The sequence below is a fragment of the Cyphomyrmex costatus genome, unplaced genomic scaffold, assembly GCF_001594065.2.
Source record: "Cyphomyrmex costatus isolate MS0001 unplaced genomic scaffold, Ccosl1.0 scaffold120, whole genome shotgun sequence".
Lineage (NCBI taxonomy): Eukaryota > Metazoa > Arthropoda > Insecta > Hymenoptera > Formicidae > Cyphomyrmex > Cyphomyrmex costatus.
The window spans coordinates 914731-979829 of NW_017275174.1; the positions used below are offsets into that span (position 1 = coordinate 914731).

The 65099-nt window shown below is 35.7% G+C and overlaps 7 protein-coding genes across 10 annotated transcripts in view; 5 read left to right on the forward strand and 2 right to left on the reverse strand.

Moving 5' to 3' along the window:
- Positions 1-3251, forward strand: part of LOC108778786 (MAP kinase-interacting serine/threonine-protein kinase 1) — a 20249-nt gene extending 16998 nt beyond the window's left edge. Inside the window, exons 3-5 of the mRNA XM_018546058.1 lie at positions 1037-1393; positions 1764-2334; positions 2417-3251. Of these exons, the coding sequence (XP_018401560.1) occupies positions 1037-1393; positions 1764-2334; positions 2417-2873 (1385 nt within the window). The 3' untranslated portion in view covers positions 2874-3251. The remainder of the gene's footprint in view (positions 1-1036; positions 1394-1763; positions 2335-2416) is intronic.
- A 9774-nt stretch (positions 3252-13025) lies between these two features.
- LOC108778632 (S-phase kinase-associated protein 2) lies at positions 13026-18718 on the forward strand. Its single transcript, XM_018545858.1, is given in 11 exon segments — positions 13026-13163; positions 14002-14171; positions 14255-14330; positions 15256-15397; positions 15400-15530; positions 15564-15679; positions 16772-17083; positions 17237-17522; positions 17595-18031; positions 18114-18241; positions 18306-18718. Coding segments are annotated over 11 exon segments (2283 nt in total). The 3' UTR covers positions 18653-18718.
- A 2250-nt stretch (positions 18719-20968) lies between these two features.
- Positions 20969-29341, forward strand: LOC108779373 (GIGYF family protein Gyf). 4 transcript variants are annotated; one of them, XM_018546776.1, is made up of 16 exons: positions 20969-21030; positions 21915-21959; positions 22049-22283; positions 23343-23516; positions 24284-24485; positions 24554-24764; positions 24842-25808; positions 26140-26502; positions 26574-26888; positions 26996-27088; positions 27175-27602; positions 27676-27874; positions 27959-28165; positions 28248-28653; positions 28746-28975; positions 29194-29341. In XM_018546776.1, the coding sequence occupies exons 2-16, from the start codon at positions 21928-21930 to the stop codon at positions 29317-29319; spliced, it is 4188 nt and encodes a 1395-aa protein (XP_018402278.1). In that variant the 5' UTR covers positions 20969-21030; positions 21915-21927; the 3' UTR covers positions 29320-29341. The 4 variants fall into 4 exon arrangements, with proteins under 4 accessions (XP_018402278.1, XP_018402296.1, XP_018402304.1 ...); XM_018546794.1 differs by having other exon boundaries at positions 27959-28159; XM_018546802.1 differs by having other exon boundaries at positions 27959-28159; positions 28254-28653.
- Positions 29342-30282: 941 nt separating this feature from the next.
- On the reverse strand, positions 30283-35945 carry PIG-A (phosphatidylinositol glycan anchor biosynthesis class A). The gene is given in 8 exon segments (XM_018546814.1): positions 30283-30363; positions 30365-30415; positions 33079-33439; positions 33611-33908; positions 33990-34224; positions 34292-34471; positions 35080-35236; positions 35665-35945. Coding segments are annotated over 8 exon segments (1362 nt in total). The 5' UTR covers positions 35691-35945; the 3' UTR covers positions 30283-30309.
- Positions 35946-36204: 259 nt separating this feature from the next.
- LOC108779105 (U5 small nuclear ribonucleoprotein 40 kDa protein) lies at positions 36205-38402 on the forward strand. The gene is made up of 6 exons (XM_018546465.1): positions 36205-36415; positions 36480-36609; positions 36699-37012; positions 37238-37510; positions 38005-38170; positions 38290-38402. Exons 1-6 carry the CDS (start codon positions 36302-36304, stop codon positions 38343-38345), a joined length of 1053 nt encoding a protein of 350 aa, XP_018401967.1. The 5' UTR covers positions 36205-36301; the 3' UTR covers positions 38346-38402.
- A 477-nt stretch (positions 38403-38879) lies between these two features.
- RhoGAP93B (MyTH4 and RhoGAP_KIAA1688 domain-containing protein RhoGAP93B) lies at positions 38880-48817 on the forward strand. The gene is made up of 11 exons (XM_018546827.1): positions 38880-39315; positions 40829-40933; positions 43040-43178; positions 43910-44074; positions 44153-44699; positions 44839-45411; positions 45505-45912; positions 45996-46184; positions 46270-47126; positions 47236-47679; positions 47895-48817. The coding sequence occupies exons 1-11, from the start codon at positions 39302-39304 to the stop codon at positions 48087-48089; spliced, it is 3636 nt and encodes a 1211-aa protein (XP_018402329.1). The 5' UTR covers positions 38880-39301; the 3' UTR covers positions 48090-48817.
- Positions 48818-49178: 361 nt separating this feature from the next.
- Positions 49179-58476, reverse strand: LOC108779408 (pancreatic triacylglycerol lipase). The gene is made up of 9 exons (XM_018546842.1): positions 58326-58476; positions 57521-57679; positions 55548-55702; positions 55054-55200; positions 53870-54098; positions 52569-52991; positions 51297-51423; positions 50416-50631; positions 49179-49883 (listed from the first exon to the last, which is right to left on the reverse strand). Exons 1-9 carry the CDS (start codon positions 58474-58476, stop codon positions 49781-49783), a joined length of 1710 nt encoding a protein of 569 aa, XP_018402344.1. The 3' UTR covers positions 49179-49780.
- Positions 58477-65099: the final 6623 nt, after the last annotated feature.

The following is a 65099-nucleotide window of genomic DNA, read 5'->3' on the forward strand; positions in this document are numbered from 1 at the left end:
ATATTCGTAATAGTTTATCATTTACAGGCAAGAATCTATTAAGTGACCTAGTTAAAATAAAATACTATATTGTTTCAATACAAATGTGATGAATTTATGATAGATTTGTGGACATATGAATTTTTGAAATACTTGAAATACTTGAAAGTGATTATTATTGGCATATATAGTATTTTTCTGTGTGTAATAATAAAATTGATCTTGCGGGGATTCCGGTTAGCGTGACCAACTGAACTAAAGGAAAAAAAAGGATGTTTCGATTTTGTCGTCGCCGATCGTGGAGGAAAAGCGTTTCTAACGCGCTGCTCTCGAGCGCTTCGATCGATTCGTTCTCGGTCTTAGGTCCTCTCTTGCCATTGCAATGACAACGCGATACAGTACAACGTCAATCGCGCGTGCTCGTAGAGAGCGACGCGCAATTCCATGCCGAATGAAGTATCACGCGGTCTGTCGCATTGATTCATCGCGGTGAATCTATACGCTCGCGGACTCGAGAAGTTACGATGTCTTTGCTTCGATGAGTCTGAAAGTTTCGCAAGCCTTGGATACACAAGTATACGTTCGATTCCAGAAATGCTTTAATGTTGCCGCAAATATCTGAGCAGTTAGTAGAGATGTTTGTACGAAATTATATAATACGTTTAGCGAGCATTTGCAAATATTTGAACACGTAAAGGATTAAGCATAAAAATAAAAGTAATTATTCGCGGATCACATAATAGTTAAATTAACAGATTGACATATGATTTTGGATCTTTTAATAATTTAATCTAGGGATGCAACGCGCGCACGGATAATGATTTGTCGAATAACCGGATACCGGATCTTATCTGATAAAGCATATACAGTCTTAGCCATAAGTATGAAACATCCCTAAAATTTTTTACAAACAATATGTGCAATTCGGAATCGTCGAAACTTTTAGTTTTTTCCTTCGTTCTGTTATCGATAAAAGATCGACCAAATAATTAAGAAAGTCAGACGATTAATCTAAAAAATGAATACGCGTAAAGAACGACGACTGATGCTGTTACAGAACTGTACAAATTAACTGGAGAAGTTCTTGGGGAGGGCGCCTACGCCTCGGTCCAGACCTGTACATCTCTCTACACGGACCTCGAATATGCTGTGAAGATCATTGACAAGATCCCCGGACACGCGCGTGCCAGGGTGTTTAAGGAAGTCGAAACGTTTCATCATTGCCAAGGCCACCCGAACATCATACAGCTAATTGAGTTCTTCGAGGACGAGGAAAAATTCTATCTTGTGTTTGAGAAGATTAATGGTGGCCAGTTATTGAACAGGATTCAGGAACGAATTCACTTCACTGAGAGAGAAGCGAGCCAGATTGTCAAAGAGATTGCGAGTGCGCTTGACTTTCTTCATAAGAAAGGTAATTTTGGCGAGATAAAATAATTGCACAAATTCATATAACCGATAAAAATCGATTAAATAATAATCAGTATAATCGATAAAAATAATCAATAATCTTTAGAAAAAAAAAATATATAATATGTATATATATAGATTGTTATTCTCTCGAAAGAGAATATAATTCACTTCATATTCATTTTAATATACTCATAACCTTTAATTCTTCAATTAACCTCTTGTAAACCGAAGTATTTATAGAAGGGTATAAGAATCAATTCAGATTCCATTATCTACGAGACGATTGCTCTCAAATGAACGCGTTATCCGATAAGAATTATTAGGAATTGATCACAATCTTTATATCTCATATATTTTCGTTGTATGTTTAGGTATTGCTCATAGAGACCTCAAGCCCGAGAACCTCTTGTGCGTATATCCGGACAAGTTGACGCCAATCAAGGTGTGTGATTTTGATCTTGGGTCAGGTATCAAGTTCAACAACTCGCTGTCTAGTCCTGTGGCAACGCCACAACTTTTGACACCGGTGGGCAGCGCTGAGTTTATGGCGCCGGAAGTGGTCGAGGCTTTCATCGGCGAGGCCAATTATTACGACAAACGTTGCGATCTTTGGAGTCTTGGTGTTATTATGTACATTTTGCTCTGCGGTTATCCGCCCTTTTACGGAAACTGCGGCACTGATTGCGGTTGGAGCAGGGGAGAAAATTGTCAGGCCTGTCAAGAGTTGCTCTTCACTAGTATTCAGGAGGGCAGATACGAGTTTCCCGACAAGGAGTGGAGATGCATCTCCGAGGACGCGAAAGATTTGATCAGAGGCTTGCTTGTTAAGGAGGCCCACCAGAGGCTCAGCGCCGATAGTATTTTGAAACATCCCTGGATTAATCCCGGGCCGACTTCCGTCGAAACTGGTGATCGATCACTTACCACGCCTCATATCATAAGGTGTGTATCTACCTGAATGTGTGTTACCTCTTTCATATATTTTTTTTATTGTTTATAATACGCCTATTACGTTTATCTCCAGGAGGAACAACTCCGCTAGAGAACTTTCAGCGTTCGCTGAGTCCGCAATGGCTGTGAATCGCGTGGTACTTCAGCATTTCTCGCTAAATCTCGAGGAGCTGGCGGAGAACAGGGAGCCCAGACTGTCCACGTCATCGACTGACGACGATAATCATCCGTACGGTCACATGTCCGATTCCAGCAGTGAACTATCCGAGAACAGCAAGCACTTAACGACGCATTCATCCAGCGAATTTGACGGCACGCGACCAAAATCTTGCTCTATACACTCCAGCGTTGATTTAAACGACCCCAAGATCATCGGAAAGAATCGCGTCATCGGTAAGGACTCGCTGCAGAATTGGTTTGGACTGTCACCGCCGACCGAGAGTCGTCTGATGCAACGCCGTTTGAAGGCACGCTCAGACCTACTCGAACGTCAAACCGGCAAAGCGGTAATTGCGTCTCCGAGTGGCTGAGAGGTCGCTGTAGAATCGATCACTTTTTCTCGCTACAGTATCACTTGTCTCTTTGTAGCTACGTGAAAAAAAGCAAACGATGTACAATACCTTTTCCAATGGCTTAGGAAGCTAACGTAGCATGTAAGTCGAGTCTCTGATTCTGCGCGGATAATGAGAACAGGCTCAATCATTTACGATAGTGACGACAGCGATAATAATCGAAAAGTATTCGCCGCGAAAATAATCGAACAGAATATTGTCGTTATCTTCTTTTTTTCGATAGTCCTAAGCTTCTTTTGTTTTAAACTTTCCTTTTAACAGGCAGTTGAATGATAACCAGATTGTTTTTATTTCCAAATGTAAGATTCTTTACTCCTAAAATTATTTATATATTAATTGGTAACGCGATAATTATGACTTTAAATAATGTAACTATTAAAATAATGTATGAAGAAAAATGTAAAGTATAACATAAGGGATTTGTATAGAGATTTTTGTTTAGAATGTAAATCTTAAAATCGTAATATATATATATAAATATATATATATATATATATATAAAATGGTATATGCGCTGTAAACGCATTGGAGTGTACCCTGCCGCGGTACAAAGACGATATTTATCATAATCGAAGCAAGAAGAAAGATAATATACCACAGTTTGACTTCAATCATCGACGTTGCGCTCCGCGCGCGAGTAATTCCTTTCTCATGTTTCATGGAAATAAAAGCAAATCTGATTTCTCATTGAACGCTGTTAACCTCGCTGCGTATAATTATTCACGCAGTCGTTTGTTGCATATTGTAAAGAGATAGCACACAACACGCGCATCGAACATTGTATCATCATCCGCAGATACGCATACGGCATACGAATTTACATACATACTGATATACATTTGAATATTTTGTTCATTCGCACGTTTGACATCGTGTTGTGCAAGTGAATCAACATTGTGGATAAGCATCCCGAATATGATTTGGAACAGTACGTTGATGTGTCAGTTGACACGGTCTTATTTTTTTGTGTAGTAATGTGTATGTTAGGACATATGCGCGCGTTTGTGTATAGACAGATTAGAAAGGAAGGAGAAGAAGAGAAGGAAGGTAAAGACCCTCGTGATCGTGATAGTTCATGCGCTACTGAACGCATGAATGTCCTATTACGTAAATATTATTTTTATTTTTTTTTTTTGGTTGCTGAATTCTTTAAATCCGAAAAAGAAGAAAAGAGAAAGATCGACAGACGCAACCGACGTAAGGCGAAAAAGATGTTCCTTTTACTGCTTTTTTGATATTGTTTCACATATATTCGAGCCATAATATATTCTCGAATCGGAGCAAACAGGGGTAAGCGTATCTTGGCCCACAGGTGCAGATTAGTTTGCTCATGTTAGATTAATAGAAACGCGATAGATCATAAGTCGGCAGATTTCAAAGCAACATTTGAATGATTAGAAGTTACGAAATTGGATTCAAAAGAGAAAATGGCTAGTTTGTTTAAAATTTCTCAATTGTTAAATTACGGAATATCATTTATTGATTTATGTGTTAAATGTGTTTTGTAGGAATTTTATCGACCAAAAATTGTTTTAATGTCAACCCACCCACGATAATGCTTTATATCTTCGTACAAATTATTTTGTCTTTCCTATAAACTTTGTTCTATAATCAAGCACGAATCTATGAAGCAGTTTGGGTTCGAATAGAAATAAATTATCGCTATATTTCTTTGTTACTTTATCGTGTGTTTTAGATCAAAAAGAAAAAGATATTTGAGAAAAAACTTCTTTCATTCACGTCTTGATGCGGTGGATAGATTTTACTCAGGGCAGCTGGGAGACCACTGCGCACGTTATTCTATACTCGTACAATTTGAGAGCGATGAAGATTGAGAGAGAATGCAAAGAAGCTTATCTGTAAGATTTACAGAACGCTGTCCCTCTGGAATTAACGTTAGAGTTGTATTGGCATTTATTTTCGGATTCCGGTATCGTCCTTGTAGTAACGTGTAACTCCGGAGGGCTGCAAGAGCGTAATATGTTTGTACATTATAATTGCATCATTGGAAACTTTCTTAGAAAGTCATTCGCTTGCTATAGGACATGGCGGATATGGCTTTTGTCAACCTCTGTCTTCTTTGTACTTTGTAAGTACCGGTAAGATAAAGATTTAGTGTTTATAGCGCGCGTGGATGAGATTATATATATGAGAATCCGTGTAAATAAAAAAAGCTATGATGTGTAGAGATACGGAAAGCAATATATATAATGCGAGCTCTCTTAAGAGGACATATTGGAATATTAATATATTTATCGGCCTCTTTGCGCAAGGCTGAATAACTTTTTGCGTCATTCCTTAATCAGCTGTATAACACGAAATTATCTTTCTACCATAAAAAAAAGCTCATCTTTTCCGCTTGTCTTTTTTAATTTATCTTGCGCGAAGTTTCATACAGTGTAATGAACCACTTTACACATTAAGCAATTAAGCATATATCATTCGAAAAGGCTCCAGAATTGTTTATTATCTCTTTTATTGAGCCCTGAAACGAAGGGATTTTTCTTGTGTCGATCGTGCGTTTTGGTGAAGTATCAATATAGGCTCGAATGTGAATGCTCTTTCTTTTTCTTAAAAAAAAAAAAAAAAGAAAAAGAACATATATTATAAGAGGATATGCAAGTGAGATGCGTGAGGAAGTGTGCTCGTCGGGAAAAAAATATAAAAGGAAAAGAAAAAATATACAAATGGCCATAATACACAGATCTGTAAGCGTAACGAATTTAAGATTGTATAATAGAGTGTGAGTATAAATGCATGTGTACATGTGTGTATATGGTGTGAGAATGTGTGTGTGTTTTTGCAAGCGTGAAAAGGAGAGCATGTGGAAGAAACTAATTGCTAGCTTTTAAGAGAAAACCCAACACCTTATTATCGTAAGATGTAGCGTAAGGTACCGCTGAGTCATACCGACTGATTGTCAGATTGTTTATTTTTATCCTTTTACACGCTCATCTCCATGTTGTATCGTTTTGGGAACGGCTCAATCCGATGTTTTTGTTCGCCCATTTTACGAGAGTTAGAGCGGCCAACGGTAATTGTTTTCGATCGCTGAAGATTGGAATTGTGATAATGCTTCTTGTGCAGTGGCTGGACCATAACATTGGATTTCGGTATAGCACAGCGGTTGACTGTACATGCGAAACGCAGACATCATCATTCTCATTTTCTTCCCTATATAGTACACAGTAAGCGTTGTAAATCCTTTCGCAGTTAACGAGAGAGAGAATGTAACCGTTAAGAGGATCTGTGGGAGTCGTTGGTGAGTTTTTCGCGTCGTGCCAACGCCATGGCGCGGTAAAACCTACGAGGAACGAATCACGATGCGAGGAGAGCGAGAAATTTTCGTTACACTTTTTCAAGAAAAAAAAAACGCGAAAAAAATGAATAAAAAGAATCATGTGTCATATATATACATACATATATAATATATATATATAGATGTATATATATATATACATACATATATATATACACACACACACACATATATATATATATATTTAAGTGGTATGCATCCTGTTCCTCTCATCTTCTACCCGCACACTCTTCGTCGGGTTTTGTCTTGTGAAATCCGCTTATCAAAGTAGTACCCACGCGGTTGACACATATCTTTACAAAGGATGCGCATCTTTCTTTTTTTTCCTGAAAGAAAAAAAAGAGTTGTGTATTATCAAGCGGGCGACGAGTGCATCCTCCTTTTTACGAGAGAGAAATAAGAGAGTTGCGCTCAAGAATATGTCACCAGTGGTTTTTGATTTCGATAAAAGCATTCTATTGGAGTGCAAAAAAAAAAAGAGTGTGCGGCTTGACAAGAGCGGATTTTCCATCACTTTTCTTATTCTTGTAATCGTAGTAGGTATATCGATCGAAGGTGAGACAGCAAGAGAAAATTGGAGAATGTAAATAAGATTTATCTCGTAGCTATAGTGCCTATATCCTAAAAAAAACTAGATCGATAGGTAGTGCTCCCCGGTTTTCACTCTGCCAATCTTCCCTCCCTTCTCCTACAAAACGCAATGTACACCTCCCTCATATTTTCACGGCCTTCTAACCCCCCCGATACCATTTCTCTTTCATCCGTCCTTTTCCACTCCCTCGAAATTGAGACATTCCTCTCCGAATCAATCTCCTATCTGCAAACCCTTCTCTCTCCTATCTTCTCCTTTTCCCTACGTCACTATCCTTACTTCCACGCGTCCAAAAAAAATTGTTATAAAACGAGAAAAATGGCCAAAAAATATTTTTTATTTTTCATACCCACTTATATGTAGAACATATATGATATATTTTTTTGACACGGTTGAGGAGACGGAGCTTGATTGCGAAGAAAGAAGGGAGTGGTCGTATCGCATTCCCGGGACCATTTCTCTTCAGAATCTGATTAAAAGTATCTTAGAGAAATGTCGGGGAATACGATGGCCACTCTTTTATTTCTTGCGTTTGGTGCGATATCTTACTGCTTAGTATTAGTGATTTTGTAAACCGAAGTCGCTCTTCAGTTTTGTGAGAGAGTAAGAGAGAAAGAGAGTGTGTGAGAGAAAGAAAGAGAGAGAGAGAGAGAGAAAGAAAACGTTCGAGAACAAGGGCTGAAGTCCATTTAACAACGTGCTCACGTACAATTTTGAAAACTATTATACGAAAATATTTACGCTTTCTTTAAAGAAAAATCATTAAATATTAAACTCCCCGTAAAAAGGTATCTTTCTGATTTTATCGCGAGATTTAATCATACAAATCGTTTAATTTTGGCTTGAAATTGGAACACATTGTCGACAGCTTCTCGACATTTAAGCATGCAAATGGGTGATGTTATCAGATTCTGAAGAAAGGGCAAAGATATGTCGTGAGCACGTGAGGCGCTAATTTCTCGTACGTAATTTTATCCGTATTTTAAGTGGCGCGCGTTAGTAGCCTAGCGCGAGAAACATGTAAATGTTGAGACTGGATTACGAACGTACAAAAATACCTTATACCTGTAAACAAGACATGTTAATCACTTTGCGATTCGATCAACGCGTACGATCGTCCGAGGGAGCGAAAGAATCGCTTGTGACGCGATTTTGATCCACGTGCGACAATTCTAACGACTCGAACATTCGGTCCACGAATCTGATTGCAGACCTGCAATGGCGTAATTCGATGAAAATCTGATTTGTCATTAATTTCTCACACGATTGATCATTAAAATGTATATTTTTTAAGTGAAAAAAATATCAAGACATTTTATTACATTCTTTCCTTCACATACATATACACATAAAACCGTAACAAAAATGTAGTATATTATAAATATTAAATATAGGTTACAAAGAGAAAAAATTGACTAAATTTTAATAAATTTTTTTATAATATCTCGCGCGTTACACTTGTCATTTTTGTTACACTGGATTCATCATATTACATTAAATTTATTTTTATCGGGATTTTATCGTGGTTCTATTAATATTTTTTATTTGGACACGTTTAAGTATTCTGTTAAATACTGAAGACGTTTGTAGTTTGAATTTTTAATTTTGGATTAGTTTTGCGATGTAAGTACACACATATACATATACATAAATATACTCACGCATATACCTCGACATCATTTATTTTTTCTCGATTTGTCTGGGATATCCGCGCCATTGTTTTGCAATCGTTGAATCGGTAAGATTAATTTTATTTTAATTATAGAGAAATCATGGTTATTGAATGATGCACGAGCGAGCATGCGACTGGAATGTTGATATTAACTATCAGAAACTCGATTTCATTGATAAATAACACACGAAACGAGCTGTGAAAGGCAACAGTTAGCCGAGGACACGATATATATCACTCCATTGGAATATAAAAGCCAGATTTTAATATTCCGAGAAAGTCTCATGATCTCATTCGCAAAGACGTATCAAGTTAACTTACAATTAGAGGAGAAGCCCTTAGTCAAAATGTTGGAGATTTGTGTAAAATCGTGTCCATGTCGAACGAATTAATTAGAGAGTAGCTGACTTGTATACTTAACTAAAAAAAATTTAGGGGTTCGTCGAAAGAATGCAGGAGACATCAGAGGGTTGTTACGCTCGCGTCTTAAATCGCTTCTCGGCGGGATTCCCGACACGGGATGCATTTCGACATGGCCGCGGTTCCGGGAAACCAGGAGACCATCAAAAGATCGTTATTTAATTTCATACGTGCACGCCGTCCTTGCGCGCCGACGTTCAAGTCGGCCACAAGCGTATAAACGAGTACAAATTTCAGCCCTTTAATCTTCGTGTTAAAAAAGGTACAGGCGGGATGTAGCCTCCTAACGAATGTAAGAACCTTGACGGTTCGTCGTATTGTCAAAAACGGACATATCTTCCAAATGATTACGCTCTTTCTCTCGAAGTTTACTCTGGTGAAAAAAATTCTAGTAGTATTTTTTAAGAATTTGTCGTATTTTTGAATTTGTGAAAGTTACTAAAAAAAAAATACTGTAAACTACACATTGCAGATTTTATAAATTTTTTTTAAATTATAGAACGCGAAATTTTACAAGTCCTAGAACATTTTAGAATTCATATATGTGAAAAATTTTATTAAATGTGAACTTTCTCAGCAACATGTAGATAATTTCTTGTAAGTAGTATTACATTTTCATATAAAAAATCTGAGAAATTTTCTAAAACACATTTATACAAAATTTCTGAAATTTACTTAAACATTCTGAAAAATTTTTACATGAAAAATTTTAAAAACAATTTTCACCAGAGTAGTAATTCTACCTAAATGATCGCCGATGCTTTTTTACACTTTCTATGAAGCAGTCGGCGAAGCTAATTGGACAGAAATACAGTTGGACCTCCATATTCTAATCTTCGCCGTTATTCTTAACTTTTAGAATTTAAAGGGCCATGAGAGATGTGGGTTCTAACATCTCTTGAAATTAGTGTTATATTTTGTGTCCTATTATATTAATATTATATTGTGTCCTATTATAAATATTATATTGTGTCCTAAATATATAGAAATTTGTTCAATATTTAATTAATTTTTATTTTATGTAACAAAATATTTAATTATTTATGAACGTTAAAATTTTGCTTGGCTCATTTTTCTATTTATTATAGTAATTTTATTATAGTACTTTTCTATTTATTGCAGAAATTTTAATATTCCTGCAGTCTTCTGAAAATTAAACAATCGAATTTCCACAAATTTAACTTTTTTCTCTTGTATACTGTTAGATTTTGCTCAACGAGATGTATCTCGTTTTTCATTCACTCTCTCATTCCGAATTAATGACGAACATATTGTTTTGTTTCGCGTTTAAATAAAATTATTAGAATATAACTAGAAGGGAAATTAAAAATAGGAAGATTACGGGACTTGCTATAAAGAACACGGAGGTTCGACAGTACGTCTGACCGATTTGTAGTTATTGAAGCGATTCGACGCTTTCTCTGAAAAGAAAACGATATCGATTTATCTCCCGCCCTGCCTTCGAACGTGTTTTACTAGCCTCAGTCGACAACGAAAAGCTCCATTGAAAGTTGAAAGATATTTTCAAATCGGTCATATCCTATAGAAAAATATTATGTCAGGATACTAAGCGCGAATTGGATAATAAATCATGAAGGACAAAACAGAAGCGGGAATCGGCGAGGGTGAATTCGCCTTCCGATTCTGACGAACGCACTGCCGATCGCAACATGCTTTCTGCGTATAGCAAAACAATCGAGAGGCTTAAAATTCGGTGTCTTTGAGAAGGTCCCAAGTATTTTTCTATAAGGACTCGAGAACGTTCTTTTCGTGATAGAGTTTTAAGAAAATTCGTCCCATATGTTTGCGTGCGTGTATATCAATCAAGTCCGGAACGAATCGCATAAGAATCTACCTTGTTGACCTTTTCCGATGTTTAATTGCAGTTACGCGGTTTCGGGATTAACAAGAATCCATTGTTAAATCTTGAAACTATTCTATGGAAGAAGAGAGAGAGAGAGAGAGAGAGAGAGAGAGAGAGAGAGAGAGAGAGAGAGTGTACATCGTCACAGTGATCCTCGAACCTCTACGTATTTTTCGATTATGCAATGACGGTACGCTATGTCGATATGTCCATAGTAATTAGCTCATAATAGCTGAGGCAAGGAATACAACATTATGTTAACATTGGCATAACTTTGATTGTAATGTCACTCACATCCGGATGATACATAAAATTCGCAAGAGTCCCGTCGAAATATTAAAGAAACAGTATATATAAATTATAATTAAGAAATGAAGAAAACAATACAGTATTCAAATGATACACTCTATATTTATTAAGCTCAATGCCAAAATCAGCTTGACAATCAAAGTGTTATATATTGTCGTCTTTCGCTGCTATGAAATGATGACAAGGCGACGATTGGTTTTGATTTTTTGATGACAGAAGCCCAGAAATCTGAGAAGTAATCGTGAAACTATCAATGATAACGAGAACAAATCGAGATAGCGTTACCGTTATGTCAACGGCTGATTTCTAAGAATTTTACGATACGGAGTTACAAATTGAGTCTGCCTAGACACGATTATCACGTATAGATCGCGCGGTAAGAATGTAATGGCTGTAAACGTCCTATTATTAATGCAAGTCAATATAACTGAGGATTCTGAGGAGGGGGAGATGCTTTTTGTATTACACGAGGTAATGAACAAGACAAATACAAGATAGACTGAAACAGAAAAAAAAAAGAGAAGAAAAGTTGCGTATGTATGCATGAATGTGAGAGCGAGAAATTCTTCGTCGAGAAAGAGAAAAGAGCGAGGGATATTTTCATTGTTCGAAAACAGCTGCTTCTTCTCTCGAGAGAGCTTCATTCGTTGGTATGCAGTTATTTAATTGGCAAGCAAGTGTGAAGAGATAACATAGATATTATTGGCGATAAGGAGATAAAGAAGCGCCAAAATCGATAAGTGGAAAACGAAGAGAGAGTCAGAGTCGAGAGAAATTTGTAATATCGTTGCGCCAGATTATAATTACTATTAGCCATACATACTTTATTGGAATATATGAATTATTAACGGGGAAAAAAGTCGAAAATAAAGAGAGAAGCAAATATGAAAAAGTCCTCTGGATCTCGTTTTATTCTACAAAACCCATTCTCTTTCAATTTCTAACGAAAATAAAAATTGAAGCGTAAGTCGAACGTAAAGGGGAAATAACAGAAGCGTAAACGAAACTTTTAGAAAGATTGAAATAGAGCGAAATATAAGAAAGCATTTATCTTGTAAAATGCTTCTTTTTTATTTTCCGCTCTAATGATTCCAATAGAAATTTAATTTTTTTCTTTACTCTATGATGAAACATTTATTTAATTTTTTATATAATTTTTCAGAATTGTTACGTAAATTTCAAAATTCTTCTTTCCTTCCTTCTTTTTCTTTTTATATATTTTTATATTTTAGAAACCTTTTGGATTTTTTGGTAACACACAATTTTATCGGAACACTTTTCAGAAATGTTGAGAAAATCTACATCTTCTAAAAATCTTTATATAGGTATACGTAAATTCTAAAATATATATTCTGAGATTTCTCATTCTATAAATTTTGAAAAAACTTCTGAAAAAGTTTAAAGTATTTTTTCGGAAGTCTTCATAAATTTAAAATATGACAAATTCTTAAAAATATTACAAGATAATATGATATTTCTTTATCAAGACACATTCTTTTCTTACATTGTAAATGAGAATTTAAAATTTGCAAATAATTTTATTGCGAATATATTTACATTTTACTTTTATTCGGATTAAATCAATGCACAACGGCTTTAATATGCGCTAGTTTCCGAATGCACAACCAAATTCGTTATTAGATTTCTTCTTGAGGAGAAAGGGGGGGGGGGCCGTCTAAAATAGCAATTTGATGGAATGACGTCTAAATTGTTGTCCTTGCAAACGTGAAATTTTCGGGAGGAGAATGTCACCCTCATTTGCTTATTTCTGACAAGCGTATTTTGCAGGCAATATCGATCAAATACGGTGGTTCATGCACGTCGTGGAGACACGCACGCGGCACTCGACATAAGGCGGAGACGTTCAGTTGAGTATTCTCGACGACAACGGGACAAAGGCGACGGGTCGGGAAAAATTGTGTTGCGTGGAAAATATGTCCGAGCAACAAACGGATTCGTACGACTCGAGACCGGTAACGTCGAAGAAGTTAGAGAGACCGCCGTTTAAACTGTGTTTCTCGCGAAACCAGCAAATCGGGAAATCCGACGCTTGCATATCAAAAACGAACGGTATATAAATTATTTCAAACGATAGGGCGGCTTTTATACTCAATTAAAATTGTTAGCTTCAAATTTCAACTACCGATTAAAAATTAACGAGACTGCTATAAAATCTTGTCGCAAAATTAATCCTTAACTGATATTTTAAAATTATAATGAATTCAGTTTGAACTGATTGTGTTTCGTCATTAACTGAGTAAAATCCTCGAAATTGAGAGAAAACATTTCTATATTTATTATTTATTTAACAGTTGAAAATTGTTTAGTTTCTTTGTTAAAATAAAATTCTTTTTAATATTAGTTTTCTTAGACAAAATATCATTGTTTTTAACTTTTTTTTAAATACAATAAAATTATTACAAGAAAAATCCAAACACTGATAGAAAAAATGATCGTTATTATTATATTTATAACTTAAATATAATTTTTAGTCATTTTTAGTGCCAACCAAGTATATATTTTTTGATAAAAAACTAAATATTTTTATATATTATTACTATAACATTAAAATATTGAACGATAAAAATAAAACTAATCATAATTATTTTATCATACAATTGCAATCACAAAACACTTTTCTCTCACAATCAGTATATTTATTTCAGCATAAAATAAATTGATCGATGATGACCTCACAATATCTTATATATAATAAAAAAGGAGCATACATATCAGTTAAGGATTAACTTGCGATGGATCGTTTCTCAATAGTAAGTTTGCTCTATTTCTATTCGAGTTTATCAAACTGGAATAAAAAGAAAGACACGGTGTCGACGTATATAATCGCGATCTCGATTTTCACAACGCGAAGCTGCGAGCCAAGCGTAATACGATCTGAAATAAATGCACACGCGAAGTTGCAAATCAATTGCAGCGGATCTCGTCACGCCGAAATTCTACTCGAGGGAACTCGAAGACGCGCAAAATGCAGACGTAAGCGACACGCTTGAGAGACTCGCCACGGAACAAGATAGGAAGCCGAGAAACCTATACCAGTCGCCGTTATTAACCAGCCACACGTAATTCTTGCATCTCAATGATCCGCACATCGATTTTCTCGACTATATGTATGCACCGCTCCAACAGCTATCACAATTTTCAGTTATGGTTGGTGGCACGACAAGGGGATACATCCGAAGGACGCGCGATTTGACTTTCACAAGAGAACGTCCGACTTGGTGAGCTTCCAGATGAAAATTTACGCCGAGGATCGAAAGTTGAAAGGCCTCAAACAGTAAATTGGAAATCATAATCGTTTCTGCTTAATACTTTAATTATCTCGCTATTGAAGTGTATAGTAAGTAACATTTAAGAGTAATTTATGTAATAATAGTAATTTAGTTGTAATCCTAAAATAAATTTAAATGTGTATTTTGATTATCGTAATAGAATCGTTTATTCATTTTTAAACCCTCATCAGATAATAAAAAAAATGTTTTATCATAAGTGACATACCTTCGCGGAGAAAAATAATTTTATATGAGCGCAAAGGGCTTGCCAAATTAAATTGTCAAATTTGATTAAAAGTTATGTACATAAATATTAAAAAAGGAAAGAGAGAGATTCAATTTTATTAAGCGCATTTGATACTTGAAAGCGTTTTTTCGTTATATAAGCAACACAGAAGCAACCGCGGCTAAAGCGGCGTCTACAATGAGATTTTAAGAGAAATTGATAAATCACAATCAATATGTGAAGAATAATCAATTATGATTAGTCAATTTTTTACAGCCTAAAACTTATTATAAAAGTTTTACGCCTTAAAAATCTCATTATAGACGTTTGAAACTATATCTTCGTCTTCAGGGATCAGAAGACAGAGATAGGCTTATCTAGATAGGCTCTAGATAGCATTATCCAGGAGATATCTCCTGGGATAAAGTTATCCGCAACTTATCTGGAAGTGAAGAAATTGCGGGGCATTAGACGCAGTTGCTTCTAGTTGGATAACGAAACAAACGCTATAATTACGAATGGCGCAGTTCATGCTATGGCTAATGTTTTTACCTTTTTTTCGGCTAAGTACGTATACATCGATGAAACCAAATCCGACAAGACGTCGCTGTTAATAACATTACGCAAGATCCAGAGTCATGCACGTAGCGCGAAGCCGCGAAGAACGTGGAAAAGGCGCGAAATCGAGGTGCACAGTGAACGGCGCTGCTGTCGCGCGTCGCGCATGCGTAGCGCGCGTTCCTGCCGTTTCGATATCTCGCCGCGTTCCCGCCTTTTGACGACCGGCCAATCTGCGTCGTCTCATCGAGCCGGCTCGGCGGGATAATCGCGCGCGCGCGGGATGGATAGCCGGATCGCGCTGTCGAGCGATTTGTTTTGCCAGAGCGGAGCGGTGCGGAGCGTGCCTTGGTGGGTGGATTTTGGTATTGTGCGGTAATTTGAAAGACTAAACGCAGGCCGACTCGCGGCGTTTTTCGCTAAGGATGAGTTCGGGCATTGCGATCGAGCACACAAAACTGCACAAAAAGTCAGAGAAGTCCCGTTCGTCGAAATCCCAGGAGTCCTCCGAAAGGTTAAACTTTATCTTTATCATATCGCTTTTTTGGTTGTCTCTGCTAGATTGGCCTCGTACCTACTACACTTCTTTACCTGTTGTCTGTGCTTCTTTGGGAGAGGGAAAGGGAACAGGTGTACATTGTACACCCGTGCGCGCTCATTCGTTCGTCCTCTCATAAGTAAGGTTACCAAGACGCGCTTGTCTTGTGGGGTTTTGTTGTCTTTCTTGATCGCAAGAAACGCTCTGCGTAGTGTTGAATACCGCCCAAAGTATCCTACGACCGACTGTCCTGGCTTTGTTGTGCCTCACAGCGAATGCTCGAATGTATTGCGATCTATAGTCGAGAATTAATGCTGTCGAGAAATCGCCACGTTTTTGGCTGTCGGTCGTAAATTCTTTTCTATATTTTCGCGAAGAAATTTCAGTGTTCGTAGTATATTGAGAAAGTTTTGGATTCGAAAAACTTTGGCTGTGATCTTAACGAATAATCTTCGTGATTTTGTCAAATATAACATTGAACTCTACATTTGTACCGCTCGTGAGATTTATGGAGTAAATATGTGTTCTTAACAAGTAAACAACAGCAAAATTATGTATATTTTTTCAATATATATAAACCTTTGGCAAGGATTGGTTTAAATAATATTCTTGCTTTTTTATGTGCATGATTATAAATAAATAAATTCTTATTTTCTTTATATGTAAATAAGTATTAATTTTCTCTTTGTTGTTATCTGTCATATATAAATGTTTTTAGTTTTATTATTTATTCTTTTTGTGTGATTACATTAATTGTATTCTGCATTGTAATCTTTATGATTAATATCTAATGTACCTTATACATGTAACTCAAATACTAATCCTCCTTTCCTGCAGTATTTGCCTGGTTTTGTAACAGTTCATTGTAAGAACTTGATATCATTTGATTTTGGAGAATTAAGAACTTCTATACCTCTATTCACATATAATGAATAAAGATCCATCTTCTTCATCATCACCCTGGTGGAACAGGTTTATATATAATTTGTTCCTTTACAATTGAATTGATATGTTTGTATTTAAGTTGTTTTGTAATAAAAAAAAACTTCTGTATATGTATGTTCACAGCAAACGATTACGTTTGGACAATGGCTGTAATAACAATTTAAACAACAGTCACTGTCAAAATAGTACAAAGTGGCCATATTCTGGAGATGCCAGTCTCATTGAACCTGAAATTCTAGAAGATATGGGCGTTAGCATGTTGGAAGATGGAGTAACAAATTGTGAAAATACAAAAAAACTACAATCCGAAGAGTGTACAATCTTAGCGGAGAATTTAACTAGTAATAATAGATCAGCAATAGATGATTCTAATATCTTTGGATATCAAGAAGAGGTTTATACAAGTTCTAGTTTAGGAATTGCAACGTCAAACAGGTTTGTAACAATAAGAATTATGCTGGAAGTTTTAAATTATGTCTATTATTTTCACACACACACACACACACACACACACACACACACACACACACATACATATATATATATATATACATACACAGTCACACACATATATAATTTATTTTATAGGGTCCAACAAGATTCATGTGATACGGATGATTTAATTGGATTTGGTAGTACAGAGAATGAATCTGGCTATTCTTCAAGAATGGAAGCTGAATACTTTGGGGATTTAAAAGAGAGCTTTAGCAAAGAAAAGAGTATCTCTGCCAAAAAAAATGAGCAGTCTTGTTTAGATCAATTCTGTTTATTTAGGAGAAAAAGAAGACCTTCTATTTACGGCGAGGATAAATTTAATAAATTATCGGACGAAATAATTTTAATGATATTGAAATGGTTACCCAAGAAATGTTTGGTAAGAATAGTAATAAATGTAATTCACTAAATTATGTATGTACCTCAATTGTATAAATGATTTCGTACACAGGTACGTTCTATGCTAGTATGCAAACGTTGGTGCCAAATAGCTCAAGATGAAGCATTATGGACTAGATTAGATATGGGTAGTAAAGTTTTAAATGAAGGCACATTAGGGCATATATTGCCACGAGGGATACAAATTTTAAGACTGGCACAAGCAGAAATCGCGGATCCTGTCTTTTGTGAAGGCAGCGAAGTTCTTAGCGATTCATATATCAGTAAATTACAGTATTTGGATTTATCTATGGCGGTCATATCACCAATGGGTTTGGCTGTCTTATTATCCAAGTGTAAATATCTGAAAAAATTGTCGTTGGAAAAATGTGTAGTAAATAGAGATTGCTGTAGAGTGATTAAGCAAAACACTGAATTAGAAATTTTAAATTTAACAATGTGCGAGAATATAAACGTTGGATGTATTATGGATTTAATGGAACTTAAATGGTAAAATGATTAATCTTTCTCTATATATTATGTAATAAATGTTGATGTAATTTCTAATTTTAATACGATCGGATTGTTTCAGCTTAACTGCTCTGAATATAGCATGGTGTTCTTTGGATAACGAATGTATAACATTACTTTGCAAAACATTGCCAACGTCCATTACACGCTTGAACTTAGCGGGTTGTAGAAAAACCATGACTGATGAGAGTAAGTATAGTAATTGAGATTTATTATTTATTGACTTTCACATGCACTTTTTTTTTAATTTCAGACGTTAAGGACTTGTTAAGAAGGTGTCCGGATATTATAGAATTAGATTTGAGTGATTGCGCTATGCTTACAATGCATACCGTCCATAATTTATTAAACTTTTCAAAGCTTGAGCACTTATCACTGAGCCGTTGTTACAGCATTCCGCAATCGGCATATATTAGATTAGCTACTATGCCGTGTTTATTATATTTAGATGTTTTCGGTCTAATGACGGAATCAGTGCTTAAATCATTACAAGCTACTTGCCGTGAACCCGAAATTAACAAGTACCTTTATAGCTCTGTAGCGAGGCCAACAGTCGGTATTCGAAGAACCAGTATTTGGGGTCTTCGAGTTAGAGATTAAATTTAATATGTAGGCAATTCATCAATTTATAAGAGATTTCATCAATAGATCGAGGGATGAATTTGACCAAAGCGTAACTCTGATCTACATATATAATGTTGCATCTTTCTACACAGACTGAATATTATATTGATAAAAAGTCAGATTTAATTTGAAGAAATGATGAAGATATTTAAGGTAATAGTATGTTCTTCCGAAGTTTAATATTGAATTGTTGCTCAGATATATAGACTTCTTTATATGTAGAATGTCTCAGACTTCTTGTTAATGGCAGTTTCTACGAGGTCGTTTTGAGACGAAAGTTCCAATACTAAAATATATGTCGATGCTGTAATATATTTTAAATAAAAAAGTGTTTATACGCGTACAAGTAAAGATATTTTCAAGCATTATTGATATAATTCTGTATACTATACATCTTCACTATGTAGTCTGTTATATTTGAGTGTACCAAATTAGGAAAATTTGATCGCTTAATTTTGAACACTTTATTTAAAAATCATTGTTTTATAAAACAAATGTTTAGGAATCTGACATTAACAGGTATTAGTAAGTCTGCAACACTTGTATACATACTATTCTTATACGGAGCATTTGCTGATATTTAACATATCAAGTTATTTCGGCTGTGTGAGACCGTTTTACTATTACGATTTTCTGATCATAGTATATATATATATTGAATTTTGTCAAAGGACATATTTTGCTATACATATTCTATTTTTATTAGTAAAGATCTCAAAAAATAATGTAATAATGGCCAGATATATATATATATATTCGTATATTATTTACAACAAAAGAAATCATAAAACGCAAAAGCTCAAAACTACTTTGTGTTTGTGATAAAACTGCCTATTATTAGTAAACAATTATATAAATTGATCAATTTGTTGTGCATACAATAAAATTTCTTGGACTGAAAATTGGTATTTTTGTATGTTGAATACATATTTATTATTGTCATATTGCTATGCAGTTAAAATATTTTTATTTTAAATTTATATATAATTGTTTAGTGTTCTTATATTAAGCAGTAACTTTAGTTGATTATTTGAATAAATATTAATAGGTATGTTTAACATTACCTGAAAATTATAACAATTATGTATGTATTTATGGCACATATATTTAAATATTTGTATATGAATGATTTTCTGTGTTTTGCATAATAATCATAATTTTATTCATGTTAGAATAGTTAGCGGAAACGAATTTGCAAATAAAACTTTTAAAATTGACATTCAGAGTTTTTCTACGTCATTTCCTATATATCATATTTTTCTAATATTCTATAATCGATTTTTCACAATTTTTATTTTTATGAATTGAGTTTATTGTACTTAAAATTCAGAGATACTTAAAGTCATAATATTCTTAAAATTAAAAAAAAGTATATAATATTAATATAATTATAATATTAAAATATAAATCTAAGATAATAAAAAAGGTGGTAAGAAGAAACAGAAAATAAAGACTCGATCTGATTTTTTATGTGCTAATACATATGTATCACAAATTAATGAATATATAATATTAAAATAAAATTACAGATGCGTTTTGACTTTTAATGCGATCATTTTTGACGTCAATCGAGTCAAATAATAAAAACTAAATATATCTAATATAGGAATTAAAATAAATTTTAAGATGCTTTTTTGAAGCTCCGGAAAATACTTATATTCATGTGAATAAAAAGGAATTAAAATATATTCGTAAATATATATTTGTATGTGTGTGTGTGTATATTTTTTAATGAAAAAGTACATATATATTATAATTGAATATAATTATTAGCTATAATAAATTAACAATTATATAATCTTGATTATAAATTCAAGTCATCAAAATAATATATTATTTTGATGACTTGAATTTATAATCCGTGATTTACAAAATGTCCATGATTACTTTCAGCCGATAATATCAGTATTGCTTCTATCAACTGTAAATAATTTAAAAAAAATTCCTAGTAAATTTAAAATAAAAAACAAATGAATTTGGGAGAAGATCATAAGATAGACGAATCTTATACAAATTCAAAGATTTGTAATTTCAAGAATCTCTCGAAAAGTAATAAAGTATTCAAACGTGGCCTTGACGTTTTACACGTGTTTTCCAGTCATTATGAAATTGATACCAGCCTTTTATTTCCATTGTTGAAGAAGAAGACACGTGTCTTTCAATCGTTTCCTATTCTCATCGGTTATCTCTTTGTGCACATGCGCGATGATCCTAGTAACTTCCCACGCCTCCTCCCAGGCATACCACTTTATTACCACAGACGAAGTTTCGCATGCGCTTCATTCCAAAAAAAAACCATCAGCCATATTGGTGTGTTGTATCGCTGTCCTCAGTAATTTCGAAGATCAGCAAAGGTATTTTCTCTGTAGATCTGTCACGGTGCTTTATGTTGCGATCGTGTGGGATCCGGTCGACCGATCAGTTTTTCCGTGGTTCCGCCGTCCCTCTCGCGATCCGTCGCGCATACAAATCACCCCGATGTTCGCCAGCAAAAAAAGTTTGGTTAATGTTGCCACCTCGGCTTACGGAATGACCACCTCTACTCGCGTTTTATAAGAGTACGTCATGGATACAAAATACGCGGTTGTCTCGCGATAACGCATCCGTGACGCTCGACGCTGCCACCGTTGGCTACGTCGCGACGCCATAGACGCAAATCCCCCGGGGGGATGCATGCGATTAACGAGACTTGCGCTGCTGCTCTGTTATACCACCCTCCACATTCGTTACTGCCAAACCTACATCGCTCTACGTGTCACCGCGTTCGTCGAGGTACACGCGCGTGATCGTCGATGGCGATCCGGTACATCTTTGAGCAACAGGTACAGCCTGTCGGCCTGTACATCTTGCTGCGCGAAATCGTTACGTTATGATTCTCGCCGTATCGTACGTATCACACGTCCTTACTCAAGTTGCAACAGATGATGGGTCTCCCACCGCAACGGGGAGTTAATTTTATCATCTTGCGATGCCTTGCTGAGAAATTGCGTTATTTTGCTGCTTTATAGTTTCTCGCTAATTTTCACATAGTCTGGCAAATGTTTGTTTTGCAAACATCATTCAGCATTCGATGAAAAAAGACACCTCTGAACTGTCACGTTACACAATCTGATTCATGTGTATTTGATATTTTTATAAACTGCTTTTTAAGATTATCTTTATAGCTATAGCATAATATATTATGTGCTTTTTTTGTTGTAAACTATAGATTTCATTTGTCTTGTTTCTCATTTTTCAGGAGATAGTGCATCATGACTGATTCCATGAAATTTGGTCCAGAGTGGTATGTCATTTGTATCACTGATGAAACACATTAGAACGTCATTCAGTTATGTTTAGAATTTTATTTTATTTATCACATTTTGTACATAGGTTGCGTAAGGTTTCGTCAGGAGACAGTTGTAATATTGGTAGTGGTGGTGGAGGGACAACAATCCTGAGTATACCTCGCTATCAGTTAGCAGAGCATAGATATGGTCGGGAAGAGATGTTAGCCTTGTTCGATCGCAACTGTAAACCTTCGGAGCCATTGACAACTTTTCCAACACTGTATGTGGAAAAAACTCAGCTTCCATTGGCTCTCACAACCATGACAGATGATGAAACGGTAACTAAACGCATAAGAAGAGTAAAGTATGTAATAATACTTTAATACTGTGTTCTTTTATATTTTTGTTCATTGTATAAAGCTTAGTTTAATTTATTTTTTATAATAATGAAAAGGAAAAGCTATAAAATTGTAATACTATTCTTATTTCATCTTACAATAGAAATTATCCAAAAATTAACAATTTGAGCTCTCTTGCATTGTTTTTAGAATTGCCACAAAACTGGAAATCAAGGAATTGTAAAGGAAATTGAAAACAGTTAGAGAAATAGAGAAAAGTCAAGGAATTTTGCAATTTTTTAGAAAATTAAAATTCTTGCCTTTAAATAAATATGTTTGTTTAATATACATTCATCATACCAACATAATTTTAGGACGCTACCAATTTAACATTAAAATACAAGTATGTTAGCACCATTAATAGTAATTTAGATTGCTATGTTAAATTGATCTCTCAACAAAATGTAAACCGATTTCAAGTCAGGACCAAAATACAAAACATGTCAAAATTTTATTGAAGATTAGGGGAAATTATGAAATATTTTGTATAAAAATCAGGGAAATGTTAATTGAATTTTAGAATGAAAGGTTATGATAATCTATTATATGTATTTCTATCAAAGATATTTGTTTTTTTTTTGATAAATTATAATTGATTTTAAGTTATTGTTATCTAATATCTTTTAAAATTGTTATGGTTATAATATATTACATTAAATATTTATTTTTACTTATAAGAAACATGTCTTACGAAGCATTAATTTAAAATAAATTGAATAAACATTTCTTTTTCGAATAACTTTTTCACACTTATTATGATAAATATGTTTTTGAAATAGAAAGACTTTGTTTCTCTCGTAATTTTGAAGTTTTAAAAATTTTCACTTTTTTTAAACAATACTTTAATACTATTATTTGAAAGAAATGTATTTTTTTCAAATGTTTTTATATAATTTTGCTTTGTTGTGGGTTATTACAAAATTATGTATAATTGGAATAAATTTATTTTGCAAAATATCTCTTGTAATGTAAATGTTTATATGTATTTGAATTTTGCAGCGTATGTGGAATGGAGGGATAACTAATATTGGTAGTAGCCGTGGAAGAGGTAGCAGTGTGGATCGTGGACGTGGTAGAACTGGAAGAGGAGGCTTGTATTCATCTCATTATTCACGTGGAGTTGGTTTTGATGATTCCAGTGATGGGATACGAACCGAAGGCCAATCATTCCAGGTACAGAACTTTTTCTAAGATATGAATGTGCTTTTTACTAAATTATTTCAAGTGTAATACTTTTCTATTTTTTCGTTATATATATATAAATTGTATAATATATATATTTTGTAAAACCTCAAATGTTAGTAAAAGCTAGGATTGCACGTAAATCCTAAGATTCACCAGGTATCTCTGTTAAGAATTTTAAAAAGTGTAAAAACTGTTGCAGTATTAGAGTTTTATCTATTGTATTAATAAATATTAAGATCTATTAAAACTATATGGAAAAGTTAAAATAGCTTTTTTTTATTGTACAGGAAAAAATAGTAAGAAGTCGAAAATATAAATTTCTAAATGTTTATTTTGCACCATGTCTTGAAATTAAATGAATTGGATCTACTGAAAGAAAACGAAGATATACTAAATATATGAAAACTTTTCTTACAAAAACAATAAAATTCAAATTCGTTAACAAACTTATTAGTATGTTAATATTTTCGTCAAATTAGTTATGTTCTCTTTTGCTACATAGTCTCGTTTAGATAACCAATCTTCAAGCTACGTCAATTTTTTTGCACAGCTCTGATAAATCTTATCAATTACTAACATCTCAAGTAAAATCCGATGTTGAAGTAGTTTTTTACTCTTGTTTTTTATTCTTACCATAGAAATTGAGAACCAGATAAATTTTAAAATTTACAAATCTCTTTTTATTAAAATTTATATTTTATGATAAACTTAATGGCCCAAGTAAAGTGGCAAAATTTCGTAAATTTTATTTATAGGGAAGAAATAGGCCATTTGATAGATCTCAAAGCGAACGCGGTTGGTCAGAAAGAAACGGTGCTTCAGATCCAGTAGAATGGAACGGGTCGACTAGTCCTAGAAAGGATCTAAATCGCGGAACTAGTAATAGTTCGCTTATGGAGAGTAATTGGAGACGTCATCGTGGAAGCGGAGAGGATGATGATAGTTGGCGCAAATGGGGTAAATTTTTTGTATTTGATAATTGCTATACGCATATAATTATATACTAAAATAAAATATTTATATAGGAAGAAATAATTGGCGTGAAGGTGGCAGTATGGATCGGGATAGATTGGATCGAAATGAAGGTGATGGAGAAGAGGGTAGAAGTGGACCAGGTAGATGGGAGCATCGGGGAAATCACAGACCTTCTCATGATTCTGGTCATCATCCACCACCTCGCACTGCTCGCACTTGGGAATCTAATCATCACGATAATCATGACAATCTACCTGAATGGTGTGTTAAATGATTTTTCCCTGTAGAGAGTATATCTCTTATTTTATATTATTTTTTTTCTAAATTTTATATTATAGGGCAACAGAGAATCCAAGCGAGAGTGGTGGCAGTTTTGATGCTTCGGGCGCATTTCATGGTGGAATGTATTCCGATGATGATGAGGACGGTGCAGCCGGTACTTCCCAACAGGGCAGAACTCGACGCGTCTCGGAAGGAAGTGCTTCGAACGTAGTGAAATCTAATAGCAAATCATTAGCTTTCGGAACAGGTTCTGTTCAATCTTTGAATCGTCATACAAGTAATACAATAGCCAATACATTAAACAAGGAACGACCAAAACCATTGGATTCACTTGAAGATAAAGAAGATTCTATTCAAAAAGAAAGATCTACTTCACCTTCCGTTAAGTCGACTATTGTTCCGACGACTGAGAGCATTCCCACAAAGACTTTAGCACCGTCTTCGGATCTCTTGCAAAAGAAGACTATTGGATCTATAAATATGGATAAAATTGAGACTTTAGGTGAGAAATCTAGTGAGCCTCCGAGCGGATCTCATAATAAGGAGAACATACAACCAGAGATTAAAACAGAGCCGCAGATAACTGCCGTGGCAAATCGACAAGTTCCTCTAGAGCATCCAAAGCTCGTACATAACACGGGAACTGCTAATGTCAGGCAGAGAACAGAAGATGACCTGGATAGAATGAAAGAGGAAGCTGATGCTTTGGTAGCCAAATTAATGGCAGATGAAGAAAATCACAAGGAAAAGACAGCAGCTAGTGTTCCGCCTGCAATTGGTAACCAACCTTCCACGGTTTCCTCCACGGGTAATCCGGAAAAATGGTATTACCGTGATCCGCAGGGTGAAGTTCAAGGACCATTTTTAGCTAGTGAAATGGCTGAATGGTATAAAGCCGGTTACTTCACTACAGGATTGTTGGTGAGAAGAACTTGCGATGAGAGGTACGCCACACTTGGTGATTTGATTAAAATGTTTGGAAGAGTACCATTCACGCCTGGTCCACCAATACCTCCGTTAAAGGTATGATTTATTATGTTTCGTATTTTTATTATGTTTTATAATATTATTTTACTAATTCAGAACTTATATATAGATTACACGTCAATGTAACCAGTTTATATAATGTTGAAAAGTACGAAGTTTAAAATCGAATAATATTAGAGAAGAAAACAAAAAAGGGTGAATTTTATTTATAGTCATCTAGAGTATTCAAGTTTTACCATGTAAAGGAAAATTCAGAGATTTTTTGAAAATGAAGCTCATGAAGTTATACATTATTATTACACTCTCAATTTTTCAATTGTTATTCGACATCTTCATATTAGTAAGATCGAGTATTTTCATTTCTTAGCAATTAGCAGAACAAGTAATTCCACCTGTTCCTAACACCGTACCGGCTGGACTAGCTCCTGGTGTTATTCCGAAGGCTGGATTAGAAGATCCATTACTATTGATGACATATCAGCACATGCAGATGCTGCACAATCAGATGCTATTCAGGCAAATGAGAACATCAGCGATAGCGAAATTGTCGCAATCGGAACACTGGTCAACACTAACTCCTATGGAGCAGAATCAATTGATTCTACAATATGTCTTACAAGATGGAATGCAGGAAATTCCAGAAGTGCCGATAGCGACAAATCCGTTTGTGCCTCACCTAACATCTCAGGCGGCTAATCCTGTTATGCAACTTTTCACTCAAATGCAACAAGTAATGTCTTAATATATTTTCGTTAATCTGACAACTTATTTTGCATCGTAATAATACACGACATTATGCAGGCGAAAACGCAACCTGAGACTCATTTACCAACGAATCCACATACGACGACGTCAGCCCATCCAACAGCAATGGATCCTATACAGCAACTTATCCAACAGATGGGTGGTTTGCAAAACTTGCCCACTATGCAACAACCAAATATTGGTCCGACTCCTACGCCGACACAGGAAGACAATCCAATAAAGTCTTTGTTACGTCAACTTAATGTTAATACAAACGGTCATCCACAGGCAACTACTCATATGGATACTGTTTGGCCGCAGCCCCCGCCGCAAATGGTTCCCCAATTTAATGCGCAGAATTGGTTAGCGCAGGTGCGTTATGTGTCGTTATAAATTAATTTACGTAAAAATTCAAGTGTTTAAGTGTTCGATGATTTGTTCATCTAATTTCATTTATCTATTAATATCTTGTTTTCCAGGTTGGACCCATTCCCGCGATGCCACCAGGGCAATTACCTAATTCTCTTTGGGATTTACATACTAAAGATATGAAAACCGAGCAGCAAATATTAGTAAATTGGCTTTTATTTGGATTTCTCTTTGTATCGTTTTTCACGTAGTTATAAGATAATCAATGTATGTAATTTTCTCTTTTTAGGAAGAACAGAATCTTAAGTTACAAGAAGACAGAAAAAAGGAAGAATTACGAAAGCAAGAACAACTGCAGCGTCAAGTGGAAGAGGAGAATGCAAAAAGAAAGCAAAAGGAAGAACAAGCTAGACAAGCTGAGGAAGCAAAACGTAAAGATGAGGAACGAAAGAGAAAGGAAGACGAAAAGAAACGAAAAGAGGAGGAAAAACGTAAGCATGAAGAAGAGCAAAAAAAGAAAGAAGAGAAAAAACGTAAAGAAGAAGAGAAGAAGCGTGAGGAAAAGAGGAAACAAGAAGAGGAAAACTTTAAAAAGAGACAAGAAGAGGAGAAGAGAAAGCGAGAAGAGTTTAAAAAGCAAGAAGAAAAACTAAGGAAAGAAGAGGAGAAGAAGAAGAAATTAGAAGAGCAAAGAAGGCAAGAAGATGAGAAACTCAGGTATGTCAGTAAAATTATGCTATTAATAAAGAATAAAATGATCAAATAAAATTTGCAATGATGAAATTTACAGAAAGGAGGCGGAAGCACAACGACAGGCGGAAATAGAAGAAGCGCGTCGTGCGGAACAACGGCGAAGAGAAGTCGAGGTGTTGCGTATACTTCAAGAGAGAAATAAATCGCCGTGGACTCAGGCTCCACGCACGTTGACTCCCGCCACTCATACCGCTTCGCTTGCTGAGATTCAAAGACTTGAGAGAGAAAAGAAAGCGGTAAATCATTTATATTAACAATGACGAATTTTTATTAATATAACAGACATACAACACAAATTTATGTTTATTACGTTCTTACAGGAAGAACAACGGCTTCAACAATTGATGCAACAACAGTTGGCACAACAGAAGGCAGTAGAAGCGGCACAAGAAGCATCGGTAATCGACTCTTCAAAACGATTGCAATTCAAATGGGCGGAAAAGGCTATTGCTGCTAGTAAACCTCTGCAAGTGAAGAGTCTCGCGCAGATTCAGCAGGAAGAACAGGAGCGCGTCGCTAAGGTAAAGGTACTTATTGCCTCTTGAATATACGAATGACATGAAATACAGTTTTCGAAAGATTACATGGTAAAGAATTGAAATATCTTAGCAACAGGAAAGGGAACGACTAGAAAAAGCTGGCCAGAAAGAATCTGCGAATATGCTACAGAATTCTGGAATATGGGGTACAGCATCGCAGAGTTTGAATTGGGCTAATTCGAGCGCGTCGAGCAGTCAAGTGTGGTCCACAAATTCGGGTACTACCGGCTTTTGGGATCCTACTCCTATTAAGTTGTCTACCACTACGAAGCAGCCCGCTAAACAAACTGTAATTGCAAAATCTGCCTCCAGTCAGCAACAGCAGCAAAATAATAATAATAATAAAGCGTCCAAAAGTAAGAATAAGAGAGAGGAAGAACTAGTGAAGAAATTGTTTGAACAGAACACTGCCAAGACCGACGAATTCACGCAATGGTGTAATAAAGCATTGGGTAGTATACAGGCGTCTGTGGATAGTAAGTATTTCATATTTAAATATTTTCAGATAAAGGAGAGAATGAGAATAATGAGCATTTTGTCCTTCCTATACGCACATATGCATTTGTAGTCCCTACGTTTGTTGGATTTTTGCGAGACATCGAATCGGCGTATGAAGTTAAGGAATACGTTCGCGTTTATCTTGGGGATACTAAGCAGAGCACGGAATTTGCCAAGCAATTTCTTGAAAAACGAAGCAAATGGCGATCAGCGCAACGTCCTCAGGCACAAGCGGACGACTTATGCAAACCAGCACCCGCTGTTAATCCAAATGCACCTGCAGAATTTCAAGAAGTTAAGGTATATTAAAAGTTTATAATTTCGTATACTATTTTTATTTTAAAGTACTCTCTTGTTAACATTAAATCATCTTGATATAATGAGATAATAACAAGATATGATTTAATTAGATTTATTAAAGTAAATTATATATTCTTATCAGAAATCGTTTAAGCATTAATATTAAGTCCAAGTATCAAATCTATGAAACATTGAATATTGAGAAATTTTTTTTCTAGGGAAAATCCAAGAAACCAAAGAAGGGAAAGATGTTCAAAGTAGATAACAGGATCCTTGGCTTCAGTGTAACCGCTGCTCCCGATCGTATTAACGTAGGTGATCGCGATTATGGCGAAGGCGTCTGAGCTGTTTCACCAATTTACCTCGTAGAAATGATGCGACGCTCGTTTTATTAAACGGTTCGTTATTTATTTATTGTACATGCCAAACCGGTGCTGAGAAACCCAATGCGGGTACTTCTTAAAGCATATGAAGACTTTTTACAATTCAACACGAAGAAAGAAGCTCATCCCTTCAAAGTTGATCGTCAATAGCGATCTTTATTTAGAACCGGTTGAGCGTGGCGTTATTTTCTTACATTACACACAAAAACTCCATTGTACATATTACTCAAAGAATATTTCGCATGAAAGAAGACGGACTTACTTTTTCCTATGTACACAATTAGGGTTGGAAACTTTTATAACATTTCATCTCACCATCGTCACTTAAAATAAACAAGAAAAAACGGGAGAGAAAAGTATGCCGACCGATAATTGTTCATGCGGATATATGGCAGTCAATAGCAATATGTGTATGTAAAGGTGTTCATTGAAAAAGAAAGCAACATTATAGAACGTGCTTGAGATCGCGAAAATCATCACTTCTACGTCAAGTACGGTACTAAATATACGGTGCGTCAGTATTTGTCCTTATTGAATCCTATGGATTTTCGCTTCATCGCAGACATACGTCGAGAGAAGAGATTTACTTTATATTACTCGTAATACATTTTGCAAATTGTTTAAGGTGCATTTCAAGCACGAGAAATCTTCCTTCACTCTTTAATACTTCTTCGCCGTCATAATATTGCAGTAATGATACTTTAAGCAAAACATGATATTGTATACGTGGAGGGAATGTGATATTAGAGTGGATACTTGTATTATATTCTGGAATGATAGACGAGGAGGAAAAGCGATTCAAAGCGTTACTTTCCTAATATTGAAGAGAATAATTATATGAAATAAAACTAGTGACTTTTGACTCAGCACAGCATTATTCATTAGAAATTTTTGGTTTTGTAGTAGAAACAACACAATAGCGATTAAAGGTAATATTCGTAATGTGTATTGCTACTTCCTCAAGATATCGCACCAGATATCAGCATTCATAAAATCCTGGTAGCACCCGATTACTGCATATATGGATCTCGTTGTCGTCGACGTAGACTTCTATACGCTGTAGTCGATCGTATAACAATAAACATTTGAAAATACGAAAAGTTTGTGGAAGATTTAAATGATGTGATACGTATAGACAAAAATGATATTTTTCTTTTATAAAGTTTTATTTTATAACTCTATAAATGTTGCGTAGCCAAAAATCCGTAACTGCTTTTTAGCACTTTTGAGAATGTTTATTTGAGAAAGATTTTTTCTAATTGGACTAATATACGTTGACACAAGTACGACGTTGGATAAGCGTGGAATGTTGTGACAGATCTGACCACTCGTAATATTATGATGGTTGTTAATTAAGGTTCACTGATCTTCTCTTATACAAGATCGAAAATAGGAGAAGATCATAGATCCTTACATGAAAAGATTTATGTATAAATAGATGATTAATGTACAGAGTAATATAGTGATGATTAAACAACTGATTAAAGCGATATAATAAAACAGATAATTGATATTGTATCAATATATTCTATTATTGTATCTAACATACAACGTAATGAAATAAATATTATTATATTTTCAATTTGGCTTTCTTATTGTTTTAGAAATTAATTTATGTATCGAAATTCAGATCTCATAATACTGAAAAAACCATATATGTGTATATATATATATATATGGATATAAATGTATATGTAACAACATAAAATGTTTTGTTAAAAGATAAATGTATAAAAACATTGTATATTTTTTCTTGTAGATTAATGTATTCCATACTTTATATACTCTGTATGTGCGGGTGATAACGGATGATTCTGAATGAAGATACGACATACTTGTAATGGAATCGCAAGTTCGAGAAGTCATTTTATTGATTCTTATTAAAAAATGAAAAATCTTAGAAAAAAAAGATATTGATTATATAATATTGTTCTACGATGGAATTACATGAACACGAATTGACCTTTCTACTCCACATATTGCTACAAATAACTGCTTAAAAATTAGCATGGATTGTTTTAAAAGCATAAAATGATTCGTAATACGTGCGACGATATTTTGTAATGCTAATGGACGCAATAAATTTTTCTTAAACATATGTATTAAATGTATGCGGGGTGAGCGGCGTTGCGTTTGGATATCGTTACGAATTGTTATACATGTTGTGCATTGATTCATACGATGTCATGTATCATAATAAAAATCATTTAATGGATAAATTAAATCTCTGTGTGATCAACATCTATACATGTGCATGAATATCTCTATACATATTTATACATGCATTTTATATGTATATGTACATATACACAGGCGCACATACATGACACACGGATATAACATATAATAATATATACTATACTAGGGATGAGATCCTCGAAAACATTGAAACTCTTGAACTTGAATAGTTTCAAGTTTCGAGGATACTTCGTGCAATTTTTCTGATTCGAAACTCTCTCGAAACCTAAAGTAGAGATGGTAGTTTGGGACATAACAGCATGTGGAAGAGATACAGCATGTGAAAGACATAACAATCAACAATCTGTAGTAATCTAGTTAGTTCATAAAAGTCTGTGGTAAGTTTACTATATCATAGATGAATATATGTATTTTAAATATATTTATTTCAGATATATGACTGCGCGCCGATTATTCTGGGACAACACAAACTGAAATAATAATAATCTTAATTAAATTTTTAATCATTGATGTAATACTACTAGCATCTTTAAATCTGTAAATATTATAAAAAATATTACTTTAGTAGAAATTCAAACTCGAATCTTTCGAATTATATGCGAGCTCTCAATTCGATCACAGAAGAATGGAGGCATGTAATATTTATTATAATATATGTAACACATTGAAAGATATGCACATGCAGTCACATATTTGAGATAAATATATTCAAAAAATATATATATATTATTTTATATATACATATAACTTTGACCACATGACGCTTTAACTGTGTGATTATTTTCATTGGCAGAATACTAATAATTTTATTAGTATTTTAATAAAAAAATTATTTTAACATTTTTTTGTTTATTATTTTAAGTTTTTTTTTATTATCCTCTTGTTTTTAATCAATATTTCAAATATAAAAAATTCAAGTTTTGAGAATTTTGACGTAAAAATAGATTTTGATCTCGATCTCTATAATATATATATATATATCTATATATAAATTAAAAATATATTATGTGTATATATATGTATATATATATATATACACACATAATATATTTTTAATTTATCAGTAAATGCAACGACAGTTATTCTTCTGTGTGAAGATATTGGTATATCTAATTATGGTAATTACCTGTATAATAATTCTTGCACAAAAAATGAGTTATCTGGAATGTTTTCGAAGTGTAGAATAAAATACTTGAACACATTAAAAAATTTATATTCCAAGCTTCTATAATGATGATCAATCTTCTTTTCTTTTCCCGTCGGACGATACAACATGAATATCGCTGTAATCTCGTGCAATATCGATATACTGAAAATTTATTTATCTTTATAAATAATCAAATTTGTTTACTTCTAATATTATATATATGTATTTGTTATTTGTAATATTTGTTTACTTGTAATCTTATATATATGTACATATATATATATGCATATATATAAGATATGCTGCACATATATACATATTAGAATCAAAATCACAGACATAAGCGAGTTAAATAATTTTGATTTTTCTATTACCTTTCTTGGGACGAGAAATTCCAGTATTTGTAGAATTATATAACACAATGACACTACGAGCAAATAGGCCAATACACCGCTTTGTATTTGACTAGCTAATCGTTGTCCTAGATTTCTCTTTGCTTCACGTTTTACTAAATTATACACTATTTCTGTACGTTTGGTAATATTGAACCAATTATAATATAAGCCTATCCTCCGATGTGTTTCGAAAGGGTATGCAACATTGCCCTTTTTGTAATCCATTATAGCCATCTCCAGTCCTTCAATTAATGCAGGTACAGTAGGTTCTACGAGATAAATCAAATCTGGTGGCAGAACTTCTGGAATACCTCCAACTTTCGTCGACACTACTTGCAGACTATAAAACAATATTTGTTACATTTATTTTCGTTTATTCAAAAACTTAGTACACAAGAATATGATAAATATTATTCGTTAAGAAAACTAGGTTTAAAATAAGATCCAAATTAATTTCAGACATTATAAATATAAGAAACAAAACGGCAAAGTGCATCATGTTGTAGCTTACCCACAAGAAGCTGCTTCTACAATAGCCATACAGTAAGCCTCTGTCAAGCTCGTATTTAGGAAGATATGACCCTTATTCAGAACGTGTCTGACTTGAGAGTGCTCCAGACTGCCTAATAAAGTTACTCTATGTTGCAACAGATTTCTTTCCCGCACCTCTTCTATGAGCCATCTTTTCGGACCATCTCCACCGATTAAGAATTGTACATTTTTGTGACGTAAACAGATCTCGGGTATTATATGAGCTAGAAGATCAACGCCCTTTCTATACACTAATCGCGATATTATTACTATGGTAACTGAAAATCATGGACAATTATGACAATCAGAATGATACCTTCCTAATACAGGCGATTATAAACCTCGGAATCTAAACTTACTAAAATCGTTGCTCCGTTTACTGATATCAGGTGTAAATAATGTTGTATCAACTGCATTTGGAATAACCGACACCTTCTCCTTTTGCACTTTGGCTCGTAATACTGTATTTTCCTTTCCCGTATGAGACACGCATATGCAATGATCGCAATCAACTAGCGATATTTCGAGAAACTTATTTGTTAGAATAGCAGACGCGTCCGCAAAACCAAAAAGAGAATGATCCGTGAAAACAGTCTGTAAAAACACGGAGTTAGTAACTTTGCACTACCTGAGTCCTATTATTAGCGTAATCAAGGCTTACTTTTAGTCCCATTAATCTACCGATCAACATCCCCTCATGGGCTAAAGCGGAGAATGCAGAATGGCCATGTATTATCTGTATCTCTTCTCTTATGAAGATATACCTAATGAGTGGAAGAGAGCATACCATCGTTGGAAGAACACATTGGTTGTAGAAAACCTTGACAGGGATATAATATACCTTAAATAAAATAAGAAAAGAAGAAAACATAAAGGAGTTTAAGATTAAATAATGGTGATTTCACTCACTTGCACTACATTAATATCGAATTCGATTAGATACGCTCTAATGTATACTGTTGCATTAAAGCCATTATGTATATTAATTTGAGTATAAAAGTAAAACGCAAATATTTCAAATTATGAAAAATATATTTTGCCTAACAGCACAATAAAATATACAATATTAAAGATTTGGTAATTTTATCCTATAAGTTTCTATAGTAATATTATATAAATACACATTTGTATGTATATCAGTTTGTATACGACGGTTTTAATGTGTATCAATGCGCATTGGTACCTACTTCCAACAGAATTTGCTGTAAATTAATACATGTTAAAGACTACTTTACACATACACAGATAAAGTATCTAAATGCAATGGTATAATATAATAAACATTGACAATGAGACAATGCATGTATATGAAATTGAGTATTAATTACTCAAAATATTTATATGCTTTGACATGTAATTTTGCTAATTTTATATAGAGTACTACAGTAGCTTTTAATTTACACTAATTTAATATAATGCAAGTGAATGTGTTACAAGAATAAAACATACTTTCAAACCGTTTGTCATATATCTTATTCCTACTCTATCTCCATAGGAATGGGTGAGTATTACAACCTTGTGCCCATGCTCCAGAAGACATTGAGAAAGATTGAAGATATGCTCTTCTACGCCGCCCATGTTTGGATAGAAGAAATCCGAAACCATGCTGTATAAAACAGTATATTACATATAAATATAACAAAGTAGATATGACATGTTTATAAATAAGAGAAAAAGAGATAGATAGATAACAACATTTATTATTGCTTTAGAACAAGCTCTTTAAAAACAAAGACATGAAAAAGTACAAGAATTGTGTAAGTAAAAAGAAATAATAATAATAATAGTAATAAAAAAACGCAAAAATATATAAAATATGCTAAGTTTAAATTACGTAGTAAAAAAGGAAAGAGAAGTATTAAGATAATATAGACAAAATGACATTTGGAAAGTTGTGTGCGTGCGTGGTGAGAGAGAGAGAGAGAGAGAGAGAGAGAGAGAGAGAGAGAGAGAGAGAGAGAGAGAAAGAGAGCGCTATTGGCATATGTACTATTTATATATATATTATTAAAGCGAAAATATTACTGTACGCACCATATTTTGTGTTTTGCATCGCTCATCTTTACACCCGTGCATGATTCACACTACTATAGGTTTAAACAATTTTAAATTTGCCGTATCATTGCCGAGCGTATCCGCCCATCATTCTCGCCTGATAATGATCCTGTTACAGTCTCATCGCAGCGCACGTCAGTTTTCCTCGAATTGTATTCATGCATTCCTAATCAGTCTGTTGGCATTGATAATCAATGGACAATAACGAATAACTAAATGCATAAGCATGAAAGCATTCTAACCTCAACAGTCAAACAACAGTCAACCAAAGATCTGAATTTGCTTCGCGCGAGATTTGACCCGCCATAGGAGAAATGCGTCTGCGATAAGGACACAACCTGCACAACTGCTCTCAGATTTCTCTCCTATATTCTCTCTGTTGATACAACGATTTTATTAACAAGATTATCCGTCGATAAAGACAAATGAATAATTATCGACTATAGACAATCGATTTATAGTTTTGAGTTTCGAAGGATATCAGATGGCGCTTTAGTTTGTCAAATCATAACAGATTAAAACAAGCATTCGCGTCTCCTCATGCTTTTGAAGTTAAGTAAATAAATAATAAGGGATATAAGAGCTCCAGTTGAAGTTGAATTGATATTCCATTAACATGCCGATCTTGGACAAAAGAAAAGGGGATGACATTCTAGCGTTGGTCCCCGCTTCGAAAAGAACCAAAAATGAAGTCGTCTTCAGCAGCAGAGAGAAAGCAGTTGTGCAAAGCGTGAGTATAATCATGTATATATCTCTTAGAAAACAATGTTTGTGAACGCAATAAAATTTCAAAGGGTCCACCACGGACGTCCTCTTTAATGTCGATGATAATGCTACTCGAGGGCCATCAAGGAGATATTTTCTCAATAGAATTCCATCCGGAGGGACAGTATCTTGTATCTACAGGATTTGATCGACAGATTTGTACGTTTTGTGAATAGAATTGTCGATCGACATGTTTGCATATAAATTTTATTATGTTATCTATAATGAAGTATATTGTACCTTTACAGTCATTTGGAATGTTTATGGAGAATGTGAAAATATTGGCATTATGACTGGACACAGTGGAGCAGTAATGGAATTACATTTCAGTCCAGATGGCAATCATTTATATACAGCTAGCACAGACATGACGCTGGGTTTATGGGATATAGTAGCTGGTACAAGAATTAAGAAGTTGAAGGGCCATACTTCGTTTGTAAATTCTGTATCAGGTGCACGAAGAGGACCAACATTGCTCTGTTCGGGTAGTGACGACAGTACGATACGTATTTGGGATCCAAGGAAACGGGGCCAGTGCTATACATTGAACAATACATATCAGGTACTCCAAAGTATTCTTATTGAATAATATATGGAAATTATTATATGTTTATCGGTTGGTATTTATAGTTTATTCTTATCTTAAGTAATGTCTAAAATGCTGATACATTTGTGATTATTTTATAATATCTTAATTATTTGTATTTTTTTTTATATTTAAAAAAGATAATCTTAAATTTAAAAACCTATTGTGAATACCAGTTTATGTACAAATTTTATTATCTAGGTTACTGCAGTGACGTTCAATGATACAGCAGAACAAGTGATTAGTGGTGGTATTGACAATGACATAAAAGTATGGGATCTTCGAAAGAACGCTGTGCTTTACAAATTGAAAGGACATACTGACACCATTACTGGATTGAGTCTCAGTCCAGATGGATCTTATATACTTTCCAACGCTATGGATAACACACTGAAGATATGGGATGTGAGACCATTTGCGCCTTATGAGCGTTGCGTGAAAATATTGTCTGGACATCAACATAACTTTGAAAAGGTAGTCTTTTTGTAATTTCATTCTAATCTAATTGATATTCATAAGCTGTATTTGTTATCAATTTTTATATTTAAGAATCACTTAAGTATAGTCTTATAATGTCATGAGTCAATCACTAAACCATATTAGCATTTTAAAATATTATTTAAGATGATTTTGCAATGAGAATGGACTATAATACCAGTCAAGTGTTTTATTTTGTTATCATCTTAAGTAATGTTTTAAGATAATAATATGATTGTGATATCTTAAGATTTATTTAAAACGGTTTTAATCATTTTTGGAGTTCATGACAAAATTTGTAACACAATTAGTAACCTTGGATCCATAAGATCTATTTAATTTGCTTTAATTGGAAGGCATTAATTTCAAGGAATCAAAATAATATAACTTATATAGAAAAGTCTTTTCTTAAAAGAAAAAACGTCTAAAAGAAACGTCTGTGTTATAATCTTGAGATATTACATTGTTTAATCGGTTGTACATCTTTTTAGAATCTTCTGAGGTGCGCATGGTCACCGGATGGTAGCAAAGTATCTGCAGGATCGTCAGACCGATTTCACTACATCTGGGATACTACGAGTCGTAGAATATTGTACAAATTACCGGGACACAATGGATCTGTAAACGATATCGATTTCCATCCAAAGGAACCTATAGGTATGTGATGATTTTTTCTAAGATGAATATATAATTCTCTTATAAATATAGAGAGAAATGTAAATTTGGTATATTTTCTAATTTATCTCGATAAATAATAACGGGACAATTTGTTTCAGTGTGCTCGGGATCTAGCGATAAGCAAATCTATTTAGGTGAAATCGAGACTCAATAACATGGAACTCATATTTAATTTATCTATGTACTTGTAAAAAATAGAGAGGAGAAAAGAAAGAACTGTCTTTAAATATGATAATTTTTTTCTTTATTTCATTTCCTTTTCTGTATAGTGCATTTTCTAATTCATATCTAATATATTTACATGTTTATAAAAAATAGAGAGAGAAAAAGAGAAAGAAGTGTTTGAATATCAGTAATTTTTCTCTTTCGTTGATTTCATTTCCTTCCCTACACTGTGCATTTTCCTTTGTTCGTTCAGAGATAATGTCATCGATTAATCACATGCGACTTCATAATAACAATACGCGAGTCGATAATAATAAGAGCCAATCGCCCGAATCACTTTCTACAGTTCCTACGATCGACAACATAACGAGCGTATACAGTCGTTCGATTAATCGCTCGACCGATCGTACGAGAGTTCGCGGCGCAGAGAGCGGGGAGCACACGCGACGTGCGCGTGCGATGCGAGAGAACGAATTTTTGTCACTGCCCGTAGGGGAGTGCTGGCGGCGGCGGCGGTGGCGGGGCGGCGAAACTAACCACGAACTAAACAGAAGAAAAAAAGATGGCCGCCGTGAGGCTGCCATGAAGGGGCCGCGTCGCTGCTCGCGCTCGCGGAAATGGGACGTTGCGACATTCGAGTGTCATCATCGTCATAGTGAGAAGTGTCAAGCGTGCGGTGTACATAAGCGAGGGTGACACGGTGTGTCGAGGACAGTTAGCGGGGTGGTTTGAGACTGGAGTGGAGTGGAAGAGCGGAGTGCGGTAGCGCGCCGCACTGCGCTGCACTCATCGCGCGTTCTAACGACGACAGTGACGACGAGGAGAGAGAGGACGGCGGCGACGACGGCCGGAGCGGCGACAGGGAGATCGGAGGGCGCGACGGCGACGACTACGACGACGACGACGACGGGAGCAACGGCGGCTGGCCAACCGGAGACGTACGAGATGGCATCCGACGGGTAAGGGACATCGGCGATGAGAAACCTGTCTTTCCCTTTAATTGCACCCGATTGCACCCGCGGGGTGCAAGCGCCGTTCGCTGCTCTAGGGAAAACGCGGCCGCCGCGACACACACGGCACGGGACCGACACGGGTGCTCCGCAGATCGATAGTGAATTTTTTTTTACATGCACCCGTCCCAGTTTTCTCCCTCTCCCCATCTCCGTCTTGCACTCTGCTCTCTCCGTTCTTTCCCTTCGTACGAGTAGTAAGAGAGAGAGAGAGAGAAAGAAGAATCCACCGTCGCCTTCCCGATGATAACGGAGCGCGAGCGCGATTTCCCGCTGCACTCCTTCTTCGCGGCGCTTTCGCGCTGAAGTTAACCGCTTGAAGTAGTTCGCGATTGGGCGGGTCTCTCTCTCTCGCTCGCTCCCTCCCTCGCCGTGCGCACGTTTTCGCAATCCGCGTTTTTGGCTCCATTTCGCGTTGCTCGCCGTGTATACGCGTTTTCCTCTCGGTTCCGCTCCTTTTTCTTCCTCCTCTCGTTCTCCATCTGTTCCATTCTCCCTCTTCCACCTTCCTTCCTCTCTCTTCCTTCCTTCCTTCTCTTGAAACAATATTCCGCACGTACGCTCTCAATCCACGCGCGAATGGATCTCCGCGGCCTATTTCAGCCAATTAAACGGCCAGCATGACATCAGAGCGGACGGCCTCTCTCTCGTTGCATCGCGGCCCAACATTCCTATCAATTTGCGGGATCTGTTAGGGCAGGGGTGCGGCAAGGGCACGGACGAGCGCACGGACGGACGGACAGACGGATGGTCGGGCGAAACACCCTCCTTCGTTCACCCCGATTATCATCGCTCCGTCGTTTGAGAACATTCTTGCGAATCTTGAACGGCCCCCCCCCCCTTCCCTCTACACCCCCTCGTTCGGTTTATGGCGACGGCGATTTTTCCCCTCCCGAGATCGAGCCGTACGACGTTCCAATTAGATTCCTCGGTTAATCACAGTTAATCAGCGTCATTGTCCGCTTTAAAACGCACACTCGATATCGCGAGGCGTCTCTTCTTCTTCACGCCCGATCTATCCCGAATTCTCCGCGGAGATCGATCTTGCCGATCGTATTTCCCGAAGATTGGAGCGAAATGCCGTGAATGTAAATAAAAAATGGAAGCTACGGTGCTCCGTTGGGTCCCGTTGCAACGCTACGATATTTCCGTCCCGATGTCTTGCACTCGGAATCGCCTTTGACATATCGATCCCGCCTTACGATTTTATCGTCAAAGTATATATACGCATATACGTTCAATGAATGTACGTATATCATTTCGTGAGTATGATAAAACATTGTCGGAGGCGCGAGTAGCTCGTAACGAGTGAAAGTTTAAAGGAAACGAGTGATTTATAGATCTGTCGCGCAAGGTATATGCCTTTGTCGCAGGTTATTTTAGGATCCGATAGATTCGCGATCGCAGGAGAATTAAGGCTCCCCCGACCGACACAATAGATATTAATGGTTGACAATTACAGTAGGATGGAATGGGTGGAGATCATAGAGCCACGCACCAAGGAACACATGTACGCGAACCTGACCACGGGGGAATGCGTATGGGATCCTCCACCGGGTGTGCCTGTGTAAGCGCTATTCTCCTATATCGATTTTTTAATCGTTTTGTTTATCGAGTCCTTGGTAAATTAAAAAAAAATTTTTTTATATAATTTTTTTTAGAATTTCTGTATCTTCTGGAACCCGCACCAATTATGCGAAAAATTGGACCCAATAAAATGAGTTAATTTTCACACATGATGTAGGATGCATTCCATTTAGCGTTCACAACGTTTATGAGCTTCATTTTTCCTTGTTTAGAGCTGAGCATGTATTTGAAATACTTTTATGTGGAAAACAGTATTTGTAAGATATTTCTATCTTATATTTCATATTTCAGCAGAGCACATGAAAAATTTTGTATTTTGTACTTTATAGGAGTATTTAAAAGTACTTCATATTTTGTATTTCAGTATTACTAATAAAAAATTCAAAGTATCATGTATTTTAAATACTTAAGATCGACAATCTATGCTGTTATTTAAATTCTAAAATACAATAAACTTTAAATACAAAATACATAATACTTTTATATACTCCAGTGAAATACAAAATACATACTTGTATTGCAAATACTGTGTTTTAGTTAAGAGTACTTTAGATACATGTCTCTAGCCCTATTCTTGTTTAACATTTAAAGAACAACAAGAATGAAATGGCTGCATTTAAGAGAGCAAGTAGTGTAAATTTTTTTTATGATTGGCTTATATATACATATAGGCATTCATGGTCGATTTTTATATTTGGAACTATTTTAAATAAAAAATTTTAAGGTGTTAAGCCACTCAGAGAGCTGTATTAGCATCTTAACATAATGTTATTTGAGATGATCTTAAAATAAGAATAAACTATGAATATTGCTCTTAGATTTAATGAGAAATTAAGGGCATTGCCAATCATATTAAAAAATTTTACAACAGTTGCAAAGCAGTTTTTGCTGAACATAGTCATTTGATTCCAAGAGCGTTGCGAGGGTTAAGTGGAATGTGGCCATAGTTTGTAATGTGGTAAACAAAAAATGTTATAGACACAAGGCTCAATTACGGTTAGTTTTTGAGCAATGACATATCAAAGGTGTAAAGTCTGAAACAATTGAAAAATAATAGGAACTAGGAATAATAGTAAATTTTAAACTATCAGAAATTGTGTTTATACAGAGGTTGAAATGTTTATGGTTTCTAATAAATTGAAATTTGTTATTTCTTGCTTCTACTGCTTGTGTTTTTCAATTATGTCTCAGGTTTAAAGCTTATACTCATAGAGCATCTTTTGTACACTATATGGTTGCTTTCCATTTAGTAACACAAGCCGACATAAGCTTCATTTTATCTTTCTTGGCATTCAGTGAAGATAGAATGAACAAAGATAGAACGATACTTAATGTCGATTTGTGTCACTAAATGGAAAGTATCCCATAGCTTAAAAGCTATCTATTATTGAGCCTTGTGTTTGTCACATTTTTTGTTTGCCATATATTATAAACTATATTATATAATATATAAAAATAAAAACATTCATTTTACTGGAATTTAACTTTTTATACATATAATTAAAGTCCTTTTTAAATTCTTTCGTTTGTTATAATGCTAACAAAGTCTCTAAATTTGTTTTAGAGTTTTTTTTTTTTTTATGTATGTGTGAATATTCTGAAATTTTCTAAGATTTCTTATTCTATATTTTTCGAAGGAAACTTATAAAATTTGAACAAGTTTAAGAAATGTTTTACAGAAATCTTCATGAATTTAAGACGAGATATTGTGAGAATTCTTTTTTTCACCGGAGGGTTTCTTTTTATATCTATTCGATATTTCTGTAAATTCGTGAAAAAATTAGCCTCGAAATGCTTTTTGCAATAAATCTATACCATATATTACAGTTCCTTTAAATCACTGGCGGATAATATATTTTCAAAGTTGGATCAATATTTAGTTGGATCAATAAGACCCAGTTATAATTAGCTATTATTTTGAAGTTATATTCAATTATATGCATTTAATGTAATTATATTATACATATCGGTTAATTATTTTAAAGTGGTATTATTGTAATTATTTAGAGAAAGTTGTTTTAGAGAAAGTACTAAGTCGTCAGTCATTATACGATATGTAGTACACGTCCCATTTAATAATCTGTAGGAAAAAGACGGACAACAATCAGTGGTGGGAGTTATTCGATCAGAATACCTCGCGGTTTTATTATTACAACGCAACGTCTCAGAAGACCGTTTGGCATCGCCCGACGGACTGTGACATCATACCATTGGCGAAACTTCAGGTAAAATAAACATTTTGATATCGTTTGATTTGATTTGACACATTTCTTATACAATATTGGTGCTGCGATGTGAGTCACACATTGATTGAGCCACTCCGGTTTGTTCAGATAAAATCCAGATAAGATCGTGCTCCCCCAATGGGGTATGTATCTGTCAGGATCTGTACTTACTTATGAATCACATAAAATCTGCGAGTTCCGCATACGCTCTCGCACGCGCGCGAGTGTATACATATTCATGGAGATGTGTGTGATGATTTGTGAGTTTCTCTGGAATAACGTACGTTACAGAACTTGTGTATCTTAAAGTGGCGGAGATATAAGTGTGCAAGCGCGTCTGTTCTCTTCTCAGCTATAAATAGACGTTTGCAGCAGGGAGAAAAAACTCTGGTTTACATTATACTACAGTACTATCATGAAACTTCTTTCATGATAATGTTATTACTTTATTTTGGATTTGACAAAAATATGGTTGCCAGATGTTCCGGAGAACTTATATTCTATGACACCTACTTATATAGGATTAAATATAACATTATAAATTACTATCTATTTGTGTCATACGTTTTATAAAACATATTTTTTTTATTATTCTCATGTATACATATATTTTTTTATTATTCTCTTTTATATTTTATACATGAAGAATATTAATGTTGATAATTAATTATTATTAATTTATAATTATATTTTATCCATTAATTTATCTATAAATTCTTATATTTGTATAGACGCTAAAACAGAATACGGAACCTGCAAGTGGTAGCACATCCGATACTCAAAAGGTAACCGAGCCGAGAAAGAAAGAATCTGTTTCAACGCAGACGCAAACTCCTTCAGTTAGTCGATCGACACGCTTCAACCATCAGGAAAATACGAATCTAACTCCGACATTGGTAAATTTAATTTTTTTACAAGAATTTAGACAATATTATATATTTTGAGATTACACATGGCTACATTTTTTCTCGCAGCAAGCTCTTTCTCTTGGTAGTACGAATAAAACGCGGACTTCTACTGTTGGCGTCGATCTTCAGACTTCTCCTCCTTCTCCGTCTCCGTCCGCGAGGCGACATCATCACCACCATCATCATCATAATAATAGGCATCACAGGCATCATGATGTACCTACGACACGTACCAGACAACACAATCATTCACAGGATTCTGGTAGATCCAGCGACAGTTCCGTCTCGCATAGTAGAACTTCCTTGGAGTCAACCGGTTATCGTTTGTTGGACTCGCCGCACAGGCATCATCATCGTTCGGCCGCGCAAACGCCGGTGAACACCGCACAATCTTCCCCTAGGCAGCACAGTAGCGGCACTCTGGAGACTAGGTGCCACAAGAGCGGAACTCTCGAAAGCGTGAAAAATCAGAAATCTGTATCGTTAGTAGGAGAACCACCGCCATTGGGTCTATCACTTTCGACCAGTACACCCCTGTTTAAGAAGAAGACCTTCACTGATCCACAACGCGAAGGTAGGGCTGGAAACTTGGATCTAGACAAAAGTAAAAATGGTAAGGATATAAAATATATTTATGTATTTATGTTTTTGTCATAATTATTTGTTGTATGCTGTCTCTCCCCCCCCCCACACACACACATACGCGCGAGCGCACACATATCTTTGTATTGATTGATTTTCCGATATTTTAGGTAGAGAAAGTAGTAGAGGCTCGTATGGTCCCGAGCCGAGTACATCGCCATATCGCGATTCCCTGATGGAATCCCGAGTCTTCAGGCAGGAAATGCCACCGTATCGTCCGCCTGAGGTTCAACTTAGCCATAGTTATAAATCACAGAGCGAGAAGTATGGTTCCTTAATGGAGAGTGGCAATCGTTACCATAGGGATAGAGAACGGGAAATGCAGCAGCATCATCGGGAACGAGTCAATAGTCTTGACAAGACGAATCCGCCAGGCTTTTATCCGAGTTCCATGCACTCGAGAAACATGAATAAGCAGCCGCAGGATGGTACAGGTAGCATAGGCAGAAGACATCACGGATGTTCTGCATCGCTTTCGGAAGCGAATGTTAGAGACGTGTACGGTGCAATGTTATCTGAGAGAAACGATCCTGCCAAGAGTCTCGGCAGATCCGCTGGCGTGCATAGTGGTAATTCCTCAAAACAAAGAGGAGGTCTTGAAGTGGTAGAGCGGGAGAGAGAACGGGAGCGCGACAGAGAGAAGGAGTACAGGCGAAACACAGCGTGCAATAACTCATTGGACAGTAAGCAAGATAATCTTTATATTTCTTTCGCCACCTTCCTGTATATATGTGCACGTATCTTTTGCAATACATGAGTGATTATTATTTTACAAGGTGTGCCGCAGCCATTGGGCCGTAGTTACAGTTTTGTGCAACAGCAAAAGCAGCAACAAAAGATACAGCAACAGTTACAGCAACAGCAGCAACAACAGCAGCAAGCTAGAAGGAGAGAGCGAGACGACGATGCTATGCACGAACGTTACTTGATGATAAGTCAGACCCACGAACAATCTAGACAAAGACTCAGTAGTAACACTAGCAGTAGTAATAGTAGCAACAGCAGCAGCAATAGCGCCGCGGGTGAAGAAACTGAGGGTCACGCCGAAGGAGATGACAGTAAGAAGAAAAGAAGTAATGGAAATCCCAGTCCTCCGCCATCGCCGTTTTACGGTAATCTTCTGGCCGATGCTGATCACTTGTTACCGTTACAACATTATATCCTTCAACAAGCGAAATTATCAGGTAATAAAGCAAAAATTTTCATGATTTTATATTTTTGTGCGATAGAATATGTTTTATTGTTTTTCTTCTTTTATTCATAATAGGTTGTTATAAGTTTGGAGATCCTTTATTAGTAGAAGAAGGGGAAGATTCTTTAGATGAAGAAGGTGGCAGAGGCGAAGGTATTGGCGGAAGAGGTGATGACGATTCCGATGATCAATTCGCCGACGATGAAGCGGCCAGCAATCAAGGCGATTCTTCCAGTCAAGAATATCTCGAGGATCATTACGCGGGTGAGATATTATTTTGAATAACGTAAGATATTATACGTTTTTATTGAACAGTTGTAATTAACGATGTATCTTGTACGTTTTTTAGATTTAGGTAATTACGATACCGCGGGCTTAGCGACTTATTATACCACAGCTGATACCCTGACAAGGCCGCAAGCGCGACCGCCTTCACCACCGAATATCGTGTCTCAAACGGAAGCGAGAGATAGCGTAGTGACCACGAGACAGGTCTCTATACCCACCGTAAGTTCAACTCCGAGTATCGGTATAACGAATGTCGATAACACTGATAACCTGGACGAAGCGCGGAGAGATGACAGTACAGGCGGTGGTGACATTGAAAAATACGCACAGGACAATCTCAATTTGAATTGCGGCAGACCGAAAGGACTAAGACTGCTGTTTCGAAAGAAGTTTAGCGTACGGGACATTCTCAGTTGGTCGAAAGATCCAATTCCGCAACCGATGCTCGCGATGGTGGATGGTGAGAAACTACTTAAAAGAGAGGCTTGCAATTTATTCCGATTGGTTCAAGTGTATATGGGAGATCGCAAAGCAAATGTTGGTATGACGTTGGACGGCGTCGCCATGGATATCGTGAATACCGCGTTCACGAAGCCGCCTCTGCGAGATGAGTTGTACGTTCAGATCTGTCGGCAGACGACGGAAAATCCGCGGAAGGAGAGTCTGCGACGCGGATGGGAATTGATGGCTGTGTGTCTGGCTTTCGTGCCGCCTAGCGCCACGTTCGAGCCCTACCTCGAGGGCTACATGAATAGGCATCGCGATCCTAACTTCCAGTTTCCCGAGGTCGCCAAGTGGCCAATACACGTGCAAGTCAGTCATTATGCGACCGTAGCCTGTAGACGATTGCAGCGGATCGGTGCGCACGGTAAACGACAGCCTCGTAAGGCCACAGTGGAGGATATCGACCAAGCGAGGGTAATAAATTACATTGGAAAATTACTAAAAGATCAATTATCAAATACAAATTAATCCACTTTGCATTATGATATAGTATTCTGACGTATCCTTTATGCTTTTTTCATAGATACAAATCTTCCGCGCGTCTATGTTCGGCGCGACACTCTCGGAAGTAATGGCTTTACAAAGGGACCGGTTTCCGCTTAGAGAGTTACCATGGATACAGACTACGCTGACGCGTCAAGTACTCGTACGTGGTGGCACGCTAACTGAGGGTATCTTCCGGGTGTCCGCGGACGCGGACGAAGTCAGTGCGTTGAAATCCTGTCTTGACAGGTTTGAGGATGGGGCGATTCTGGCAGCTTCACAGGACGCTCACGCACCCGCCTCTTTGTTGAAATTATGGGTGCGTGAGTTGTACGAGCCGTTGATACCTGATTCCTTCTACGTAGAATGCGTATCCATGCGGCATGACGATCCGGAAGCGTCTGCGGCAAATGTGGCTACGCTTGTCGAACGTTTACCGGACCTTAACCGTCGTGTGCTGTGTCATCTAATACGCTTCCTACAGGTAAGAGGTCATTTTATACATATCTCAATAAGAGAAAGCTGAATGAAAATTTATCTGCTATTTTCACCGTGCGCGTAGCGATGTGATTCTAAATTTGCATTTATATCACGCTTTTTTAAACGAAATATATAAATCCATATACAGCAACGTTTATGCTATACGTACGGTGAGAGTATTTGAAAAATACTTGCTACGATACTGAAACAACTTTACAGATATTCGCTAGACCCGAGGTGGTCGCCCGTACTAAAATGGACGCCAATAATCTTGCGATGGTGATGGCGCCGAATGTTTTGCGGTGTACGTCCCAAGATCCTCGGGTAATCTTAGAGAATGCACGGAAGGAGATGGCCTTCGTCCGTACTCTCATCGAGTCATTAGACACCGCTTGGGTCGATGATCTTCACTGACCGTATCCTATCGCGCTAGAAAAAAGTCCGCTCTAGACTATTATGCCAAATGAATCAGCTGTATAGTCACGTCTATTGTTAGTTATCTCTTTCTCTCTCTTTCACTGTTCTCAATTTATCTTCACACACACTCTTCTTGTTTGTCCAGTCACCAGTTTTCCCCCATAGTCTCCTATATAAATGTTCTTCGTAACGGTAATTTAGTGCTAAAGTCTACCAAGCTAATCGATCAAACCTGCTCCCTTATTTCCTATTTATTATTTATATACAGATTCTATGTTATATGACAGATTTTAGAGATTATATTAGATTATATTATGTATATCGCTATATTATATCATATTATATATTTTACCAATCCCTTGTTACCGCGTCGAACAAACGTGGACGGCTTTTTTACTCAATCATTGTTGAATCTCGTGTAAGATAAAAAAAAAAAAGAGAAGAATCATGTGTTACCGTGTATAGCTGCGCTCCGCGATAATCTTTTTGTATAAGTGACGGATTAACGTGTAAAGCGTTTTATCGAGGAGTAAACACTGCGAAAGATTAGCAAACTGTAATCGCAGGTGTGTTTCTTCCCCCGAGATCTCCAAGAACAAATATAACACATTTTACATAAACTTCCACAAACACACAAATCTCACATATATTTTATAAAAATATCCCCATTTTATTTTTGTGCAATAGTATCCATACTTATAACTAATAAACTTTATTTTACAATGCAACAATCTATACAGATATAAAAAAATAGCTCGGAATATTCCTGTCATTAACAAGAAATTGCCTTTTCATTACATGTTTTGTACATTTTATTTATAAAGATTATGAGCAAATAGCAGTATAGTTTGTCGTCTTTGAGTCACCGCATTTTGCGTATTTTTTTATAGTTCTTAAGCAAGAGAATATCACAACCTATCGTTATATTTGTATCGCGAGACAATACGATAATCATATCATCGTACAAAAAGAATAAGTGTCTCAATGTATAATACATAGATTGGCTTAATAGGAGCCTTACATTAGTGATCACTCAAGACTCTCTAGCGATAATCACATCTATAAGAAATTAATGTTAATGCGTTACGTCTACTGTTATATACAACATGTACATAGTAAATTGATCAATACTAATACTGAAGAAATCGTTACCAAAAAGAAAAAAAGCATAGCGAGAAGTTAGACTTTTCTATTGGAAGCACGCTCGCGGCTCGGTCGATTTCGCATTTAGATGTCTATTCGCTAAGAATTTTACTTCCTACGAACTGCTTTCGCAATCGGTCGCGTTTCAATCGCATTATTAGGATCTAATCTTCGCCGACGGGACGGATTTCTAAGAACTCGGTTATAGACTTTGTAAAGCGGCGAGTTGCGTCGGATTGCCTCGTCCATGGAAGTGTTAATTGGTAGCTTGTGCCGTCGGGTTACATTTGAAGAAAGCGGCAGATCGGTCGCGATAAATAGAGACTGAGAGCATAAAACCGTCTCTCTCGTCGCTATATCGCCGGCGAAAGAAATTACGAGGATTACGAGGGACTGCGATTCTCGTTTCGTTTCATCATTATCGTCGTCATCATCATCATCATCATCATTGTCCGACTTTCGAGAACCGCCTCTGGATCGTAGCAGCTGCGTTTTGTAATTATATGACGCGCCCAAAATGCGATTTCCCGCCGCGAAACGGATCGTCAGCAATTGTCGACGAACGTGGCGGTGGATCCGCTCGCGATCTCCGCGTATTCCTGCTTGCCGACCGAGCAGAGCTTGCTGGAGAAATCCGCTTCACGTTTTCTAAAAGCGGAACAAAGTTAAGTATACACATACAAGAAGACAGTCCCAGACCATCAGCAGAAGAAGCAGCCTTTGTAATCCAGATAGCACACAAATATTCTGTGAATGTTCTGTAAATATTCTAAGAATATTCTATGAATGTGTATTAAAAGCACTGTCAAATATTAATGGTATATTCATAGTATATTTAAATAGCATAACTATAAATTTTCTATAAACATATGTAATATTTTGTACAATGTTTTATAGAATATGCTACGTATTTTTATACGAATGTGCTGAGGAATATCTATAAGTTTTCTTTCGTTATTATTTTAAGAAAATTTATATTTTATGAGAATATTCATCGAATGTTTTGTGCTATTTAGAAAGATTTTTTAAATATGGTTTTTGCCCCTAGTTCCTTACTGGATTTAGTATAAACTAGTGACATTAAAGAGATCACATAAATAATTATATTATTTTATTATAAAACGATTGCAAAACTACTTTTTCTGCTAAACATAGCAGTAGTCACGCTCTACTTTCTCACCCTCTGCCCGGAAGATCCATAGCATCGACTTTGACACTATTAACATACAGGCGATCATTACACCAGAAGAAGCACAGGGATCTGGGCTGCAGCACGTCCATGTCGTAGACCCAGGAGAGCTCAATCCGTCGGATCTTACCGATGTTGCCGATGGAACCGGTCGGATGAGCAACGACCATCCGCGCGGTCGATCCGTGCTCCAGTTTCATGTAACCGCTGCGGGGGAGGGATAGCCCGTTAAAATATAGTGGCAAGACAGAAGTGAACCGAACAGGCTATCGAGCGCAAGATTGAGTCAGGTCGTAAAATAATTTACGGACACACATCGGTCTCTCGCGTGATCGATGGTCTCGTTTGGAACATGCGCGAGAATATATTCTTCGACGTTTATATAGCTCGTTGTTTACAATCACGCAGCATCGATTATGCGAAGCGTGAAATTAAATATATATAGTTGAACTATATTAAAAATTTTTTCTCTAAAAAAAATTCTTTATATAATTTTTTTGGATTTCTACATAAATTGAATTTGTCAGAATTTTTGTATAACTTTTTAGAAAATTTCATAAATTTTTCTATACGAACTGGCACTTTTAAAAAATGCTGAGAAAGTCCGGTAAATAAACTGATGTTCTTTTTTGTGATTTTGACGTCGGTTTGTTTGCTGAACTTTCTCAGGGTTTTATCAAAATGACGATAAATAATATTAGCTTGTCTGCTGGGAGTCTATCTTTTCTAGGCTTTTAAATGTATATATATGTAAATTCTGAAATATTTTAAAATTTCTTAATCTATCGTTAATCTTCACCGTCGTGTGACTAAAAGCGTCATAAACGAATGTGGATTATCAAGGCGATAACATCGCTAGCATGATTACTTACCTGGGCGTGAGATCCATGTTGCGTATCATGCCTTTGTCGGCATGGAGAGTGACTTTCATGAAACCCTGCACCCAGCTTTCCGCGGTCGGCGGTCGGGCGAGGTTAATGGTAATTCTGTAATGTCTTCCTAAAAGGTGATTATGATCGGTATCATCGAGTATCTCGAGAGAGAGATCGAGAGGGAAGGAAAGAGAGAGAGAGAGAGAGGGGGGGGGCACCGTCTGGTGCTTTTATCGCGCGCGGAGAAAGTCGCGTCTTTCGCGATAGAGAAAAGCCGCATTGCACAGTAGATATTCTTCTCTTCGCATCGATAACGAGAAGACCATACAGATAGATTGAATAAATCTCGATCGAAATTAACGTTCATATCGGCGAGCAAGATTTTTAATTGCGGCTGCGATATTTCTTGCACGACACTTTTATGATATACCAATCAAAATACCTATTTAAAAGCATGAGAGAACAGTAATGGAACATTATAATGGAAAGCTGATGGTTTCGACGATGTTCTTAAGCTGTAGTTATTACTATTGGGAAAGTTAATAGTTATCGTTTTTAATTTTATAACGTTAAAATTCATCAGCATTAGTATAGTCTTAATATCGAAGATTATACAGCAAACCTGAATTATATATCTATAGGATAGCAAGAAATAGCGTTTGAAGCTGAATTTATCTTCGTTAATGCCGTTTAATCCTTCTCAGCTAACGACAAACTCTACGAGTATAACACAGTCACTGATATTGGATTTGTAAGGCTCATTTCATTTATATTAATGAAAAGATTCTCTAATTAATTTCAAGAGACCACCCAAGCGGAACAACAAGTTATAATAACGTTAAAATGACGTTGAAATAATAATGATGGAAAAGTGACTTTTAGTCATCATTTTGATGCCATGATGACTTGTGTTCTTTTTGAATAAAACGACATAATTCATAGAAAAAAAAGATTGAGCGTAAGATTGGTATTCATAGTTGGTATTCTTATTTTATATTAATCAGGTGTTAAGTAATGTCTTAAGATGCTAATACAGTCCTTCATGATATCTTAAGACTATACTTAAGACGGTTTTAAATATAAGAATCGATTTATGAATACCATCCTAAGTATATTTCAATAAGAATAATTTGCGGACGTAATATAAAGAAAGTTGAATTGCTTGATCATTTTTTTTAACCAAGAGTCAATTTGTAATTGAGTGGGTCCAATAGATTTACCACCGAAGGATTAAGAACCTCCTTAGCCGCTCTTAATAGATATCGTACTCACTGCAATACGGATCATCCTTGCCCGTCATGAAGAAAAATTTGGAGCCCAACAAAGAGGAGACATCCTGTCCCATGGCTTGGCGTTTTACCAGTGCAGGACTGGTGTCCGCGTGATAACCCATCACTCCACAGCTCAGGCTGTTGTTGCTCTTGCAAGAGAAGCACTCGCCTCGCAAGAAGCTCGCATAGCTCGAGCACTCGTGCGCCACGTACTGGCACTTGGAGTTGATACTTTCGATGAAGAGTTTGAGCGCGCGCACGTGGTTGCAGGCGACCAGGACGCGCGAAGCCTCCTCGAGACCCTCTCGTATTAGGGTAAGCGGCAGTGACGGCGTGGTTTCGCTCAGATCCGTACAGCCGGGCTGTTCTTTGCCATTGTTCGGATAGAAGTCCAGGTGCCCGCAAGGCTGGCTCATCCCGTATCCTGGAAGGCCTTGCCATGTACTACGTTAGTTTGGAGAATGTGATTCACGGCGGGAAATGCGACGGAGCTCCATTTATCAGAGAATTTATCGAAACGATGACTGACGATCATTATTATATACATGTTTAATAAATAAGAATTTTATCAAATAAAGTTATATCTAGGTAGAAAAAATGATAGAGTATTAATTTAAATTGAGTAGATTACTAGTATATCTTGAAAAATAAACGAATAAAAAGTCTTCTATAAATTGTGAGATGCGCATTAAATCCTTCTCATTAAACATATGTACTAGAATTTCTTGATAAAAATATTGAAGTTATTTAGTTTGATCTCAGTATAACTTTTTAACAAAAAGAACGTCTAGTGAATACACTAGAAATTTTATAAAATCTGTTTCTGTTGCTTAAAATTTCCAAAAAATTTTACGTTTAGAAAGAGATATACTTAGGCGTTGAAAAAAAGAAAAAATAAAGCTGCGAGTGCAAAAAATACAAGTAACATGAACAAACCTATAGATTCAACTAAAAATAGTAGGTAATCAAATCCTTATGTTGAAGTTTATCAGAAATATTCTAGTTATAAAATATTGAGCTTAACTATAACAAAAATTTTGTTTGATCTCACCAAGCTGACAAGTTTCCATGAGATTTCATCTAAATTGATAAACTTAATTTTCTGAATTCTGGTTATTCACTAAGTTACAAGTATTTTGTAATGTTTTTAGCTGATTGAAAAATGAAACATTCGTCTTTCTCTCGTTCCAGTAGATTGTCATCTTTCGAATCGTTCTGATCAATAGAATCTTCTAGTTCTTCATCGCATCGCGCACGCACGAACTCGATAAGAAATCTGTAGCGAAACGTAGTGTCTATTACCTAAGAAAAATATGCTTTTTCCATCGGTGTGAATTACGTCTACCAGTCGGGCGTCCGTGTAATCTAGGCGAAGATGGCTCGGCATTCCTTGGAAGTATGGCTCCGCGGGGTCCAATCCGGTGATACGTCCAATATTGCCGCCCAATTTCTCGCCCGCATAACCGGCCGTGTGAGCACCGAGGCTGTGCCCGATTAAATGCACGTCGTTCGGATCTAGTCTGTAGTTTGTCTGAAATTTTATCAGAAATAAAAATAAATACATAAATACAGTATTTTGTTATACAATCAAAAGTAAAAGATATCTTCACGTTACGGTGTCATCGTAAATTATTATCTCAAATTTATTTTAACTATATATTGGTTGATTGTATAAATAAATCAATCTTTATTTTAGAGATAACACATCCGTGATATTTTGTTTTGATCGTGTGTCGAAGATGTAATATTATTTTAATTGTCTACGGTGTGTATTTAGTCTCTTTAATGTTGATTTAAAATGACTACGCGGTTTCCTTTTCAGGACAATTCTTTTTTCAAATAAGTATATCTACATTTCTGTTATTATACATACATTTTCTGTTTATTTTGCTATTTTCTTTTAAAAATTTTGAAAAAAATGCAATTTTTATTTGTATTTGCTGTGAGTTTAAAAAAATACAATAGTTCAAATTGTTAAATATAGACTTTTATCACTACAAAGCTTTTGTGGACAAATCACTTATACATATAGCCGTATATTATTTGCATAGTATTTTAAACGTAAAACCGCAATGTGAAGTATTTCTGACATTCAATATTATATTTAAATTTTCATTTTTCTTTTTCTCTCTCTTTGATGATTTACAATTAAATGAGATTTACGATATATTATATTTTTAAATAAAGATAATTTCAAAAAATATTCATTAATTGTAAAATAATTTATACTACTCTTGATGTTACAAATGCTTTAGAGATTTTTTTTATTAGTCATTTAGTAAAATCTTTTTTCTGATTAGCCAATCAAATGTTTCGCACTTGTAACATTAAGTGGACCGCATCATAATAACGTGTATAAATGACTATGTATCTATACATTTAGCGTTTGTATATATTTAGCGAATTTAGAAATTTAAAGTAACCTGAATACACCACTTACAGATAATGAAGGATAATTAATGGGATAATCTAAGAACATCTCTTACTTGTAAATGCTTGATGAGATGAGCTATTTCGAGTCCAACCAGTCTCGTGTTCGCTGTCGCTTGGGTGTACAAAGGTAGACTCCCACCAGCCCAGTCGACCACGATAACATTGTAATCACCGTGCACCAACAGCTCACTCCTCATTTCCTACGAGTATATTTTGTGAGTAAATAACTCGGCGGTAATTTTCGCGTGTTATTTAAGAACTGCGTCTGTCATCAAATGTAATTGTGTCACTAGGTCGCGTATATCTATTTGAAACACTGACGCAATGTAGCAGAAAAGTATATTTCTTTACCAATACATCTAGCTCGCAATAGAAGACGATGATCGGGTAATGGAGATGCACGATGTAGGCTAGTCTTTGGTACATACATGCAACTGGTATTATGAGTATGACAGTTTGATTGCGAATACATAACGCAAGGATTTCTATAAAAATCTAGGACGATAAACGAGTATCTATCTAGGAATAATAAAAGGATAAAGCTCACCTTGACCCAGTTGCTGAGCGGAGTGTCTATAAAGCCATGTATAATGAATTTGGTTTGACGCTTAGGATTGAAGTTCGAGTTTTCGATGGATTTATTCTTGGCCACTTTTAGTATTTGACCCTGGGGGAAAAAATGACGGGACATTATTAAGTGTACTCATCAAGTGTAAGAGAGTCAATTATTCGAAGAGTTCGCGGGTTAAAACCATTTTTATGTCAATTTTAAATCTCAAACACGTCACGCATATACATTTTTATTATTATTACCGCTGAGAAGGACAAATGCATGCTAATAGCTAAGAATTGTATTCATATAGAGACACGGGTATTTGTTTTCAAGGAAAAAAAATGTTAGTAAAAAAGTTTCTCGAGATATCACGGATTTACATTGAGTTGGAACAAAAGTACGTAGCACTACTTCATGTCTATATGTACTATGTCTATATGTTTAAAAAAATTATATTGATAATTATATCATTCGATAAAGCAAGGTGCAAGTTTAAGAATCTGTTTTTTAAATTGTCATATGACGATTTTTAACGGAGTTGTAAGGATAACAAAGGTAAAAGACTTCTTTTATTTAATCCGCGAACTCGATAAAAAAAAAATGTTAGGAACATTAAAAAAAACTATTTTGTAATGAAAACTTTAAGCTTTTATGCTAAAAAGTCGAAATTTTTTCCAAATTTTTTTAGACACATAACAAGAGCGAGAAGAAAATTTTCTGTTTTGTCGAACTTGTAATTTTCTACGTGTAAAAATTATGAAACTCACAGGAACTAAAAAAACGTAGTGATTTTTAAAAAATAATAATTTAAAAGCTTTAAAACTTTTTCTTTTAATTTAAATTTTGTTAATTTTTTAACGAAATTACATGAGTTACTTGAAGCTACAGCAGCTACTTGAATATTGAAATTCGATAGAGCTACGAACTTTCGTTTCGATCCAATATTTGCCAATTCTGCCAATCGCAAAGCGTATATGCAAAAGTATTTCTTTTAATTTCACGATTCAGCGGTTTTATGTGAAGTGAATGATATACGTTTGCGTGCACAGTTATATGGTAGAGGTATGTGATTTCACTGCGCGCGTTATGCTACTGATATACCAGATAGACTCGTGGCTCTCTTCCTCCTTGGATATCCATTAATTCATAAATCAGAGATCTTATCTTCGTGCACGTAAGAATAGTATATGCGTGTGCCACGCTATCTGTAGACTAATACTTGTAGTTTCGTTTAATTAATAGAGTCAATTAAGACATTCACTGGATTCAATATCGACGGCTGATCCTATACGCGATAAGAAGCAAGAGGTTGGAGGAAATCTCATACGATTATTCTTGCCATGAGACGGAATCAGACGGACTCTGTCAATACAATTTCTCAATGTGCGCGGTTATGTGTATATACGCGGAAGCGATTACATATCGTATCGGATTTATTAGCCATGAAATTCCAGTCGGAGAATATTTTGATCTATATACTTCACCTAGGTTTCACTTTCGCGTTAACATCCAAAACGCAAGATGTACTTTCGAGACGCTCGTGCGATTTTTATCCGAAACAGAAAAGACGCCCACCTCGAATTTATTTCGTTTTTCCGAATATATGCGTGTTTTAAGTAGTGCTCAGATCGTTATTACACGTTTAAACGAAAATGCATTAACACATATATTTAGCACATCCATCTATGAAAAACATCTTTTCGAATATTTTCATGTTTTTTTTTTTTGTAAACGTTTCTTTCTTTATCAAGGAGTCTTCCTAGCGTGACGGATTTAAAAAATTGAAAAATTTTTTGGGTGTAAAAAAGACGTTTATGTGTACTAAAAACGGAAAGATATGATTATTAGGCACCAAGAACTAATCTTGAAAGCATTCAGCTTTTATTTACTTTTTTTACATATTTGATAGAGATTACGTAGCGGTCTAGTTTAATTTATTGCTGTTTATCTGAAACATTGGTCTTTACTTACGTCCAGGGGATTCTGATTCGTGTAGAGGATGAATCTGGTATTAATGACTTCTCGCGGTAATGGGAAAACATTGAGAGGTCGATGAATGAGGTGGTACCAGCTCCTGGTGATGTTTAGGCAGCCCAACTCGTCGTAGCAGCGCGTCTCGTTTTCGACTGGAAGAAATTATCCCTTTAGTAACGCGTTAATTTGATTCGTTTTAATTAAATTTTATTCTATATTTATTACATAAACAATATGTATGTATCCTACAACAAGAAAAACTTCATAGCTGGTAGTCTACAACATAGCATTGTTCAATTTTAAGAAAATGTATTACTGTAATAGTCTTTTTTTTTTTCAAAATTGAACTATTTTACACAGCTGTTGATTATATGTTGGAAGATGAATGGAAAAGTTTTTTGTCGGAAAAAAATTTAAAGCTAGATTCCACAATATTCCTAGAATGATGTATAAATATTATTTATTCTTTTGATATTCATATAACGTTCTAGGAATATTGTATTTTACAGGGATTATCTGATTAGTAAAAAGAAAGTTTTATTGTAAGAGTGACTACCTTGATATAAAAGGAACCTAATATTTAATGTTTTTATTGTAAAAAAATTGGTAAAATTGGGTACTACGTAAATTATATGTCAATTATATTAGTCCGTAATATTATTCATATAGTAGACATTTTTAATTAATGATCTCAAACTTTTGACAGTGTATACATATTTTGGACACTGTAAAGAAGAATAAAATGTACTCCTAACATTACTATGATCAAATTTTCTATCTAATCAGTATGATAATTACAAGGCAACCAAGGTATGTTGACTTCGATCCGATCGCTGCGCGCCCACTGCCAAGGGTCCAGGATTCCGGCGGAGCAGATAACAGGAGTCAATGCGACGAGGAGCAGGACCAAAGTTCCTTCGCCATTGTCGCCGACTCCTCGTCCATTCATGCCGCTCCTCCTCATCCTGTAAAAAAAAAAAACCGACGCGGTCGATAACAATTTGCACAATGAAGCAATACTAATGTTTGAGTCACTGATGATGGGTTTCTTATTTTTTTTTTATACACAATCCCCAGTTGAAATTAGTGCAATTTTCTCTAAATAAAAGGATATTGTTTTAGTAAATATGATATGTGATAATAAATAAAAATTTATATGTATCGAAGATTATTACGGAAACATGTTGCAAGTTCAACTGGACTACAAACGCGTGCAAAACTATTGAACGAACACTACGGTTGTTTGTCGAGCAAATATTGCGTGTTGCACGAGAGTTAAATCACGACTAAATGTTTGAAAGGATGATCGCTGAATCTAAAAGCGCTGAGAATTATATTGGTGGGAGTTGAGCAGCCTTCGAACTCTTGGAAGATAATGAAACTTTCAATTGTTATGTTTAGGGAAAAGATATATTCGATAAGCCTGACCGCGCACATTTATGTTCAGATCACCTTGAAGCCTGCCTCAATGTTCAACCAATTGTTACCTCATGCTTAAAAAACAAGCAGACGGATTTTTCGATTTTAACGCATTAACGTGCTATAGTTTACATTACGTATAGAATTTCAGAGATAAAAGCGCGCTTTCATCGATAAAAATGCGTTCTGAATGCGGGCCATATAAAATATGTACATACATTCTTCTTTTTTTCATGTAAAATTACTTGTTAATGTATTAATAATAATATTTATACAAGTTTATGTTTATATATGTATTTATGTAAGAAAAATTTTTTACCGAGGCATATCGACGTCAGTAACATTTGTTTGTTCGGGTCTTTGTTCGAATTGACGTTGTCATAATCACGCGATGTATATGCGTATACCATTACTTACGTTACGATATTCGTACTGCGTGTGATTTGTAATGACATGTTGGCGGCCGCGACAATAGAATGAGGAAGAGGAAGACAAACCTCAGTTAACGTATTGAACATTTCGATGATATAACTCGGCCTATGTGTGCATCGTTATGAGTTTCGGATGCCGTCACTTTTCTATTTAGCAATAAAGATCGTTAATCATATATTTATCGAATAATAATCGCATCGCTAATTGCATTCATCGTTAAGCAAATTTGCGAGTTCATGGAGAAATTCTTTGCTATCGGAATCGAGCTCGAATATTGATGGAACGATTGTTCTACTTGCAGCCTTCATTAGCTTATGCAACAAGGATGATTATGCAATATCGCTTGCGCGAGTATCGCATCTCATTGAATCTAAGATTATGTCATGTGCGTATATTGCACTTACGTAGAGATCGAGGATTCGCGACTGCGGGGATATATAACGGCTAGAAGCAACTCTTCGCGAGCATTATCACGTTAAGTTGCCATTGATGGTCGCGCTTTCACTGGGCTATTCCGGTCACTCGCAGCGGAAAACGCGCATATTCAACACTCAATAAATTGTTAGTTTAAGTGTACTATCCGGTAAACAAATCACATTAAATCGTTTGGGATTTGTCGAGATCAACGAAGTGGCACGAAAGATCGTTATTCACTAGCGGAAACGCGGTAGAGAGTGACGAACAAAATGTCTTTATCGTACAGGAAAAGAACCAAGAAAATACGAATTTTACACATATATCACGGCACTCATCTTAGCACCGAGACATTACCGTATCTTCTAATATTTCCTCTTATTGTCCATCACTAAAACGGTGAGAAAAAATATATAGATACGTCGAAAAGAAAAACTGTTTAGCATTTTTAATTGTAAATAAAACAATTACGGTTAGGAATTTTTATATTACTGTCGTTAATAGTAAAATCTTATAATTCTGTAATTATTATAATTGGAATTATGATAATTTAACTATAATTTATATTAATATTAACTATAATTGTAATTGTGTTTATATTATATCAATATTAATTTTAAATTATTACGATGTATAGTACTTTTTTCATAAGTATTTTCCATAATTATAGTAGAATCACAAAAATATAAAGTCATATTATTACTAATACTATAATAGCAACAGTTATACAAATTCTTGATCAGAATTATTTCACTTATAATTTACAAACACCAAACAGTTTTTCTTTTTAAAGCTACAATTTTTTAAATTTTCGTAGTCCGCGAGGGGCTATGTGAAGTTAGCCCCCCCACTATTGCAAATCTAAAAGTGACCATGACCATTCGTTTGGTGATCATTTGGTGGTGTTTGGTAGTACATTCCCGATAATTGGTAGTCGAAATTATAGTAGGAAATATCAAAAAAAGGATATACGCGCGTGAAGTTAGCCCCCCCATTTTTAAAACTCGGCTTTGCAGACTGCAAATGCAATAATGGCTGTAAGCATTCGTTTGGTGGTCGCTTACTGACGTTTGGTAGTCCATTCCCGATAATTGGTAGTCGAAATTATAGCAGGAAATATCAAAAAAAGGATATATGCGTGTGAAGTTAGCCCCCCCATTTCTAAAACTCGGCAATTTCTAAACATCAGTAAGCGACCACCAAACGAATGCTTACAGCCATTATTGCATTTGCATTCTGCAAAGCCGAGTTTTAGAAATGGGGGGGCTAACTTCACACGCATATATCCTTTTTTGATATTTCCGGCTATAATTTCGACTACCAATCATCGGGAATGGACTACCAAACACCACCAAACGACCACCAAACGAATGGTAATGGTCATTTTTAGATTTGCAATAGTGGGGGGGCCAACTTCACATAGCCTCCGCGAGAGTCTCGGAGCATTCAATTTTTCTGCGCGAAGATCAAACAGAATTGAAATCCGATACATCGTTTTCTGTCTTTACGTAACATCGTTGAAATATGTCACGAAATTAAGACTGCAATGGAGCCTCTGATTATCGTTCAAGGTAAATTATTCTTGAATTAATTACATTTTCAGCGATCAGTATCGAGGTGAAGGTACGTATTGGAAGGGACGGAATGTAACGGGAGGAGCAAGAATAATTCGAAACCTGTTGTGGAACGAATATGGGCAGCGCCACGCGGAATGTCGCGCGCTATTTTCTGCATTCCTCAAACGAGCAGCTGCACCGAGCCGCATTATTGAGGCCCCGGAGGCTTCTCTTCTGATCGCATCGCGTCGATGTGCCGTTTCAATGAGTCACGCATAACGAGTACTGTATAAACAGTATTCTACCGTGGAGCGCTTTATTATCCGCCTCTATCATGATTGTGGCAATTCTGAGGCGTGTACACGTACGCGTGTACCGTTTTCGAGCTGTATATACGCATGAACTGTTCGGTCAACTGCTCACGGCATGGCTGTTTTGCCTTTTTTCGCTTTTGTGTTACCACTTTCCCTCTACTTCCGCAGCGAATATCTGCGAATATCCTAGAAGTGGAATATGTAAATGTTCGTTGCGATTACTCTCGGTTATTTATGTCTGATTGGCATAGAACGACGTTGACGCGATAATTACCACGGTATCTAGGAAAGTCGTATATGTTAACGTCAATCCTTTTATCTGGTTATTGCTTTATCAGTTGCTTACGATTTTAACACGTAGAATACGGTCGCTGAAATTGCACCATTTTTTAGATAAATGCTTATAGCTCAGATATTTTATAAAGAATACCTTAAAATTATTAAAAAAAAAAAACAATTTCTTTTTAATTAAATCAAGAAATATTAATAATTACAAACAAAGGTGCCTTCATCGATAAAAAAATTGTAGTAAAAGTAAAAGCATCATCACAGTACGCTCCTCGCCCTGATGAAGTGAACGGCAAGGTTCACGAAGTATTGGCTTTATAACAATAGATAAAAACACAATAAGGCGATAACCTGTAAACCTGGAATCTTTGAAAAGTAAAAAGACTTTCTAGTATAACACACTAAGAATGGCATCGTATAGTTAATTGCAATTCTTATAGATTCAACGAGAAAAGTACACTTATTAGAAATCTATCAAACAGTCTAATAGAAATAATCGGAAATTCAATTATACGACAACCGGAATTCTGATCTGTGTATGATTAGAAAATCCTTTTTGTGCGTACTTTTTATTGCTGCGATCATTTATCTCAACGTAAGATCGAGATAATGATCACGATAGACTTCGATCGAGACTGTGTTTTTGGTTCGTTCGAAAATTATAGGTATTGTTTTTGTGCCTCTTATTGCTCTTGCCATATCGCAGTGCTACCGGCTCTCGGAAGCTGTCACGAAGTGCGGGAAGCCGAAAGGAAACCGGTCCCCATCTTTCTTTCTCGTTCTTCCTTTCTTTCTCTCAGTCGAGTCCCGCATTTCACCGTTTGCTTCGGGTATTAAATAATTATTATTTCGAAAGCAGGAGAGCGTATATGTAACCGCGGCGCCAGTCGCGCTACTGGAGGAAAGAGAGGCGCAACGCCGGCCTCCTGTAATTGTGGCCCAGATTCGGCGTCCTTCCCTGCGGCAATGCTGTACCACTTCCTGTATACCATTGCGCGCTCTCTCTTCTACTCTTTCTTTCTTTCTCCCGTGCGCCCTCATCCGTAAAGTCCGTATCGGATTACACGATTAGAAAAGTTGTCTTAAAAACACATTTCGCATGTTCTAAACGATCCTCAAATTTTTTGCTAATTTAACACAAGGTATAAATATGTTAGAAAGTATATAACACTGTTATTAGATAAAAAAATCAACACGAAAAATATTGCAACACTGACATAATATGTAAACAAACTGCGGACATTTTTTTTTCAGTAAAATTTACAGTTATGATTAAATTAACACATATTTAATGATTTATTCTAGAATTTTAAAACACGGTGCTTTTATGTTATTTATTTACTTATTCATAAATTGTGTTATTTTAATTAAGAAGTATTAGACATCATTTTAACACAAAAATTTTTATTAACGTCAATACGAGTACGAAATGTTTCCTGCGGTGCATCTTTTTAAGTTTATGTCAGACTGCACATTGAAGATCGCGGGTTGTAAACTAAAGATTTGAATTCGACTGAAAAATTCAATTTTTATCTATTCTAGCTGATTGGATTCTAATTTCCAATTTGTAATTTTTTTATTTTCAATGTGTAACGAATTTTATACAGCTGAGTCTTTTACGTTCGCGATTCCATTCACTTCTGTTCTTTCTTTTCCCATCCTTTTATATTATTCTTTTGACTGTGATTATGCAATTAGTTTACATTGAAATTCCTTTAAAGAGAGATTTTCAACGGATGCTTGCGTAAAAATGCGCACGACACGAATTATGTTGAACAAGTGCCATCTTCTTCCTTGTCTTAGCTGATGTGAACTATGAATGAACAACGATACGTGACAACCGTCACGTTTCCTCGAGACACAGACGAAACTCCCGGTGATTCTATCCTCCTTTCTTATTTTTTCCGCAGTACATTTTCCGGTATATCTCCGTAGATTTCCTTCCTTACGCGAGCAACGTGATGCCGTGACTGATTGTACAGGAAGCGTGTACTGACGGTGATCTCTGTCCTCTCCTTCACATTCTTTGGTCCGCGTCTATCCTCCCGGACTCTCACGACACGTGATACATTTGCATGCCGCATTCAATTCATCGATTCGCATATATTGTGCTACAAAACATACCCGACGTGCGAAACCTTGAATCTGAAAGGCTAAACTGTTCCACAATGTTTGCGCAATTTTGATTGAGGTGTTACTACATCATACTTGCTGCGATTTTCGCAAGAGTGTCAGATTGACATAGACCAGTCCGTTCTTATTTCAAGATCGTCATAAGTATATAGTATCTTAAAACGCTAATACGGTTTATTTATGTTTTAATCTATGTTTGAACTGGTTTTAAATATAAATATTAACTTTAAATACCGAAGAAATTCATATTGAGCATTTTAAACGATTTAAATAATTTTGAAAAAATTAACGAAATATATTATTATTTTGAATGTAAAAAATGTCGAAATTCTGAGAATTAATGTCATACGAGGTAAAAAACCGTGCGAAGAACGTTTCTCTATTTTTAAAATTTCATTTTATCGATGATGAAAAAATATTACCATATAAATCTAAAAAAAGACTTAATTGATATTTCAATAATATATACAATATTTTAAGAAAATTTCAAAATATAGACACTGTCTTAAGATAGTAAGAAGTGAAAATTTGACTATTCCGAAACTTAAAATTTTGTCGCAATAACTCATGTTTTATATTACTTTGACACAAAATATTGAACTTCTTCTTTTAAATTTACCAAAAATTTTCTCGCTGTTATTGACAAATATCTTTAAAACAAAAATGTACACATTAATTTTTTAATCATTAGGCATATATTCAACTATTAGGACATTTATCTTAATTGACTATACGCTTGACGGATTCCAGAGGAGAGCGGAATGTCGATGAATGTCACGTCTTTTAATAAAAAACGCGTTTTGAAATCGGGACGAAAGTCAAATCGAGCCGCACAAAGAAAACGAGAGAGCGCGGCAGAACAGCGTCAGCATCGTCATGACCTAATCCAATCTCCGAGAGACGAGACAGGAGAAATTCTTCTTTCGATCTTTTGCTTACGCGCTACGTAATCGCACCTTTCTCTGTCTCTCTCTCTCTCTCTCTCTCTCTCTCTCTCTCTCTCTCTCTCTCTCTCC

Coding starts and splice junctions, on each gene's coding strand:
- LOC108779373 (XM_018546776.1), top strand. CDS start 21,928: ATGACTGATTCCATGAAATTTGGTCCAGAGTG. Junction 26,503..26,573: donor TTTTCACTCAAATGCAACAA/GTAATGTCTTAA, acceptor GACATTATGCAG/GCGAAAACGCAACCTGAGAC. Junction 27,089..27,174: donor AAACCGAGCAGCAAATATTA/GTAAATTGGCTT, acceptor TTCTCTTTTTAG/GAAGAACAGAATCTTAAGTT.
- LOC108779105 (XM_018546465.1), top strand. CDS start 36,302: ATGCCGATCTTGGACAAAAGAAAAGGGGATGACATTCTAGCGTTGGTC. Junction 37,511..38,004: donor ATCAACATAACTTTGAAAAG/GTAGTCTTTTTG, acceptor ACATCTTTTTAG/AATCTTCTGAGGTGCGCATG. Junction 38,171..38,289: donor CCATCCAAAGGAACCTATAG/GTATGTGATGAT, acceptor AATTTGTTTCAG/TGTGCTCGGGATCTAGCGAT.
- RhoGAP93B (XM_018546827.1), top strand. Junction 44,075..44,152: donor CGAATCTAACTCCGACATTG/GTAAATTTAATT, acceptor TTTTTCTCGCAG/CAAGCTCTTTCTCTTGGTAG. Junction 45,913..45,995: donor TCAACAAGCGAAATTATCAG/GTAATAAAGCAA, acceptor TATTCATAATAG/GTTGTTATAAGTTTGGAGAT.
- LOC108779408 (XM_018546842.1), bottom strand. CDS start 58,476: ATGAATGGACGAGGAGTCGGCGACAATGGCGAAGGAACTTTGGTCCTG. Junction 52,992..53,869: donor AAAAAGCATATTTTTCTTAG/GTAATAGACACT, acceptor AAGGCCTTCCAG/GATACGGGATGAGCCAGCCT. Junction 51,424..52,568: donor CAAGGATGATCCGTATTGCA/GTGAGTACGATA, acceptor ATCACCTTTTAG/GAAGACATTACAGAATTACC.